Raw genomic sequence first — 72,089 nt, 5'->3', positions numbered from 1 at the left:
ATCCATGCCAGAAACTGAATCACAAAATGTCAATTTGAAATTGATTTTTCCATGTTGTGTTTTCATTTTAATTCTGTCAGAAATGCAGCCTATTGGAAGGACAAATAAATAAAAACATTAACATTGAATTTTTGATTTTAGTTTTGACATTTATTATGCAGTTATTTTTCTTTTAACAATTAGCTTTTTCATTTTTCATTTGTCTGTGAAATACCTGTATAGTAATGAAAATCAAATGGCAAAAAGCCTTTTTAATTTTATTTTTATTTTTGTCACATATGACCCATAGTTACAGTGGCCAAACACACAACAGACACACACGGATACCAAACACATAGATTATTAAGTAAATGGCTAAAGCTTTAAGAATGATCAGGGACAGGCAAGGTCAGCAACAAAAGGGCAACAGAGACAAGCAACATACCAGAGTAAGCAAGAAGGAGTTCATACACAGGATATCCAACAATAGAGTAAAAGGGCAAGGCTAAAAGTATAGTTAAAATTGCAAAAATAGGTTGGCAACAAGAAGGCTAACAAACAACAAAGGGCTAAGCAAAAGAGTGGTGAAAAATACAGAAACCGCTCTGTAAACAAAGATGCAAACACAAAAGAAATTCGGGGTAGAAGAGCTATAAAAAATTGATTTGATACCGGGCAATATGGGACTGAAACGGGGGGCTATATATACTAGGAGGACTAGGTGAAAATGATCAAAGGCAGGTGAAGCATCACGTGATCAGGCATGTCCAATAGGTTAGACACTGGTGCATCCTGGGAAGTGGAGTCTTTAGTGAGTGAATTAGAATCTGGTGCAGGCAGACAGACAACGACAAGACTGACATCCGTGTTCACGTAAAAAAATGTATCACAAATTCAGTGATTTATTTTGATTTTTAATTTTGTCATAATATTTTCACACGTTTGGAAAAAGAAAGTACCAAATGGTATTTGCATTTTCATTTTAGTCTTCTTATTTCAGGTTTATTTTTGTAGGATTTAATTCCCATATTAACATCGCTAACAATGAATGTCCACAAACTGCTGCCACCCCACTCCATGCTAACTGATAGGCAAGAAGACATAGATAGATAGATAGATAGATAGATAGATAGATAGATAGATAGATAGATAGATAGATAGATAGATAGATAGATAGATAGATAGATAGATAGATAGATAGATAGATAGATAGATAGATAGATAGATAGATAAAATATAACAATACGTATACTGTATGGTGTCCATTTGGCACATTTGTTTACAGGTGCAGCCTGGCCTGTAGAACCTGTACACTCCTTGGTTGAGGAACCTGGTGTACCAGCTCCAATAGATGCCCAATTGTTGATCAGGCAAATCTGGCAACTGATCAGATCAAGGATGTGTTACAATCTGGTGGAGAAACTCCTGGGAAAACCTTGTAATGTGTGAGTGAGCATTGTGTTACTGAAAAATGCCAGTTGGAAGCCCTGCCATTAGAGGAAACACATGGATATGGCCACAGGATGTCCTGCACATATTGCTGACCTGTTAGTGTCCCTAAAATCACCACTAGGGGTGACTGACTATCATATGTGATTGCTCCCCAGATCATCCCATCACCAGCTGGTGCAGTGTGTTGCTCCACAGCAAAGGCAAAATTAAAGTGTTCACCACTTCAAGATCTCCATACTCAGATCAGATAGTTGTATCTTAAACAGAACCTGGATTTGTTACTGAAAATGATATGCTTTCAGCAGATAGAAGTCTATGTACTTTATTTATGACAAAGTCATGCAATTTGGTGTGTAACTGGCCATTCTGCTACTACTATTAATAAAGTGTAAAGTTTGTCAACTGGACAAAATGTAAAGTCTCTCACCAAGAGGTACACTACCCAAATTTCTTCAGGAAATGCATTTTCTTGTTGTTGTCTACAAGTCTTCATGCATTTTTAATTGTTAATTGTGACATACTTCTTAAAACACTCTGTGCAGATACAAGCCAATGTTTAAAGTCTGTGGTTATATACATAAATGCCTACTTTTCATAATTGCACTACAACAGTGCAGCAGCAGATATGCAGCAAAGACTGCAAAACATGCATCCAATTGTATCTCTGTATCTCCTCCCTTTTCCTATCCATCTTTCCTAGAAGAGAGGCCCCATCTGTTGGATCTTGTTAGTGAGCGACTCCAAGAAAGAGCTATTATCTCTAGCCTGACTGTGTGTGTGTGCGTGTGTAGGTCTGTGAACAATGTACTGCCTTTAGTTGCACTGTATGGGTAGGCTTTTCTGACTGTTACTGCTTTAAAATAGCTTTGTATTTGGTGCAATATCCCTTTTTTTTACCAACTTCAATTGTGTAAAGAAAATCGATTACAATCAGAAAATCCTAGACTATGCATTGATTATCAAGCCTAGTTCCAGCCTGAATCTAACAGGGAAACCAAAGTGGCTGTAGCAAATTAATGCACACTTCAGCTGATATACTCCTCCCACAGGTTCAGCTACAGCCGATACTTCCAGAGCTTACTACTCCACATTTCTCTACAGTACCCAGATACACAAAACTGACTCAGCAAAATGTATAGAACCATGATATGTAGCATTTTTTATAAAATCATAACCTACAGATAAAAATCGGTAAAATACATGTAAAAAAAAATTCTGATGAAGATTATGATTTGGGGCCCTTTTCACTAGTTGTCAACAATAGCGAGCCAAATGCCATGAAAACGGCCCTGTTCTGGAGAGACGTACCTCTTCCTGGTCTTGCTGTGTTAAGAAATGCCCTGTGATGGTCAAAGGTATCCACATGTAAATAGTGTAAGTTTCCAATTTATGTGTAAAATGTGTAATGTGTAAAATTAAGTGTTCTTCTCTGGTTGGACATTTAAGGACAGCAAAAGGGCTTAGTTTTTTTTGTTAATATCAGATCTCCCATCTCTGCATGTATCCACATATATTTCAGGTATATTTCAGGAAAGCGCAGCGACTCGGTTCCAATACATCAGCTCACAGACGCTTTGTGCTGATTGACATCACCCTAGGAGTGATGAGGATAAAGAGTGCCATCTACCAACTCTGAAAGAGCAAGGCCAATTGTGCTTTCTCAGGGCTCTGGCAGCTGATGGCAAGCGGTATAACCGGGATTCAAACACTGTTTTCTTGTTTAATTGTTACATTGACTGTTTGACAAATTACCTTAGGAATATTGTCATATTGATTTTAGATGGCAATATTGTACTGATCTACAGTCACAGCTGTTAATATTGCTTTTTGAAGCTGATGTATCTGTGGCATTATGTTGTTTTAATTGAAGTTAACAATGTACACATATATGCAAGACATATATGAAAGACAAAGAATTTACTTATTCAAATTTGTAGTATATGCTGTAATACACTGTAATGTATTCTACACCAGCTTATTTTGTTCTGTAATGCAGACGACAATAGACTATTATTCACGCCTATTTCTCACTTTTGTAGCATGCTGTCTGAACACAGCGGGTGACCTAATTATCAGCTGTGCAGAACAAGTGCTTTGAAAAGAAGATAAACACATGAAAGTGGCACTCCACGACACAGTCGACATTGATACAAATAAAGACTTTAGAGTGCCTGTCTACATTTATTCAGGACAGAAAGATTCCTGACACTTTTATTAAGTTAGAAATCTTAATTGCGGAGGAAGCAATTTATATATGTCCTTGCATGAGTGAATAAGACACACATTAATTTATATGTGCAGTTATGTCTGTGTAGGAGGCATTCTAATTAAACGGTTTGGTGGTCTAAGTAGATGGTGTATTCTGGAGATTACACACACACACACACACACACACTGTCCTGCATAGGAAGGAGTGAGAAATAGAGAGGAAAAGAAAAAAAGAGAGATTAACTGGCCAATATCACCTTCACTGACATCAACAAGTACTGCGCCCTCCATAATTATTGCCTATATATATATATTAGGACAACTATGCAAAAAAAGAGAATAATCTTAGCTTTAATTCAAGTGCCTTTATTTGGTGGGGGGAAAAAAATCACACATTAAGAAATAAATCTTTTAAATGAAATCAGGTGTTCCACAATTATTGGCACCCTGGTGTTAGTACTTCGAACAACTTCCTTTTGCCAACAAGACAGCACTTAATCTTCTCCTTTAACTCTTCACAAGATGGGAGAATACAAAAAGAGGGATCTTTGACCATTCCTCTTTACACAACCTCTCCAAATCATCCAAGGTCCTGGTTCTTCTTCTATGCACTCTCCTCTTCAGCTCACCCCAGGTCTGGGGACTTGAGAGAAGCTTGATTTGTGCCTTGTGAACCATCCTTCTCACTGTGCGTGGTGGAAAGATACACTTGCATCCTCTTCCAGGCTTGTTTGTCACTGTTCCAGATGTTTTCAACGTTTTGATGATTGCTCTGACTGTAGATAAGCGCAGGTGAGTGGCTATTTTCATCGTCTGATTTATGAAGGTTGACACACATCTGTAATGTGTCCTCTGATCTTTCCCATGTTTAAGAGTAAGAAATAGGCCTCTGTGTAACGCCATATTTATACCCCAGGAAAACAGGAAGTGATGAATTACTGATTAGAGGTTCCTAGATACTTTGATCCACTACAGTAAGCAAACTACAGTAGAAATGACATAAATAGTTAAAATAAATGTATTTCCAAGAAATTGTTAAGGGTGCCAATAATTGTGGAACAGGTCATATTGATTTTTTTTTTATTATTATTATTTACTTGAGTTGAAGACTTTCTATTTTTTTCAGAGTAGGATCATGCTGCTGCAATAAAAAAAAAATTACTGTAAGGCTTTTAACACATTTTAACCAGGGGTGCCAATAATTATGGAGGGTGCTGTATCTTGTCCCATGACTTCTGCCATGTCCCACAGAAGCTAAAGACCAATGCACTGACTTGTGAGATATGTGTGTGGGGCAGGGCTAAAATTACAGGGGAATTTAATTGACCCCTAATTAGGACGAACAGAATCCATGTCTGGAAGAATCTTTTAAGGCAAGGCAAGGCAATATGCCTCACTCATATTATTGGTCACATGACTTGGGTTTTTATTAAGGTAGCACCTACACAAGCCACGGCACTACTATCTGACATTCTTAATTACACTTTATTGCCTTCAGTAAATCACTCACATGAAGATGTTAGTTTGTTTCAATTTACCATTCCACCTTAAATGCTGCTGTGGCAACACACAGGCTTCAGTGCGAAGATGTGTTTTTTTACATTTTTGACTTAAAAATTTCAGCTTTTAAGGTGGAACAGAACACAGTCAGTCAGTTTCTAAAATACATTATTTTCCAGTGTGGGTAGATATTGGAAAAGTATTACTTGTGTGTTTAAAGTAACTGTTGGTTCAAAAGTGTGGCTGTTTCCTTAAATGCAGCTTATATTTAATTCACAAAATCAACATGAGCAGGGGAAAAGTTGGAGATATAAGACACTTTTTTCATGCTAAGTAGAGTAAGATGAAACATGTCAGTCATACCAGTAAAGCTACTACAGTATATTCTGAATTAAGCTGCACAGACAGGGATGGAAAGAGAAGAGGGGGAAGGGTGATAGATAGAGCAGCAGAGCAGAGCAGAGCTGTATTATGTAACACATTATAAAAAATAGCCTCGTTTTAACAGTTCATTGATTGTTTTTACTTACTCATAAGTGTGTTTAGTTAATGTGCGGTAATATCATGCTCCTGTAATTGCCTACAAAACATCATTAGTGCTGTCACACTTACCCAATTAAATTACATTTTAAGCGTCCTTCTAAATGAATTGGGTTAGTCGTCCTTTTTGTTCTGTCTCTCTTTCAGAGGAAAAAAACAAGCTTAACAAGCACTTAATAATATACCACTTTAACACACTTAGAGTCACTGTTCTTAGACAGGGATTAAGCTTACACAAAGGCAGGTTTCTATTTGACATTTTTTCCATTTTTTTAGGAATCCACAGTATTTATATGTATATATACTGACTTCGGACTTGATAAAACACAGTGGATCAACACCAGCAGATGACATGTTTCTCCAAACCATCACTGATTGGTGGAAATTTTACACTAGACCTCAAGCAGCTTGGACTGTGTGTCTCTCCACTCTTCCTCTAGAATCTGATCCCTTGATTTACTAATGAATTGCTAAATTACTGATGATCAGTGATGGTTTGGAGAGACATGACATCTGCTGCTGGTGTATTCAGTCAGTGCAGTCTTACAGCACTTCATGCTTCCATCTACTAAAAACTTTTATGGAGATGCAGATTTCATTTTCCAGCAGGACTTGGCACACTGCCCACACTGCCAAAAGTACCATTTGGTCTTATTGGAAAATCACTGATGGGTTTACATTGGCTGTAAGCCATAATCATAATCAACACTAAAATAAATACACACTTAAAATAGATGTTTCTGTTTGTAATGCATCTATTTAATATATGAGTTTCACATCTTCAATTGAATTATGCCCGTTATATATATTTTTTTCAGCTCCACTGAAGATTTTGAAGTTTTTTTCTGTAGTTCTATAATCACAAGCTGTAGTTGTTCTGTTTCAGTGTAAACTTTCTTAGCCTCCATTATAATTCTTCACTGATCAGACAGTGAGTGAACACAGTGTTTAAAACCTCCAGCAGCACTGCTGTGTCTGATCCACTACCATGCCAGTGTTACTCACTGCAGTGCTGAGAATAATAGCTGCTCTGTGGTGGTCTCTCCTGTGGGGTCTTGACCATTGAAAAACAGGGTGAAATGATTGTAAAGAAATATACAGGACTACAGTCTGTAATTATAGAACTACAAAAATGCTTCTATTATGCTCAGTGGAGCTGAAAAAAATGCATAATGGGCATAGTAACAAATAATTCTATGCTTTATTAAATTATATATGTATACATATTAATACTGCAGCTTCCAAAAAAATGGAAAAGTTCAAATTGTAACCTTTGTGTTGGTTTAATCCTTGTGCTGAGAATAATGACCCACCATCCAAATAATAACTGCTCTATTGTGGTGGTCTATCCTGTGGGGTCTAAGGCATTGAAGAACAGGGTGAAAGGAGGATAAAAAAATATACAGATAAACAGAAGGATGGCAGTCTATAATGCTTGTAATTTTCATCCTGTCTGAAATTGTTTATAGTTTATATTTCTATAATGTAATGCTGTATTTTACCATACTGTGCTTTATTCTATAGAGCTGTGGGTGGAAGCAGTAATAGCATGTCTATGTTTGCTTACATCGACCAATCGCAGTGAAAAGTTAGGAAATGAGACCAGAAAATCCCACTGCCTCCGAGGACTGAACTAGCCTGGACTGATAAAATGGGTCACACACACACACACACACACATAAACATACACAGTTCTTTTCTTGCCATGCCTGACTGCATCTAAAAGCCAAAGGAAAGCCTTACCCCTCTTTAATGTCTATGCTGTGTGTGTGTGTTATGTGTGTGTGTGCACCTGAAAAGAATCTGGAAGAGCACTGCTGTCTGAATTTGCAGTTACGATGCAGTAGCAGATCTACAAGCATTTTATCTTTATATGTGTGTATGTTTGCTTACACTCTCACACATTCTGCTGTGCTAGACTTTACTGGAACTGCCTACTTGACCATGATTAGCTCCTGTGGGAGTTTGCTCACCATGCATTGCTTCTTATGTAGCTGGGCTGTCTACTTCCTGCTATGTATTGAGTTTCTAAAATGCACACTTGCCTTTATATCCACAGCCATTGGACAGTACAATTGGACAGAAACTGCTACCACTCTCTATTGCGGGGGCCCTTTTTAACTGGTTTGCTTTATTGGTTACTGACTTTTGATCATGTGATGCTGCATAATTCATCATCAGCACCCCTCTGGCCATTCATCCCATCTATGGAAGAGACCACTTTAAAACCACTGCTTACCAGATGCAGTATGATCTCAGTCCTTACCGTTTAAATGATGTCAGCACAGTGGTGCACCTAGTAATGTGCGTGTCTCATCAATTCTTCAACAAGAGATCAGTGAGTCACCGTGTACCTACAAAGAGCACCTATGGTGCTGTAATAGTACTAAAGTATTTGCCCCTTCCCAATGGTTTCTAATTTGCAGAACTGTCACATTTAGATGTTTTGGATCATCATAAGCAGCAAATGCAATCAGACATTTGATTTACAGAATTGTTTTAACTTTGCTACATTGAGAAACGGCCCATTGCAGGTCCTGACATAGTGTCTCAACAGTATTCAAACTATGACTTTAACTTGCTTACTCTTAAATAAGTATTTATTTTGCTTATTTCAAGCCATTCACAGATGACCTTGCTACGTGCTTTGGGTCATTGTCCTGCTGCATAACCCAATTAAACCTGAGCTTGAACTGAGAGGCAGACATTCTACCTCAAATTTCATGGTTAAGTCAAGTATATAACAAATTGTCCAACTCCTGCAGTGAGAAAGCAGCCTCAGACCATTGCACTACCATCACCGTGTTGGACTGTTAATATGATATTCTTATGGTGGAAGTCAGTGTTAGCTTAATGGTAGTTGTAACGGGACCAATGTTTTCTGAAAAGCTCTAAAACTGACTCATCAGCAAACAGATTCTTTTTTTTTAATGTCTTGAGGGTCATGAAGATGCTTTTTGACAAATGTCTTTGCGTTATCTTTGGCCAGTAGTGGTACAAGTGGTTCCTTCTGAATAAGTCTTTAATGCATTTAATGCATTTTAATTTTTTAACATATATATTAATATTTTATTATATAAATCAGTTTTGAAGTGCCTGCAAGTTTTTTTATAATGTATAACATTACTTTTAATGTCAGACAGAAGCAGCTTTATAAAGCTATGTTTGCTAGCAGGAATAATCTTGTTTTTTGTTTTACACCGTTAAGAAATAATACTTGCCGCATTTAGATGGTTCCTCAAGCTTGATGTGCCACCATGATATGCTAGTGGAATATCACACATTTGGCACACTGCCTTTGTCTCGTCTACACTCAATTTGAAATGCTTTCAAACAGCTGAGCTTCTCAGCATTTTGCCTCTCTTATACCTCCATTAACCTGAACGGAAGTGTGATGTTAGAGCGAGGTGGAGCTAAGAAAAGGAAAAATAATATGTGAATACCAAAATTAAAAACCGGATACCTACTTAACGAGCAAATATCCGAATACCCGAATATTCGGGTCCAGCCCTAACGCATAGGGCCCTTAGTCTGCTTTAAAATACATGACACGTTCTACTGTAGGTAAGTGATGTTTGTGTTCAATTGGTCGATCAGTAATCATGCCTGGGTGTGGCTTATGAAAGGATGATGTAGGTTTTGAAAAGTCTTTATCATTAATAAATGGAATAATCATTTAAAAGCTGCCTTCATTGATCTGAAGCATGTAAACATAATATACATCATATACAAAATGAAACATAAACAGCACAGCTGTATAAAGTAGGTGTTTGAAATGACCAGTGACTTTATCTATAAGGAAGGTGCCCAGAATAGACTTCCCACTGATTGCTATTACAGGGGCAAAGGGCAGTTGGTTGGGGCAAGAGAAGACAGAGATAACACTGCCTTGTTTGGTTTGTATTGTATTAAATTGGCCCATCTGGTGCTTTAAAGGACGAGCGCAGACTGCTCTTTGTATTCCCTCACCATTTGCCTCATTTCAATAAGGAAATCAATTATGTTAAGCAATTAAGTTTAGGCCACACGCAGCTGGAAAGACACATATAGACACAGTACTGTATCTAAGATCCAGTGGGCCACAATTCAAAACAAATAATGCTACAAAATAAAAATGACTTTTAATAAATAAAAACATGAAAAGCATGAGTGCAATTGGTTTGCTTGTTTTGTTACAATTGCCATGGCTCAACCAAGCCTATAGTCTAATGTAGGCTGAATGTAGGTTGAAGTATGCTATTAGGTTATCGCAGTTACCCATGAGCTGGGGGTGTAAAAGTGGTCTAATAATGAGATTAGGGGGGCCCTGGCTGCTCTATGGGTCCCAGTGCAATTGCCCTGCTTGCATTAACAGCAGTTATAATGTTGCACACACATGCTGAAAATCCCCTGATATACATCCAACAATGATTGTATCTCAATGCTTAATTCACTCAGTTTCATGTAGTAAAGTTGATAATGTGAAATTCCCATTTTTTCTTAGGGGGTAAATTTGTTTTCCAATCAAATTTCATTGGCTTGTACCTTCTCCATGACAATAAAGTTGAATTTAATCTCACCTACTTCTATTTTTTTTGTGTTTATTCCTAACACATCTGCACACATCAAAGTTTGGATCATAGTCGTGATTTATATAGTTTTATAACAGTACCAGATACAATTTGGACTTAAATTCTGAGTTTTTTCATTATTTCCAAATTTTCTGCATATTAAGTAAACAAAATGTGTCCAACTCTTAAAAAGTGTTACATTCTTCATTCTTCATTGTACACACCTCTTGCTTAGATGTCAGCTTTGCACACCTTGGCTGGATTTTTTCAGTCAACTTTACAAGGTAGAGTCACCTGGAATTGAGGCTTTCAATTAACAGCTGTGCTGAATTTGTCAAGAGTTAATTACTTGAATTTCTTGTCCTCTTAATGTGTTTGAGAGCATCAGTTATAAAATTGTGAAAAGGTAGAGTTACAGGTATACAGTAAATAGTTATTTTTTAGTAATATTCTAATCCTTATTATGGCAAGATCTACTCAACTAAGTACAGAAAAAAATACTTTAAGTAAGGAAGGTCAGTCAATCAAAAAAAAAATTAAGAATTTTCAAAAAGTATCTTCAAGTGCAGTCGCAAAGAATGTCAAAAACGTTATGATAAAACTGGCTCTCATCAAGATCGCCCCAGGAAAGGAAGAACAAGAGTTACCTCTGTTGCACAGGATAAGTTAATCAGAGTTACCAGCCTCAGAAACTACAAGTTAACAGCACCCCAGATTAGAGCACCTAAATGCTTCACAGAGTATTTTGGTTTGTTTAACACTTTTTAAGTTACTACGTGATTCCTTATGTGTTCATTCATAGGCAGAAGGACTTCAGTATTCATTTACAATGTAGGAAAAAAAACATTAAAAAAAGAAGGTGTGTCCTAACTTTTGACTGGTACTAAAAATGTGTCTTCAGATTCATCCACTTATTTTGCTTATCTTTGTCCTGGGCTGCACACTGCAGTCCAGGCCATGGTGGGAGTTTTTGGGCATGGGGCAGCCAGCACCATCTGTTTCTCTCTAAATCAGTGTCCATAAAACACACACACACACACACACACACACACACACACACATGAATACACACAGAGAGAAGTGTTCTATCAACGATGTTTGCCTAATCAGCATGGAGAGCTTATTAAAACCTCTCAGCTATGTTTGGCTTAGGCGTACAGCAGAACTGCTGAAAATGAAATGCACCATATCCATATTGCAGCAGTGCAGCATCATATATCAAAACTCTTAGAAGACATTTTCATAAAATGTAAATATATTTTGCTTAATTAAACCATAAGCATGCAGTTTTATATATAATAATAATAGCATAATGGTAATTTGAATGGGAAAGGATTAACAACATTATGTAGCACTTTCACCTAAATCTAAATCACATTGATGGTCCACTGACCTGTAATAGGAAGAACAGTATTGCTATCATTGCTACTCATCATTGTGCATGGTGTGCCAGAAACTGCACTTTGTAACTTATGTGAAGCAGACAGGAAGTGTAAAGCAGTGCAGTGGGTGCCAATGACTGTGACCAGCAGTGTTTTGCTAGAATTGTCCATCCAAACTTAGAGGAGACTAAGTGTAGGAGGTCCTACATGTACCATATTTTTAGACTATAAGGCGCACTTAATAGTCTTTAATTTTCTCAAAAATCATCAGTGCCCTTATAGTCCAGTGCTCCTTATGTATGATTTCTACCAGTCAGGTTGTAAGAAGCAGTAAAGCCACTCTGCTGAAGTGCAGTGTTTTTAAGGAATTTCAGTGAAGTGTCACCAGCGAAGAGGCTGGAGCAGTGTTAGCATTAGCCGCTAACCGCAGCGCTAACTCTTTTGTCATTCGGTGAGTATATGGGACTGTAACCTGCGTTTACCATGTTAAAACAAGATATGTGGGACGAACTGTTAGAACACCATCCATTGAATTAGAAGGTAAACATCAAGACACCCGTGTTTCTTACTATTGGCACTTAAAATGCGCCTTATAATCTGGTGTATTTTATGTATATGAAACATATACCACAAGAAGGGCTGCAGTCTTACCCTTTGTTGCTTATTTTAAAATATCATATACAATATCCCAAAAATAAGGACATTGAATATCAGTTCACAAATACAGTTGCAAGAAAAAGTATGTGAACCCTTTGGGATAACATAAATTGGTCATTAAATGTGTCCTGATCTTCATTTTAGTATGTTCAGCAGACATATCTGTAGACATCCTGTTTGGGTGAGATTTATTGGTCTGCTTTTGTGTTTAGCAGACCTATCAGTGTGCTTTGTGACTTTAAGTCATTTAAGATTTGCACTCAATCTCTGTCTTTCATAGTGCATCAGTGCATTTAGGTTCTGCAGCTTCATAGCAGAGAGTTCAAGGAGTGCAAGGAATAAAAAACAAACTAACTGCATGAGTTTTATGGGTCCAAACTCCCTTGCCTAAGTTTATAATACAAAAAAGTGGCTGACTGACTAGTAGATATTGTGCCAATATTCAGAGAAATTCAGAAACAAATGAGAAAAAGACAGATTTATCAGTCTGGAAAAGGTTATAAAGCAATTTCTAAAGTTTTGGGACTCCAGCGAACCACAGTGAGAGCCATTATCCACAAATGGCTCTTCCCAGGAGTGGCTGGCCAACCAAAATTACTCCAAGAGCGCAGCGACAACTCATCCAAGAGGTCACAAAAGACCCTTCAACAATATTCAAAAAAACAGCAGGCCTCACTTGCCTCAGTTATGGTCAGCATTCATGATTGCACTATCAGAAAGAGACTGGGCAAAAATGGCCTGCATGGCAGAGTGCCAAGAAGAAAACCACTGCTGAGCAAAAAGAACAATAAGGCTCGTCCCAGTTTTACCAGAAAACATCTTGATGATGGAGGTTTCTCTGGAATGGCACAGCAGACCACTCTGAATGATATTTGCTTAATTTACAAAGCACAATGTTGCTAAAATTATATAAAAGGTACAGTACATTCAGGAAATTAAAATGATTTAGTCTATATGATATATCTTGAGCGCTATATGTTGTGGGTGATTTACAACATTACAATAGAGCACAAATCCACATGAAATTAATAATAATAAACTCTTTTACATGCTCATATGTTTGACTACTTCTCCGTGCTGCAAAAATGAGTTCAATTCTTTGACTAGCTCAAAGGAGCTCTGAGTCTAAATATAAATATAAAGTTTCAAATATTCATGCGTCAGATGTTCTTTCAACAGTAATAGGTTCCAGCATTGTTATACTTTTGGAGAAGAGCTGCTAAAAATAGCTCCAGATTCAATCGTTTGCTCAGCAAACTTTACGTAACTATCTTCTTGTCTCTGAATAGGTGAGAGTTATTTTCAGATCTTATCTGTCCCAAATTTCATCAGCGTGGAGGGACGCATTCTCCACAGTCTATAAAACACATCACAGAGAATTTGGTGTGTATGTGTGTGTGTGTGTTACCTAGATAAAAATTCCCACATGCCCAGTGCTTTAAGAATGCACATAAAGACTAGGTGTTTAGCTATACTAATTTAAAAAGTACACAATTTGAGTATAGAGACAAGAGTATTTGCATTCACTCAACATCATGATCATGCCTGGTAATAATCTGATATCCTATAAATGCCTCTAGAGAGTGATGGCTATACTATCAGTTAATATCCAGCAGTAGAAACAGTGATAGTGGTAAAGTGAGATTCATATCAGACATGAGGAATAACCTGGATTACATAATATCACTGGTGTAGCTACTATAAGGGGCAATGGGGTCAAGCTCAAAGCACCAGGTCTTATGGGGTCCTGAAGCCTCTATTATATACACATATACTACTGGTCAAAATACTTAGAACACTCCTATTTTTTAGTAGTCATGTAGCAGTGCTGTATGGCACAAGTAAGCTGTTTTTTATTTTTTCATTCTAGTACTAATTTTACTCCCTCACTTCACCTGTCAGACCTCTAATTCTTCTCTTCACTGCTGAAGCTCACTACTCACAGCTCTCTGGCTTTATCTGTAATTTCTCTAAAGAAAAGACACAATGGCACAGTACTAGATATATCATATTTTTCGCAGTAGGCACATTTAAAATCCTTTACTTTTTCCAAGCAGCAAGGCTGGAGCAGCATTAGCATTAGCCGCTAACCGCACTTAGTGCTAGATCTTTCGCCATTTAGAGGTGAGTAGCATCTGCCTGTATCCTGTTGCTAACACCGGCTAGCACTGCTGGAGCAGCATTAGTATTAGCCGCTAACCGTTGCTAAGGTGAGTACTATATCAGACTGTAGCCTGTGTGTTTACATGTTTACATGTACATGGCATAAACCGCTAGTTAATATCACCCTGGCTTACCGGAACACCTAGAGTTCCTTAGTGTAGAGCCGTCAGGCAGCATTTACTAGCGCTAACCAGGGCTAGCGCTGGCGGTTATCCACTAATGCTAAAGCTGCTTGAACCAGCCTTAGTGGAAATCTAGAAAAGGCTTAGCATTACTTAACTTAATTACCCACAAGCACTTGGCAGCGAAACCTGCAGAATTAGAAGGAAAAATGGTGACACCCCTGTTTCTTACTAGAGTCGCATAATACACCTCATAATCTGGTGCGTCTTATGTATGAAAATAGACGTTCATTGATAGTGCGTCCTATAATATGATAATCATAAATAACATATTTTTACATAATTTTACACTGTAGCTCTTTTGAAGTACAGAGGTGGGTATCATCAGCCTGTAGCCTTCTGCTGGAATGCTGCTAACTCTGGCCAGCACTGCTGGAGCACCATTAGCATTAGCCACTAATCACTAAGTGTGTGAACTTCTGCTATTCAGAGGTGAGTATTATTGGGATGTAGCCTGTTGCTAACCCCAGCTAACACTACTTTGTCCTCAAAATACTGTGACTTTTTTCTATATATTTTTTTTTACTTTACTCTTAAATTCTTACAACTTTAATATCATAATATTATGACTTTATTCTTAAAGACAACAGATTTTATTTTTTTAAATAATTTGGCCATAAAACGCTGTCGTACAGAAGCACAACGATGCGATTTATCCGAATATTTTCACCTTTCCCCACTCAGAAACACTACTGCTTTCAATTTAAAAGAAAAATCTTAGGATTGCTGCTGTAAGTTAATGTTACTAATGGGAAGGTAATGGAAAGAAAATGCTGTGGATGTTCTGGTATCACCCATACACAAGCCCACCATACGGGCCTTTACTTGCTGATTATACAGTCAATAGCTAAATGAGCTCAATGGTTCATGAATATTGACCTGCAAGGCTCTTAAAAAGCTAGCTGCTCACTGTTCAACCCTTATAACAAGGATGCCTGCGCTGGTGATTGTAGAAAGCAATTAAGGGAGAGCAGTAAGACTGACGTGTTGAAGTGTTGACATCTAGACATTATTGACAATGTTAATATAAAAGTTGGAAAATGTCAAAACAGCCAATTAGAGACAAGTTACAGAAGTAGCTGAAGGTAAGCTGTGAATATGGATGCTGAGACTAATACTCATGACATTTTATTTTGCAAAGTACACTACAGTATACACACATGGTAGCTGGTTTCCAAAGGTCTAAACTGGTCTTTGAAGATAACAGTGGTAGTAAAGCTGGTCAGCCAGTGAGAAACATGGTTAACCAGTTCTTGACCAGCACAGTGTATGATGCATTTGATTTTGGTCATGCTGTTTATGCTGATCCACCAGGCTGATCATGCTTGGTCATGCTGATCAACCAGATTGGTCTTGCTGGTTAACCCATGTAGCTATTCTAGTCAACATCTTGGTTTTGCTGGTCACGTTGGTCAACCAGCATGGTCTTGCTGTCCTTTCCAAGAGTTTAGCCAATTTCTATCCTGCTAATGTTGGTATTTCAAGTGTCAGAAGCACCACTACCTTGCTGGTCATGTTGGGCAACCAGCTTGGTCTTGCTGATCATGCTGACCAAAACCTTTGGTTACGCTGTTTGTATTCACCAACTAGATAGACAAAGCTGGGTTCTGGTAGACCAGCATGACCAGCACAACCAGGCTGGATGACCAAACTGACCTACATCACCATGCTGATTAACCAACATGTAATGCAAGACCAAACTGGTTGACCTTTAAATACATAGAAGACATGTAAATGTAACATCTTCTGATATGTGGTGAGTAAATATGTAATCTGTTGTGTTGGGCACTTTTGGTGACCAAGCTCAGTATGAACCAAGTGAGTGTGTAGCCCTCAGCCTTCCCCCATTGCGTTTCTGTCTACATGGTCATTTAGGCCAAATGGTTCGATCTTGCTTCTCATGTTGGTTAACCAGCATGGTGATGCGAGTCATTTTGGTCAAACAGCCTGGTCTTGCTGGTCATGCTGGTCTTGGCAATGGCCATGCTGGTTGGACAGCCTAGAGAAAATATTGGTTGTCTAGCCATCAAGCAAATAAAGCTAAATGCTTCGCGAGTCAAAAGTTAAGATGGTCATCTAGCTTTTTTTTAAATACTTGGCACAAGTTGTGCTACTTTAGCTTCATTCTAATAGTTGCACAAAATCAAGAATACAGCCACAGAGTCTCCTCAGACAAACACTTGTAGTTGAACACTGGGTCATATTAAAGAGATCAGTGACATTGAACAGTATACTGTCAAAGGACACAACCATTCCAACCGTTCACCAAACCTTTGTCCTGCTAATGTTGGTATTTTATATTAGCGTAAATGGCTAAAGTGCCAGAAGCTCCACCATGAAGTTGTAGGAGAAACAGGCTCACAGAACAAGAGCACTGAAGTGGTCTCTAAAATGAAAAAAAATTGTCCTCATTAGCAAACACTATGCAGTTAAAAAACCCTTTGGAAGCTACACACAAGCCTAGAGTACTTATAGGTTAGTAACAGCAGTGTTCAACACTGAGCTAGTCCCGCCTGACTTCATTAGGTACTGTATTGCTACGTAATACATTTTCTGCCTGACAAGCTAACTGTAATCTGAACTGTTCTTTCTCCAGAAGGGCCCCTTGCAGTGAAATATATTAGATTTGGAGTTGCCAGGTCTCCATACAAAATGATACTAGCTAGCTAATTGCTTATCTAAGTAAGATACTGTCGTAAAATTCTATTTTTAGCTTTTAGCCTAATTCAGCTTTTTTTCTTGGGGCAAATTAATGAATAATGTCATCATAGAAAAGTCCACAGCTAGATTATTCTCACCAATTATGCTAACCATATAGCAATGTGGACAAACTACATAGGATAATGGCTCAGAGGTTGGCCATATGCAATTTGCTAAATAAAGAGGAAGAGTTGGTATACAGTGAATAGCCCTGTTTGAGTAATTTATATAAATCCATATTATGGCAAGAACTATAATATGGATTATAGGATTATATACAATTATTTGGATTATAGGATTATATACAAGAGGAGGTCAAAAAGAGCAGGGTCAATACCGGTAAACAGCAGCCAGACAGGAAAAACATACCTCACACGAAAATCAGTGCAGGGTTCGAATGGCAGGCAGTCGGTAACACACAAAAACAAGATCATAACAGAAAAGCAAACACAGGCAAGGAACAACGCTTTGTAATGTAGGTAAACCAAACAATACTCGGAAAGGAGTGTGTGGAGAAAGTGTGTATATATAGTGAGGTGAATAGGTGAATTCAATACTCAGGTGATTGACCTCCTGGTAGAGCCTTGTGCAGTGTCATGAGATCGCGTGAGGGAGTGATGTCAGTGTGAGGTGCATTCTGGGTACCATAGTCTGAAGGCTGGAGGTAGCAGGTAAAGCTGAGTGTGGGAGAGACAGGAGCGTCTTCGGCACCAGGCATGACATCATGAAGCTGAGTTATCCATCTGGAAGCCAGAAAAGAAAGGACAAAAAAGGAAGAGGAAGAAAAGTAAAAACAAGGCAGTGCTAAGTGATAATGTACACTGGATAAAATAGGCCTATGTGGCCTGTACAAAGTATACAATTTATGTACAAATGCCTTGAAACTGCTCCATGCAGCTAAATGTGAAATATTCTGATATTTAGTAAGATAGTAATATGTATCATGTTGTGTCTGTCACTTTTGGTGACCAAGCTAAATGTGAACTAAGCGAGTTAGCAGCCCCTAACTCTCCCCCATTGCATTTATTGTTGATTATGTCGACTAATCATTGCATCTCTACATTAATTTGCTAATTTCAGTTTAATATGACCAGCAACCACATCTGTCCCACTTCTGGGCAATCATTCCAAGTGGTATAAAAGCCACTAGTAAATGCCAGATATGGCCCAGGTTCACGTTGCTAATAGAGTCATGGTGGTTAGTATAGTCCTCACTGCAATTTAAAACTGCAATTTAAAACTTTCAACCATTCAATAGTAGTGACTTTGCACACAAATACTGTTATATCTCTATACGGTGCTATGCACTTACTGACTACAGCTCAAATTATGGTAAATGTTGCATATTTGCAGTATAAATTGCATTTAGTATACCTTGATATTTAAGCAATAGAACACGAGAGGGAGTGTGTTATCATGAATGACATCATTGCTGTGATTCGGTCGTGATGTAATTAGTGATAATACACAACCGCGAGTGTTCTATTGCTTTAATACAACAGTTTCTTTTTTTACAAAATGAATAAAGAAAATAAATCAAAGAACTTAATTAAGAATGAATATGCTTTAATATGGACTGTGCCTTCCGCCAAAAAGTAGTTCCACAACAACTGTAACAGAACTGAAACTTAACTACAAAACGATGTATGGTTTATACAGACTAACACCACGAAAGTTAGCTTGAAATCAAAATTGGGTATAAGTGAAGATGGTAACGTTAGGAGCGTGAAATAACGCTACTACTCTCCTCTCCTGCTCCGTGGAGTCGTCTTCAGGTGAACGCTGCGTATTTTTTAACATTTCTGCTTGTTTTGCTGGGTGGTGTTGGTTTTAGCTAGCCGGCTGCTTTAGCTCAGCATTAACTGGTTGGTTAGCATTCTGGCTGTCAGACGGCATTAGCCGAGCAATTTTCTCTCCCTTTTTTCCACAAAAGACGAGCCAGCGCTGTGGGCGACCGTGCCGTGGCTGTGCGCTAGCCTGTGCTAAGCTAACGCTGCCGCTGATGCAGTTGATGATTCTAAGCTGTCCTATGTGTATACGCCGTTACTCGGCAACGCGTCGGCGGAGTGATACAGGTTTAGTGTGAGAAGGCCGTGATGTTATCACAAATATCATCAAGGCTAGAACACTTCTCAACCAATCAGATTGTGAGGTCAGAACTAACTGTTGTATAATAGAAACTATATACTAAATATATTCTATTACATTCTAATGAGGTAAGAGCCCATAATAATTACTTACATGAGAAATACAACATGTCTCTACCTGCTTCTTGTTTCATGTCACTGTCAGCACCAATTTTCTTCCATATTTCAGCACCCGACACAATATTACACATTTACTTCTACATTGTGGGGCTACATTATTATTAACTTAAATATTAACTATAATCTTTAGATAATGTTACCTGTCATTGTTCAATAAGATTGCAAATTTCCAGATAAATTTCCAACTACGACTAAATCTTCTTAACACTCACTCAATCAACATGGAGGAAAACAAGCTTTGGCTGTTTTTAAACGCCGGGAGCTGTACAACCCTACCCTAAAAAAGTGTTGTCGGAACTCCAAGTGTTATCTCACTGCCTCTGCAGCAAATTTTTCCTTTGGAGCGATGTCTCAACAACTGGCTGCCTGACAGACAAATCTTTCAGAGTCTAGATGCCAAAAGAACTTTTACTCTTAAGAACATTACATACCTGAATACCATTCAACATGCTGGAGTACTCTGGAAAAGTAACAGACTTCTGGGACTATTTGTTTAAAATAGTTTTGTCCCCTGAAATGGCTGGTATGGTATGTTTCATTACTTCATAGAAACACATTTCAGCTATTAATGATGCTGAAATTATAACAAATATATGTTTTAGGCTTTTTAAGCGTAAGAATTTAACACATCTGCTTTGAAAGTTTTTTTTTACTGTCATAATATGGATTTAAATCTGAACTCTATCTCAGTATTTCAACAAAGAATATCGTATATTATACGCAGCCTATAAACCACATTGACTCAACAGCCTGTGAAAGCCAGCCAGTTACTTAACCTAGTTTACCCTCAGGAGGAAAAAGCAATCGGTCACAAATCACTCTCATCATCTGCATTATAAAAAAGCCGAATCTGCACAAGCGAGCGTCTGTTTTATATTAAAACTCTGTTCTAATCGGTGTTTTATTGAAAACAGTGAGCAGATTCAGGCGACACATAAATCAAAACAATAAAGCGAGCCTCGTGGTCTTGTTTTTGGTGCCGAAAAACTGCAAGTCCCACAAGCACCCGGGCGCCACGAGAGTTGACCAATAGGAGCGCAGGATGCCGTGTGACGACAGTACAGTTTGGTCTTCTTATGCGCGAACTGAGGAGGCATGGGATGAGAAATCGGCGCGAGCGGGTCTGAGAGAGAGGAGCTGAACCTGTGCTGTGAGGTGGGTGTGACTGTTATTGAGCTGCAGCTCTGTGGGATGATGGATTTGGCCGGTTTTAAATGCAGGAACAGGAATGTTTCTCCACAGCGGGAGCTGCTCGTTACGGGAGCTGAGTGTTTTGGGGGTTTATTCGGTGAAGGTGAGCCTTGAGAAGGAGGGGGGTCTCACCGTGGCGGGGTCTCTTTATGTCTGCTGCTGTGAGCTCTCAGCGTGCAGTGCTTTGTCTGGATGGAGTAAAGCAGTAAAATCCTGTTGCTTTTGTTGTTTTCTGCAGGTAGTTATTTTCGCTCTCTTGTTAAAGTTACCTGCTTTTGTTGTGAATGGCTGGTTATCTACTAACTAATGGCAATTTACAGGCGACGCCAGACATGTTGGGTTTATATTTAGCCTTGTTTATTTATTTTTCCAACTGAAAGGTTTACTACTGTATTAGTTGGGAGGGTAGCATTAGCTAGGTTAGCTAACCTAGGTATTAGCTGGTTAACTATTCTAACTAGTTAACATAGCTAGCTAGCGTTAGTTAACCATATCTATTTTTCTGCATGGAGCTTATTATTGTTTTATTTATTTTAAACGCAGTAGTTGGACGCAACGCCTATTAGAATATAACGTTACAATAAGTTAAATCTTTTTTTAAAGTCTCCGCATGTTTTTATTTTCCATTTACCTTTAACGCTACTTTACTTTTTCCCTCTCAGTTCGTAGTTTATTTATTTTTATTTATTATTTAAGTTATTTTTTTGGCTTATTTTTTTCCCTTATTCAGTTTGTTATTCTTATTTGCTTAGGTTACGTTACTATTTTTTTTCCATCTTATTGCGATTTAAGGAATTTAAAATGTTTTAATAGTTATTTATTTCGGTGGGATTTGTTGGAAACTTCCAGAAAGGCACCTTGCTGCTGTTGTGTCTATTGTTTCTGAATCTGGCTCCTGAGTTGACTTGTTCGGTCCACCTTAAATCCTGCAGCGGTTTGCTGCATGCATGGGCACGTAGCTACAGGTTTCACCCCTGCAAAAATTTAAGGTGGCACGGAAACGCGTTGTTTTAGTTAACTATATTAACTTTAGCTTAAGGTAACTCGGATGAACAGTCATTTTAGCCTGGTAGCTACAGTGGTAAAGGAGCTGTAACATAAATACGGTTCCAGCTATAAATTAGTATAAATTACTATGAGATTTTCTTATTTAGTGTCTGAACTTCATTGTTAACGTGAGCTGACCTACCTTGGTGTTTGTGAACAAGCATGGCTTTCACCACAGGGATGGAGGATGATAACTAGGCGGAGCTGTGTGCTCGGTACCGCCTGTCTGCCTTTGTTTGCCCATAGAGACTGCTTTGTCTTGGGCTGCTTGTGTTTCATATGTCTCGCTTGTTGAGCTGCTTTGCAGGGTCAGTTTGTGTTTGATTTAAATTTGCATTGCATTTAAATAAACTTTTAAATAAATAATACAAATATTTAATGGTGACACTACTTATCCTTTTTTGTGTGTGTTGACGTTGGTGACGAAGAAATTTGCTGTTGGGGAAAATAGATTTTCATGTTAAAATCAGGTGCATAAATTTTACATAAAAATGCTTTCAAATCTGAAAGTGATTTGGATTTTTTTTTTTTTAAATACATATAAACAGCCATTTTCACATCTGTGTTCAAAACAAATGTAACATTAAGGTCATACAGACGTGGAGAAAACCTTTTTATAAAGTACAATTCAACTTTATTTATTATTTTTTATTTATTTATTTATTTATACGATAAAAATACAACCCCTCAGTCTACAGCAGTTTAAAGCTGGTTTGAGGCGGGTAAACAGCTCGCGCCTTTTTGCCCCTGCGGATGTGGAGGTACAGCCCCAAATCTCACCTCTGTTTTCGCGCCAAACTTCAGAGCCTGTTTTGGGGGCGGGGCCAGAGCTGACAGTAGCGCCGCCCCCTTACACCCCCCTCACCCCGGAGCTGATGTTCCTGTACTGTAAACAAGTTTCCTCCATGCCCTGCTGCGCAGCTCCACTGAGCTTTATTATGCCTGTTCTGAAGCGAATGCATCTTTTTCAGCTATTAATTAATCAAAACAAAGTTGCACGCGTTCTGCAAGTTCGTGCAGTACTTAAAACAAATACCTTTCTCTATACCTTTCTTAAACTGCTGATAGGTTACTACTGCTGCTTCTCTACATGAATCCTGTACATCCATGGTCTTAGTAGTTTTCATTCACCCACTGTAATGTTGTTTTTCTTCTTTCAGACAAGAGTCCCAACTCTGCCCTCATCTGAGACAATGGCTTCCCCTAGTGGTAAGATTTCTAAATGACTTTTTTTTTTTTTAATCTTACTCGCACACAGCTGGGCATATCCCTATATTATAACATTTTTATATTTAAATCAGTCATTTTAATTTCACTAAGTGTAGTGTAGTTAATTATTCCAGCATTTAAAAAATTAAAATGATTAATGAATGCATAATTCAAAAATGTTCATGTTTTGGATTTTGATTATTGCCTTACTGTCAATCAAAATTTGACATTTTTTTTTTATTTTTTTTTTTTTGCACTGCATGGCGCACTTAAAATGCAATTTACAATCTGGTGTGTCTTGGTATGTATGCATTTTACCAGTCAGATTGTAAGGAGCAGTAAAGCCACTCCGCCAAGGAATGTAGTTTGCTGCTAACCTCAGCTAATCGCTAGCTCTTTTGCTGCTTCCTGTGTGCTTACTATGTTAAAACAAGCGTTGTGGGACGAACTGCTAGCTGATGGCGCCCTGGCTTACCAGATCACTCAGGGCGGCATTAGCCACTAAACGCCACCCAGCGGCAGACCTGCTGAATTAAAAGGGAAAAAATGGCGAAACCCCTTGGGTCACTTCCTTACTAGTGCCACATAACATGCCTTACAATTTAGTGTGCCTATGAAAATAGATTATTATTGATTATTGCCAGGAGAGAGTGCACTGGCTCAACAGTCTGTGAAGACCAGCCAGTTACATAACCTAACTCTTGCACTCTCTGTTTTGAACTAAAGTCTCAAGCTGTTTTCTTCTTTGCACCTCTCAGAAATCAAGGTGAAAGAGCTGGACAAGCGAGCTTCCGGCCAGGCATTTGAAGTCATCCTGGCTGACCCTGCCCCAGATGCCAAAAGCGAGTTCCCTCTCTCTCCCCCAAAGAAAAAGGATCTGTCATTGGAGGAGATCCAGAGGAAACTAGAGGCAGCTGAGGAAAGGCGCAAGGTGTGTCTTGGTTTGTTCAATGTTTCAGGAATATGTTTGCATTGGTTCAGTCAGTGTTTTGTCCATGTCTTTACCCCTCTCTCTCTGCCTCTGTACTGAACAATTAACCAGAATAGAGCACCTTTGACATATCTGTTGCCTAAATATGTAATTTATATTTCCTGTAACTTTGTGATGTACTGTTGTTACTCTTTCTACTTTGTATAAAAAAAAAAGTAACTTTTAAACTGAGGTGACTATCTTATGTCAGCTGTGTTCTGTGTTATGGACTGTCATGATGATTACAAGGACCACCAAGGGTCTCATGTACTAAAACTAAACTAAGTACTAAGGTCAGAACTGCTTCTCCATTTATAATCTGGTAGTCTATGAATTTAATCGGCACTTTTCTGTTAAATACTAAAGGGTGGAAGTCTGTGGATTAAAGATTTTATCCTTGTGCGATACATTTTACCCACACTCTTGTCACTGCAGAGGTGCTATTGGCTAGAAACATGTTTTATTGGTGCATGAATTCACCTCTAAATGCCTGAAAAGGAAACTTGATATTTAATGAAGTGTTAATTCACTCTCTTCCAGTCCCATGAAGCTGAGGTTCTAAAGCACCTAGCTGAGAAGCGTGAGCATGAAAAGGAGGTGCTGCAGAAAGCTGCTGAGGAGAATAATAACTTCAGCAAAATGGCAGAAGAAAAGCTTAATCAGAAAATGGAAGCCAACAAAGAGAACCGCACAGCATTAATGGCCGCGATGAACGAAAAATTTAAAGAGAAGGTAGGGAACATTTGTGACTTGATCTCTAATTTCTGAATATAATGCATCTCCTTTTTTTTTTTTTGTAAATAAATTGCTCTCTCTGTAGGATATTTTGTGGTGGCAGCCTTAGTTTGTTACTATACCTTATGATTTTTATCTTTCTTGTTTTAGGATAAGAAGCTGGAAGAGGTACGAAAGAACAAGGAGTCCAAAGAACAAACCGGTGACGAAGCAAATTGAACTGTACAATTTCTTTTTCCTTTTTTAAAATCCAAAGATTATTTTTTGTTTTTGTTACTTTGATGGCCAGTATTTACGTTCAGCCTCCCCTTCCTTTCTCCTCTCTTTGAAGAAAATGGGAATTTCTGGATCCAATTTGGGTTTTGTTTTTCATGCAGCTTTTTGAATGCATTGCAGTGGTTTTACATGTGACTTCACTGTGACTCTTAGTCGAAGCTTCATTTATTTGAATGCTTAGCCTCGTTAATGCAGCTGTATATTAGCATTTGCCTTTGACACATCTATTCATGTATGTTGCACCCTTGAATTGTATGTTTTGTAAAGCCAGCCTGTTTTTAGCACTGTTTGTAGCTGCTGGTTTGTCCCAGGGGCTGCTATAGGTTCTCGATCACTGGTGTTCAGTGTAGGTCACTCGGTTCCAGAAACTGCTAATCCCTGCTTTATTGTTCTTTTTAGATAATCATTTTGTCTTTAGCACTTTTCCCTCTTTCTTGCTCCTGCTGCCGTTTTACTTCTTGAAGTTTCTTGAAGATGGGCATAGGTCAGTTTCTCATTAGCACAAAGTTGTTCAATGCAGATGAGGGGATCCATCCTGGCTTGAAAGCAAAATACTCTGCTCTACATGTGGAATGCAAAAAAAGCAATACATTTTGGTGACTTGATGTATTAGTAAATAAACGAAATGCAACAAGTAGCCTGTTTCTTTCCAATTTTTATTCTATTATCTCTACAGTAACTTAAAATGAAATTGTAGTACAAGCTTGTAATGGACAAAATGTATCGTGACTCTATTCCATGTCTGGCACTTGCCATGGTACAAGTGGTCAATGTTTGTCTCCTTCAGATAGTCCCATTTTATTAGCATCTTTTCTTTACAGGTGTGTATTCGTCCGGGTTTATTAGCTAAATGCAATCAAAGTGTGTACAGGAGAAGTAAACAAAAAAATATTTAGTGGAAGTCTAAAAATTGTTGCTTTTCTGTTGGTCCAATGTTTGACAATCTTAAACTTATTGTCCAAAACTGGAAACCAAAAAAAATGTAATGATTCATCATACCTTTTAGAGCAAGGGTTCTTAACCTGCGAGGAAGATGCTTTTCTGTGTACGTGACTGGGGAGTTTTAAACTTGTTAGTGCAGTTTAGAGGTCAATAAACAATACCCAGCTTTGACCAACGATGAGGCAGAATCACACCGCAAAATATTAGGAATGCTAAAATATATTTTAAAATGTTCATTTTTTTTCCACTATATATGTACTGTATGCCACTCATGAAAAATACTGGTACTTCTGAACAATTTAAGAAGGCGTCCTCTAGGCCTGGTTATGTCCAACGCTAATAACACGATATATTTCTTAATTTTAGTTAATGCAATTTAATTTAGATACTGATATGAACTAGAAGTCTTTATCTACAAACCTTTACAAAAAATAAAAGTTTAAGAGTTTATGTAGTGCTTTCTGTAATGAATGTCAGTTAATGAGTGATTTACTGAAATATGGTTAGAAATTATGGGAGGGTAATATGAAACTACATTAACACTTTTTCAGGGCAGTTTGTTCTGGGTAAACTTTTTATATAATTAACCCATAAAAGCCCAGACCCATTTCTGAATATTGAAGCAAAGTTAAACTTTTAATCAAAACATTTTTTGATTGTAAATATAGTAAGGTTAAAATCCTGATGTAACACAAAACACTATTTCTTATTTTTTTCATTTGTTAAATAATGTAAAACATTTAATTAAAGCATTTGCATTTGAATGGTTAAATGGTTGGAACAGAACTGTAGAAGCACAAATACAGTTTTATGCTTGTCATGAAGAAAATGACCATAAAACATTGAAATTAGACATTAATCTATAGTTATGTGGTAATTTTCATAGTACTCTTTTTTTGAGTGTGCCTCTAAAAAATCTCCATGTGAAAGACCATATGCAGTTCAATGACTCAACCTCCACTGCAGTAAACTGTTTTAGCAAGTTTAACAATTATTTTTTATCTTGCTCACAATCAGGTGTTTTCAATCAGGCACTGAAAGCACCTGTAGATGTGAACAAAACCATAACGAGCAGCCCTTAAGCAGATATAAAAGGACTTTAAAAGGAATACAGTTAATTACTAGGAGATAATGGAAATATCATGTCACCACTAATTCTACCATGGCTTGGTTGCAGAAGAAGGCCTGGAAGATTCTGGATTCATATTGTTGTAATTTAATTTGCATTTGTCTATTATACAAGTCCTTATATGATACGACTGATCTTAAACACTTTACTGCAGTGGGGGTTGACTCATTTTAAACACAACTGTACCCCTAATACTTCCCCCCCCCCCACCCCTCCAGCCTAACAAGTTTCGGGACACCCTACCCCCAGCGTGCAGTGCAAAACAGAGGGGTGAAAAGGGCTTAGGCCTAAATCAAAGTTAAACACAGTATATCAGTGTTGTCACTATAAATTATACATTTTCAAACACCTTTTTATGAGTGGGATTCCATTTTTCAACAAACAGATACCAGAAAAGATCTAATAATTAATCTGTAACCAAACACACTGTCTCTCTACCTCTACCTCTACCTCTCCCTACCATTTCTGATATTTTAACACTGAAAACTGTTCTTGGGAAACTGTACCCTGGCTTTTATGGAGCATTCTGATTTCAAAATGTTTGTCTCCCTCTTGTGGTCAAAGGTTGCTTTTATAGTTGATTTTATTTTGTCATAGGCTGAAAAAATTCCATCATGACAAGAGCAGTATTTAAGTACAGAAAAGAAAGACTTTTTTAAAACAGCCATGTGCAAAGGTAAATATATGCCAAGCCTAAATATCTGTTTATATCCAATATTTCCAGCTCCAAAGCATATGAAGTGCTGAAAAAATGCTAATTAAAAATGATTTTGCATTAAATCCTATCATGCATTGACATGCATAGAGTTTGACCACATCTGACTCTCATTGTAAGCAAATTAATTTTGCAATAACTTTAAAAATAATAATAAAATGCTTGTCAGCTAAGCATATTTTACATATGGACCTGCCCTGTCCTAAAGAGTGCAATAGTGGAAAGTAAAAATATGGAGATGGCAACATGGGCACCCTCTTATTCAATTCATACATTTCTCATTACCTATTGGTGGTACTCTTACCTATTGGTGGTACTTATACAGTGTATATATATATATACGATAATATTTCACTCATATAAGTAACTTGTATTAGTCTGCAGCCTCTTAAAGTAGTTCAGGCAGATTTTTAACTATTCTATGTTAGTTGTATTTAGCTCTGGTCTCACATAATTTAGTAGGGCTGCAACAGTTACTTATTTGTCGACTCCAAATGTTCATTATCGACTCATTGTTAATTTGCAGCACTACAGAAAGTACTGGGGACACTCACATTAAACACAATTTACACTCAACTCAACTCAAATCTTACTAAATATCAGCAATTTTTACATTTAATGGGCAATGTTCTAGACATTTGAAGGGCATTTAAATCCCTTTTTCACCTGTTTCTGATTATTTGAAGCGAAGACAGAGAAGGAAGCTAGAAACAGGAGCCATAGCCACAGCCAGCAGGAAAGCATCTAAATAAAAATGTGTTTTGCATTATAACCAACACTGTTATTGACATTCCATCGATTTATCTGTTTTTATATTGTGTAGCAAAACATATGTAAAGCTGCTATGACACTATTGTCCACTCTAACTAAATTGGTTCTGATTGAAGAAGTGGCTTTTACATCTGTTACCTAAATAAGCTGTGCATTTTTATAGACATGTGGAAGATTAAAAACTAAGATTTAAGGATTTAAAAAAGAGACTTTTATACAACAATTTTTGTATATGTAATCTTAGTTTGAACGTGTCTGTGGTTTACTGTATGTTCTCGCTCTGTCCTGTAAGAGGCAGAAAAGTTTGCACAGGAGCCTATGAACACTTCTTGGGGGGAACAGCTTGAATACCACTTTGCAGAGCAGCACTATTTCTGGAGAGCCCAGGGGTCTTCTCTTCTCAGAGTTAAAAATGACTTATTCTGATGTATTTCAAAGAGGTTGATATTGTAATGTTGTATTTTTTTGTCCATGCTGAACAATGACCAAAGGCACACATTCGGTAGTTTATACAACATTTTACTGATATGATATATTTAACAACATGTCCACCACAATGTAGCCTGAAAAGGTTCTCATGCCAAATGGCCTGCCTCAGGACCCGGAAGAGCTTCTTGAAAAAAGTCTGGTCTGGGCAGTGCCGAACTCATGGTTTAATCTGTGTCATCCAATGCCGACAAGTGCTTCCCTCTACTGCAGAGGTGCATTATAGTTCAGTGATAGGCAAGGGCATGATTATATCTAGATTATGTTAGGCAGTATGGTGTAATGTACAGTACCCTGTTTGGACACACCTTCTTATTCAATGTTTTCATTTTTGTATTTTTTTTCTACATTGTTATGGCGTCATTTTACTGCCAAATTTGCTCGCGTGTAAAATACAGGTGTGCTCTCACGGATTTTATTTGCCCACGTGTAAAATATAGGTGGGCTCACACAAATTTACCATGCTCTCTCACAGATTAACTCTCCTCTTGTACGAATCTGCGCGCGCGTTCTCTTATATATCATGCTAGTATGCTGCTAGCTGTTCTTAATGTTTCGAGAGCGTGCGCTCGCGCTCAACTTCTATGAAACGCCAAAAGGCCCAAAAAACGCCTGGACCAGACGCCTTTTATCGAAAAGAACGGCGTAAAATACGGCGTTCTGTGTGGGTTTTGTTATGTACCCCCGTAGTGTTACTAAGTAAACATTATTACTCAACACACGGAGCACGGAGGACAACGTCTTCTTGGATCACCCCTTTGTTTATTGAACTCCCCCCCCCCCGAGCTAACATTACATTCAGAATCCCCGTGCCCTAGTGGCAATCTGCCCTCTAGTGGTAAGTATAGGTAGGGCCTCTCTAGGTTCATACATAACATATCTCCTCCCCACTAAGATTCATTGTCAATAACACCAACAAAACAAAATAACAAGTCTTCTGAAACTTTTAGCATATTCCCCTTAAACTACAAAAGATTACATTAACAAAGAAAAAGACGAATATAAATATTACGGCCTATAACCACAACAGAGTTCCAACACTCAACCATTAAACAACACTCTGCAAAAGCAAACATTTTTTTTTTTTTTTATATTTAAAGTTCACTAATCTCTGTACCGCACTGGGGGTCGTGTGATCCTCACAGGATTTCGCCGTACAGTCCCTGTTGTCTCTGAATGACCTGTGCGTGTCATTTCTGTAGACTGTGGTGTCTCGGGTGGTGTATGTGTTGTGTGTGTAATTGTCTCTGTATCCTCCATCTGGTGAGACGTACTTGGATCAAATGTGGCACCAGGCGTGGTTGTCTGTGGTAGTGACAGAGGACAACTCACAGTCTCCGGTGGTTCTGACTCGGGCCGAGTCAGCATCTGGTCCACATGACGCTTCCAGACCCCTTGTGTTCCCACATTTACCTTGTAGGACACTGGTCCAGTCTTCTCGATCACCCCAGCTGGCATCCACTTATCCTTCCCCCTCCTATAATCACGCACAAACACCGGCTCACCAACTGCAAACTGTCTCTGCTTGGAGTGTAGCTGGCGTCTTTGCTGCTGAGCCTCCTACGACTGGCGCACTGCGCCAGCCACACTGGGTTTCAAGAAATCCAAACGAGAACGCAGCTTGCGCCCGACGAAGAGCATAGCAGGACTTTCTCTGGTAGTCGCATGAGGGGTGTTGCGATAGGTCAGGAGGAACGCATCCAGACGCTGTTGCACTGGTGTAATTCCTCTGGAAGATTTCAGAGCGTGCTTGAAAGTTTGCACAAAGCGCTCGGCCAAACCATTGGAGGCAGGGTGGTACGGTGCCGAGCGAATGTGTTTGACTCCATTGACTTTCAGAAACGTGCTGAATTCCTCAGAGCAGAATTGAGGGCCGTTGTCGCTTACAAGGCTGTGTGGAATGCCATAGCAACTAAAAAGTCCCCTAAGTACTTGGATGGTTTTGCTGGACGTGGTGCTATCCATGATGTGTACCTCAGGCCATTTGGAGTGTGCGTCCACTACGACCAGGTACATGTTCCCTTCAAATGGACCGGCAAAGTCCACATGTATCCGTTCCCAGGGACTGGATGGCCACATCCACGGGTGTAGGGGTGCTAGGCCAGGGTCTTTCTGCACTCGTTGACATGAGTGGCATGACTTTGCTTGGTGTTCGATCTGAGAGTCGATGCCGGGCCACCAAACATAGCTGCGAGCTAAGCTCTTCATCCTCACTACACCTGGGTGTGCTGAGTGCAGCTCTGTCAGCACCCGGTGCCGCAGTTACAATCACTCTCAAACCCCACATGAGGCATCCGTGCTGCACAGTGAGCTCATTGCGGCGCTGGAGGTAAGGTGACAACTCGTCTCCCGCATCCTTTGCAATGGGAAAACGGCCAGTGGTGACCATTTCCATGACAAGGGACAAAATGGCGTCAGACATGGTATGACGCTTGATCTCAGTGCTGCTGACTGGCAAAATGTCCAACTGTGACGTATAGAACACCTCCACTGCACCTTGTTTCTTACTGGGGACCTGAGGGAGCGGTAACCTCGACAGTCCATCAGCGTTGGCATGTTGGGCCCCTTTCCTGTACTCGATGGTGTAATTATGAGCAGAGAGCAGGAGCGCCCAGCGTTGCATGCGAGCTGCAGCTATGGATGGTGTGCTTTTCACTGGACTGAGGATGGTGGTGAGCGGGCGATGATCAGTGAGCAGAGTGAACGTATTTCCATAGAGATACTGGTGGAACTTACGTACTCCAAAGACGATCGCCAACGCCTCCCTCTCGATCTGCGCGTAATTTTGCTCTGCTTTGCTGAGCGTTCTGGATGCATAGGCGATGGGTTTCTCTTCACCACCCGGCAAGACATGAGAGAGTACCGCTCCGACCCCATAGGGTGAGGCATCGCAAGCCAGGCGGAGAGGCAGCTCAGGGTTGTAGTGTGTGAGCACCTCTTGTGTTACCAGGAGTGCTTTGGCTTTCTGGAATGCTAATGCACATACTGACGTCCACTGCCATTTTCTTTCTTTGTTCAGCAGTTCGTTCAACGGCTTAAGCACAGTGGCCAGGTCAGGGATGAAGCGTCCATAGTAGTTAAGCATTCCTAGGAAAGATCGCAGTTGACTCACATTGTCTGGTGCAGGTGCGTCCATGACGGCGCGTACCTTCTCCGGTGACTTGTGGAGCCCAGCAGCGTCGATGATGTGGCCCAGGTATTCCACAGACTCCTGAAAGAAGAGACATTTCTCTTGCTTGAGGTGCAGTCCGTATTCCTCTAGCCTACCAAGTACTGCATCCAGAGCTTTCAGGTGTGTCTGCTCGTCAGGACCACTGACAAGTATGTCGTCCAGGTAGCAGTGAGTGTGTGGCAGCCCGAGGAGTACCTGGTCCATGGCCTTCTGGAACAAGGCGGGCGATGACGCTACCCCAAACGGCAAGCGATTGAAACAAAAAAGTCCTTTCTGTGTTGAGATGGTCAGCAACTTCTTGGAGCTCTCTTCTACTTCCATCTGCAGATACGCATTGGAAAGATCCAGCTTACTGAAGTGTTGACCTCCAGCGAGGGAAGCAAACAAGTCCTCAATACGTGGAATTGGGTACTTGTCGATGCAGAGGGCTGGGTTGAGGGTGACTTTGAAGTCCCCGCAGAGCCTCACGGTGCCGTCCTTCTTGTTCACAGGCACCACTGGCGTTGCCCAGTCACTATGCTCCACAGGTGAGATGACGCCAAGCTCTGTGAGGCGTTTCAGCTCGGCTTCCACTCGCGGTCGGAGAGCATATGGCACGTTACGTGGTGGGCAGAATTTGGGGACACTGCTTGGTCTGAGAGTGAGCCGGGCTTTCACTCCCTTCATGGTGCCTAACTGATCAGAGAAAATAGCAGCGTGTCTCTTTAACACGGTCTCTAAGCTGTCTGTCTGTGTGAGCCCAATTACATGTACAGTCTTTAAGTCTCTCCAATCCATTTGAATGGCTCTCAGCCACTCCCTGCCAAACAATGGTGGAGCATCCACCTTCACCACATACAGTGGCAAAACAGCCTGTTGCTTGTTCAATGCCACTTGCACTTTAATGACTCCTTCTGCTGCCAAAACCTCTCCTGTGTATGTCTTTAGCATGATCTCAGTAGGTTGCAGAGGAACTTTGTGCAGCTTTCGTTTATACAGTTCAAAAGGAATCAATGACACTGCTGCCCCGGTATCCAATTCCATCTCCATTTCCATTCCATTGACTTTTGGCACTACTGATATGCGTATATTTTTAACATATTAGAGAGACACTTCTGTAAAAACAATTAAAACATCCCTAAAAAGGGGCTATAGCGACGTTCCTGTGTATAGACACCTATTCACGGTTTGCGGATGTCTTATCAAGTCTTGTCATTTATTTGCCCTAAAAAAAGGCCTTCAAATCTTACTGTAAATCCATTGAATTTAACATTGTTGTTGTGTACTTTTTGCAATTTTCATATTTTCATAATTTTGTCTCTGGTGGTCTTAAAAATCATTTATTTGCACAAACAGGGGCAAAGCAGCCTGGCATTGATTATATATATATATATATATATATATATATATTTTTTTATTATTATTATTCTTATTAATTCTATTTTCTTACTCAATGTTGTCAGTCCCTTTTAAATTGTAAATGCTCGGCTACACTGGAAATGATGTACTCCCGAGAGGAAAAAAAAGGTTTATTGATTGAATGATTGAATGATCGGTAAGTTGAGCTATCCAGTGATTGAGAGTGTTCTTCGTGGAGTATAAATTTAGCCGTCATCCTTCTCTCTACCACCACCTCCGTGTCCTTGAATATTCAGCTGTCGGGGTGTTTTTTTAAAGTGTTTTTTGGTTTATCACTGTATATCATAAACATTTACGTTTCCTTACATTTTATGATTACTAACACTCCTGTTATTTAGATCCTTCAAATAATATAAATACTGATACAGTACCTGGCCAAATATTTAAGAGCTAATAAACCAAGAAACTCTTGTAATATAGCAGAATGACCCTATTCGCTACCATTTACCAAACGTATAGCCTAAAAAGAAACACACTATTAATTAATAAAATTCATGCAAGGGGCGTCCCTACTACTATTAATTTTATTTAAAATACATTGAACAGCATAAATATTAGACTAATAAAAGGCATGAGCACCAGCGGGAATGTCTGAAGAAGGTATATTGTAAATTTGTATTTAAAAACTGAAGAGCTCTGGTTCAGGAGCTCGGATCTGCAGTGCATTGCTTTAGACTGAGTCTCTCTGTAAGAGCATTGGCTGAACAGAGTTTAAATGTATTGGCTTTCAAAACTGGAAGGTGGAGCTCATTATCTTATTATTAAACGCCGCTTTTTAAGAGAGAGACACTAAAAGGCCGCTTTTTACGCCGTCTCATTGCACTGAGACAGCGCTCTGTAAGGGTCGAAAAACGCCGTGGGAAACGGCGTTTTCTGTGCTTTTAGCGGCGTTTTTAACGCCGTCGTGAAATCGTACGGCGTATATTACGGCGTCTTGAAATCATACGGCGTATATTACGGCGTAAAACCCACACAGAACGCCGTATTTTACGCCGTTCTTTTCGATAAAAGGCGTCTGGTCCAGGCGTTTTTTGGGCCTTTTGGCGTTCCATAAACTTCCCCCTGTGTGCTCGCGGAGCGTTCCCCGCTCGAGCGCGGAGCTTTTCACTGCAACAAAGCTGCCAAAAGTCTCCAGCCAATCTGACGTGGCAACAGGATTTGACCAATTAAATTCCTAATGCCGCGTGCTCTGCATTCCCATTGGTTGAAAAAAACTGCAATGAAATCCCCTGCCATCCTGCCCCCGTAACTTCTACTGTAACGTGATTTTTAAATCATTTTAAGCAAGGATATTATAATGTATTATTCCAGAGCAACATATTTCAGCTATTAATGTAAAATGTCTTGTAGTTTATATTTAAGACATATATGTGCAGTCTAAGATCTCCTAAAAATAATAATAATAAAAATACAAACTATTATTAATATCCTTGCTTCAAATTATTTAAAAATCAACGTTTACTTTATAAATTCCAAATTAAATTAAATAAAATGCTTTCTTGTGTTGTTTTTACTATTACATTATCAGCTCAGAGCTAGATAACAGATGCAGTGAAAAGCTCCGCGCTCGAGCAGGGACCTCTCTGCGATCACACAGGGGGAAGTTGAGCGCGAGCGCACACTTTTGAAACATTAAGAACAGCCAGATAGAACGCGAGGGTGATATATCCGTGAGCGCGTGCGCAGATTCGTACAAGAGGAGAGTTCATCTGAGAGAGAGCATGGTAAATTTGTGTGAGCACACCTATATTTTACACGCGAGCAAATTAAATCCGTGAGCGTTGCATGAAATAGGCTCTTGCATTCAAAAACTTCGCTCTCGACTTTTGGCCGTAAAATGACGCCATACATTGTAAATGAATAATGAAGTCATCCAGACTATGAAGGAACACACAAGGAATCATGTAGTAACTTAAAACTATTAAACAAACCAAAAATACTCTGAGAAGCATTTAGGTGCTCTTATCTGAGGTGCTGTAAACTTGCAGTTTCTGAGGCTGGTAAATTTGACTGGCATCATGCCAAATTACTTATTCTGATGTATTTTAAAGAGTTTATATTGTTTTATTGTATTATGGCAAGCCTGAACACTGAACAATTTTTGGTCCATTTTGAGCCGATTTTTCATTCGTGCAACTTTTTTGGGGATTGCGTAGTATATGAGGGGTAATGAGAAGTGATTAAGTCAATCAGCAATCAGATTAAAATCACACTTGAAAAGTAAAAATAATTTAAGAATAAAATTATAGCGCAAAGTGTATCACTTTTTGTTTGCGCTGCCGCATTTAAAAAATGTGTATAATAGTTTGTATGTCTGATTTGAATCTTAATGATCCTCTTTCTTCTAATACAGTGGTATTAAAAATGTTGGGCACCCCTGATCAATTTCATGATTTTCCTTTATAAATCATTGGTTATTCAGAACAGCTATTTCAGTTAAATATATCATATAGCAGAAGAACACAGTGATATTTGAGAAGTGAAATTAGATTTATAGGATTTACAGAAAGTGTGTAATAATTCTTTAAACAAAATTTGGCAGGTGCATAAATTTGGGCACCCCAGCAGAAAAATTACATTAATATTATTAGATCTTAGATCTCAGCCTCTTAAGACTTCCTATAGCTCCCAATGAGAGTCTGGCTTCTGGTTAAAGGTATTTTGGATAATTCTTCTTCTTTACAAAACATCTCCAGCTCAGTCATACCACTGTATGACACTCTTACCCCTCTTGGGAACTCTACTTTTTTTTTTTTTACAGGCTATAAGATCATCTAAGTCTCTATCCTCTCTATCACTGACATCTAGATGACACGCTGCGTTTGCAAAGTCATCAGCATTGTGGATGACCCCACCGTACTGCACTGTCCTGTCTGTTAAATTGTTTCTTGTCTTCTGTATTTATTGTAGTGTTATAGTTCTATGTATTTGTTTCACTTTTGCACTTTATGTTGTCTATTTTATTGTTGTTCCATGTTGCACAATGGAATTTCATTGCACTGTGTACCTGTACTCAGATGTAATGACAAAAAAGCCACTTGACTCTTGACTTTTTTGACTCTTGATTTGTTTTAAAGGGGGGGGTATGGGGTGGCTGGGATCGTTCGGTGCTCAGCACCCCTAAAACTCTGATCCTAGACTCCCCCTCTGCTCACATTCTCAGGTGAGCATCTCCCCACTTTTGGATTCTTCTACTTTGTGATGATGTCAGTAGGCCTGGCCCATCACCAGTGCATTCTGGGACATTATTATGGACATTGTGCATTATTAATTAATTGTAAAAAGTAAATAATTATCCTACCTGACAACTTTCTTCAGGAGCTCTGTCATAGGTGATCAAAGGGGCCTCGTTTCACTAGTAGGGAGGGGGTGAGACTGCTGCTCTGTGAAAACCTTTGGGGAAAAAGGGCAGTGTTATAAGAAGGAAGGTGTGTTGATACTTACCTGCAAAGTGCACTATTTTGAAAGACATGTCTGTAAAGAAAACTGATATCAGTAGCAGTAGTATATGTATTAAGTGTTATTGTCATTGTACAGGGGTTGGACAATGAAACTGAAACACCTGCCATTTTAGTGTGGGAGGTTTCATGGTTAAATTGGAGCAGCCTGGTGGCCAATCTTCATTAATTGCACATTGCACCAGTAAGAGCAGAGTGTGAAGGTTCAATTAGCAGGGTAAGAGCACAGTTTTGCTCAAAATATTGCAATGCACAACATTATGGGTGACATACCAGAGTTCAAAAGAGGACAAATTGTTGGTGCACGTCTTGCCGGCGCATCTGTGACCAAGACAGCAAGTCTTTGTGATGTATCAAGAGCCACGGTATCCAGGGTAATGTCAGCATACCACCAAGAAGGACCAAACACATCCAACAGGATTAACTGTGGACGCTGTAAGAGGAAGCTGTCTGAAAGGGATGTTCGGGTTCTAACCCGCATTGTATCCAAAAAACATAAAACCGCGGCTGATCAAATCACGGCAGAATTCAATGTGCACCTCAACTCTCCTGTTTCCACCAGAACTGTCCATCGGAACAATAATGCATTGTGGTCTAAAACCAGGTGTTTCAGTTTCATTGTCCAACCCCTGTATGGGTTAGTGTTTATGTATTATTGGGAGGGGCTACAGCATTAAAAGAAGGGAGGACCCTTCACTGGCTGATGTTAAGTCAGATAGCCGTCATTACTTTTATACCTTAAAGTTTCTTTTAGTTTTTGTACAGTTTTTCTTAATGTTTTTTTTTTGCGTGCTGTGAACTAAAAAAAAAAAATAAAAATCACTGGGGATTTTGCACACAGACATGTTTGTCTCTCTCTTAGCCTTACACTCATCCACACATAAACCCAGCAGCAGTAACATTCACATACATCTTCTTTTTCTTTTACGTTGCAATTCCAGATACATGTGTTGTGTATGTATGTACAGTCGTATCAGAGCATCGTGCCGTACAGTGTGAGAACATCAATAGTGAGCTGCAAACTTTTAAACACTGTTATTTAGTACAATTTGAGCTGGAGCTGAGAAAATCGATTGAAAACATCGTACAGTGTGTGCCCAGCTTTGGAATGATTGGCAGGTAGTTTGTTCTCAAAGCAAATGTGTCCAGTTTTTTCTCTTTATGTCAGCTTTTTCTTTTGTAAGGTCTTATTTTCTGAATGTTACAACTTTAGTTTTTTTTCAGTGATCAAGTTTGCTGAATGTTCCTTGAACCTTGAACATAAAAAAACGGGTAACACTTTATAATACTGTTCCATAGTTAATAGGTAACTAAGCAGGAACTAAGCAGTAACTAATTAATAGTGCTGCATTAACACCTAAATATTTTCTATTAACTACCAGGGAGTACTGAATAATTACTCAGTAGATAGTACTGAACTAATGATTATAGTAGTTCACTATTAACTCCACAATAATTACTGAGACTTACATATCTCTCGGAGAACTACTTACTAATTATGTCTTCTTTATAATAACTACTTATTAATTACTGCTCAAATCAACATTAACTACTGAAAACCCTTACATGCCACCTGGGGAACTATAGATCTAAATCAGGCATATTTGAGTTAAATGCATAATAATTGAAAGCATTTTTGTATTAAGCAAGTGACACCATTTGTAGTAGTGGTAACCTTAATTACCTTATTATCCTCAGTTCCTTCCAAATATTAGAAACATATAGTAAAATACTACAGTGTGTATTACTCTGCTTAACCATCATTTTTGGAAGAAAAAAACAACATTATAACGTAATATTATTGCATAGAAGACATTGATTAAAGTTCTCCAGAAGGCATCTAAGACTCTAAGAATGACTGTGAGACAGTAATAATGTAACAATCATTGCTTTATTATTAGGTATCAGCCTTATAAAAGTGCATCTTCAGCCTTTGCAGTCTCACAGAGATTTATTTCACTGCGCATTATTGGGGTAATTACGGTAATTTCACAGCGGACGCAGCTCTCCTGGTCCTTCGTGTAAATTCTCTGCTGTGCGCTGCTGCTGCTGCTGGAGGAGGATTAAGAGAAACTCTGCTGCTTTCATATTTCTGTATTTGATTGAAAATAAACTAGTAATCAAGATATTGAGATCTTTTCCAGCTGATTTTACCCCCGGATCAGAGGAGGACTCTTTGTGGGTTGTTAAACAGTTTTAGGATGTGTGTTAGCTAGCTAAGTTAGCTAAGTTGTGTGTGTAGTTAGCGTTAGCCAGCTAAGTTAGCTAGGTTATGTGTGTGTTAGTTAACTGGCTAAGTTAGCTAGGTTATGTGTGTGTAGTTAGTGTTAACCAGCTAAGTTAGCTAGGTTATGTGTGTGTGTTAGTTAACTGGCTAAGTTAGCTAGGTTATGTGTGTGTTAGTTAACTGGCTAAGTTAGCTAGGTTATATGTGTGTTAGTTAGCTAGTTTAAATGTGTGTTAGTTAGCTAGGTTATGTGTGTGTTAGTTAACTGGCTAAGTTAGCTAGGTTATGTGTGTGTGTTAGTTAACTGGCTAAGTTAGCTAGGTTATGTGTGTGTTAGTTAACTGGCTAAGTTAACTAGGTTATGTGTGTGTTAGTTAGCTAGTTTAAATGTGTGTTAGTTAGCTAGGTTATGTGTGTTCGTTTGCTAGCTAAGTTAACTTTTATGTGTGGGTTAGTTAGCTAGGTTATATGTGTGTTAGTTAGCAAGCTAAGTTAGCTAGGGGAAATGTGTGTGTGTTAGTTAACTAGGTTAAATGTGTGTGTGTTAGTTAACTAGGTTAAATGTGTGTGTGTTAGTAAGCTAGGTTAAATGTGTGTTATTATTATTATTATTATTATTATTATTATTATTAATGTATATTTCCCTTTATAATACTGTGACATGATCTGCCGTAACTCCTAAAGAAGAACACAGTAACTCCTCAGTAATTAGTAATTAGTTAACATGTTTCTCACTTTATAATACTGTGGTATGATTTACAGTAACTCCTAAAGAAGAACACAGTAACTCCTCAGTAATTAGTAATTAGTTAACATGTTTCTCACTTTATAATACTGTGGTATGATCTGCAGTAACTCCTAAAGAAGAACACAGTAACTCCTCAGTAATTAGTAATTAGTTAACATGTTTCTCACTTTATAATACTGTGGTATGATCTGCAGTAACTCCTAAAGAAGAACACAGTAACTCCTCAGTCATTAGTAATTAGTTACCATGTTTCTCACTTTATAATACTGTGGTATGATCTGCAGTAACTCCTAAAGAAGAACACAGTAACTCCTCAGTCATTAGTAATTAGTTACCATGTTTCTCACTTTATAATACTGTGGTATGATTTACAGTAACTCCTAAAGAAGAACACAGTAACTCCTCAGTCATTAGTAATTAGTTACCATGTTTCTCACTTTATAATACTGTGGTATGATTTACAGTAACTCCTAAAGAAGAACACAGTAACTCCTCAGTAATTAGTAATTAGTTAACATGTTTCTCACTTTATAATACTGTGGTGTGATTTGCAGTAACTCCTAAAGAAGAACACAGTAACCCCTCAGTAATTAGTAATGGGTTACCATGTGCTGCTGTTAACTCCCGAAAAAAGAAGACAGGGACCCCTTATTAATTATCTATGAAGAACACAGGGACACCTAGTCCGTTATCTAACACAAATATTTATTCATTTAAACATGATTTCCTCCAGAATAAGGATGTAGGACACAGCCTACAGTAAAGCTGTATGTGAGCCATCACTTCTACTGAGCACATCTCCAGGAGGACTGAAGAAGAGCACAGGTTTAGAATAAACACCTGTAACACACTGACAGAATATTACAAAAATGGGGGTTAAGAAGACTACTGCACATTTCAGTGTGTCTAACATTTGGAAGATATTGAGCATACTAAGGTAAGTAAGGTTAATATATGATAAGTGGTGTCACTGACTTTAATATCACCACTGATAGAATAACCTGCAGCAGCAGATAAACACACTGATAGAGGCTAGCGGTCCAGCGCTGTGGAATTACCGTAATTACCCTAATAATGCGCACTAAAAAACTGTGAGACTGCAAGGCTGAAGATGAACGTTTATAAGGTTGGTGCTTAAAATTAAAGCAGTGACCATTAAAACAAAATTGAGTACAGTCAGTCTTAGAGTCTTAGATGCCTTCTGGAGAACATAAATAATGTCTACTATGTAATAATATTAAGTTATAAAGTTTAAGCAGATTACAACACACTGTAGTATTTTACTATATGTTGCTAATATTTGGAAGATAATGATGATAATAAGGTAATTAATGTCACTACTACTACAAATGGTGTCACTGGCTTCAAATATGCCTTTAATATCACCACTGATCAAATAATTGTTTGTGTAGACTGATTTAGATCTATAGTTCCCCAGGTGGCATGTAAGGGTTTTCAGTAGTTAATGTTGATTTGAGCAGTAATTAATAAGTAGTCATTATAAAGAAGACATCATTAGTAAGTAGTTCTCTGAGAGATATGTAAGTCTCAGTAATTATTGTGGAGTTAATAGTGAACTACTATAATCATTAGTTCAGTACTATCTACTGAGTAATTATTCAGTACTCCCTGGTAGTTAATAGAAAATATTTAGGTGTTAATGCAGCACTATTAATTAGTTACTGCTTAGTTCCTGCTTAGTTACCTATTAACTATGGAACAGTATTATAAAGTGTTACCAAAAAACGTGTTTTAAATGTTCTGTTCATTCTGGTAAGTAATGAGGACCTAATTTTAAGGTTATAAAAATTATTTTGCACGATTTGCAATTGAATGATGCGCTACAGATCACTAAAATAGTTCCCGTTTCCAAGACAAGTTTACTAGACATTCTGAGAATGTCTTAACATAACAACATGATAATGTTTATAATATAACAATATTGATAATGATATAATGCTAATGCTTTTTATCTTTTCTTTATCTTTATCTAATAACACATATATTTAACTATTCAAAACATGTACTGGTCAATCTCAGGCAACTTCACAATTTTTTTTTACAAGGTTTCTAAGCCGAAGATGATTACAAAACTCATGTGATATTTAAAAAGCACGTTTTCACTTATTCTTTAGATTTTCCCTCAAGACCCCTTTATTTATAATTTATAAGATCCCTTTATTTCATACAAATGGTTGACTGCGTGTTCAAATTATTGATATTCATGACAAAAAAAAAATCACTCCTGTTAATGGCATGCATTCCTGTTACTCGAACTCACTCCTGTTACTGGAACGCACTCCTGTTACTGGCACTCATTCCTGTTACTGGAACTCACTCCTGTTACTGGAACGCACTCCTGTTACTGGCACTCATTCCTTTTACTTTTTTATGTTTTGAGTAACAGGAATAAAAGTAACAGGAATGAGTTTTTAGCATAGAATTAGCGAAAACGTCAAAAATAGCTAATAGCATGAGGACACTGAACATATTTGAGTGATTTTGACCTCCTCAGTCATAGTTACAAAAAGATCAAATATATAGAAAAACAAATGAGGGAACCTAATTTTGGTCTTCTCATGATCTTCAGAAGAACCAACTGATGTCACTTCCTGTTGTAGATGTGACTTGTAGTAGAATGTTCAGCTGTTTTAGATGGGGTACTGTGTTACAGTAACAGGACTGAGTAAAACCCAGGGACATAACTTAGTTAAACATTATGGATTGGTTATAATATATATATATATATATATGTATATATATATATACTTTTTTATAGCATAGATGGGATTTGGAGTCACACAACAATGCAAAAAAAAAAATACATCTCTGAAGGATTTTAATAACTATATTGGGGACAGGTAACAAATGCTATTTCTTTAGTTTTTTAAGTAGTTTTTATTTATGATTTTAATTACATATCTTACTTTTGCAATTAGGTCAATTTAGAAGACACTATGCTTAATAATAAAATGTATTTTAAAGTTATTTTATGTGCACATTTATACATGTAATTTCCTAGAGACAGAAATGGCACCCATTCAGCAGAATATGCCACTTACAGTCGATATCTTAGCCACAGAAGTATCTTACATATAAAAAGTTATTATGCCAAATATACTTATGCTCTTAATACACTGATTAAATATATCTTTGGTGCACTTACAGCAGAGGGGAAGCATTGTGCCAGACACACAGTTCTGGCACATGGGGGCAGCATTGCATAAGCTACCTGTACATGAAGGCCATTTGAAAGCAGTTCTTCTCTCATCATTTATCAGACAGAAGGAAAATTAACAAATTTTGCAGCTCCAAGTAACTGTCTGCATTTTTACAGAAACAGAAAGTCATTTTGTCATTGCTGTTAACCCAAAAAAAAAAATAAAAAAAATAAATAAAATAAACAGAAAGCATTTTTATTTTCTTTTTATTCATTTTTATATGCGGTTTAAATTTAAATTGTGATGTCAGCCAATTAAAAACTATTACGGTACTTAACTCCTGTGTTTTTAGGAAGCGGGCAACAATAATTGTGAGATTTAATGAAGGAAATGAATGCTAGCTCCATATTCCACCTTCAGCAACAAAGGAAACATGTCAGCATGTGTGTGTGTGTGCTCAAAAGAGAGAGAAAAAGAGAGAAATCTAATTCATATTTCAGCACAAATTATAAATAATCTTCTAATAATTTTCTAAGCTCAGCAGTAGTGATGCTGTGTTTACGCTGCTAAATAAAACCGCTAATTTGTCACCAGGCTAATTAGTAAATTGTGGGAGGACATTGCAGGAAGCTTGGTAATGTGTTTAATTTGTGTTAAAAATAATCAACCCATTAACGTTTCCATCTTAAATGCATGTGTTAACATTGACAGCACCTCTACACGACTGCAGGCTTTACGCAGCAGACTGAGCATTATGCATTCCTATTATTTCTGTATATGAATAAGGGTTAATCTACAGTTACAGTAGATACAGCATCAGCATTCATATGGTTGTGTGAGGGGAGCAGTGGTGTTAGTAGCACGTTACTTAGTACTCTAGTAATCTGATTGTTTTCCTCAGTAACAAGTAATCTAAGGCACTACTATTTCCAATCCAGTAATCAGATAAAAGTAATTAATCCAAGTCACTGTGCGTCACTTTTTTGTCATTTTCCTTAAAAAAAGATATGGTAAAGTCCAGCTGGATGCGTTGAAATGATGGACGAGAAAGACGTTTACAGTTGTTGGGAAAGTAAGGGGTCAATGCTGGGAAACATAATGTATTCTGGGAATTGTAGTGTGGGTGTGTAGTCGTTGTCTCTCTCATTCATGTTTGTTGTTTTAGCATGGCCATTGGTTTTATTTTCGTGTCATGACCAAGCATGCTACAATAAAGTGTTCCACAGTGTTCCACTTTAACCCAGTTTCTGCTCAAATTTCAGCTGGAAAATAACCAAAGTTTGGGTATTACCCCTGAACGGGTGGAAGGGAAAGTTTAGCTCGTTCTGGCTCACTGAAGTGTGGAGGAAACTAGCTCAACTAAGCATCGCACCACAGTTGAGAGGCAGTAATCAGGAGAAATTAACACAGTCATCGCTTTATTGTTGGAACTGCCGGCTGCAACTACACCAACACAACAACAGGCTAGCGAGCTAACAAGCTAACCGGCTAAAACTAGCACTCTGGCGAGCCCCGCTCGCTCTTCACCTCATGGCAGCTGCTGAAAGTAACTTTTTAAAGGAGTATTCAGTAATCAGAATAAGGTGGCCAAGCGATTCCTCATATTAATACCATATTTTTTTTAATACATATATTTTTCAAGCAGTAAAAAAAATGACAGGATGGTGAATATACATAAAACATTCACCATGTCTTTCTAAAATCTATTTATTTGTAACCATTTTAGTGATTTTAATTTAGTTAACAAATACATATTTCATACACATTTAATAAATATATTTTCTTACAATACAATACAATTTTTGAGGTATTTTTCTTGTCAGAAGCTGGACCGTGATACACGTGCACGTTAAGCTTTAACATGAGTGACTCATCACGTTCTAGTGTGAACGCAGGGTAGGGACAGGCAGCCTCAACTTCCTGCACTTGGTTTGAGACCACCACTTTTGTTGGGTCTGACCAAATTTTGGTTGTTTAGTCTGGACCATGGTTCATGGCCCCTTTCACACTTCCTATATGTATCTGGGCCAAACAGGAAGGTCTAAAAATCCGGATCAAGCAAAGTAGGTGTGAAAGTACCCTAAAGGCCTTAATTTATATTTCTGCATTGAACCTACACTTTAGCCTACGCGTTGATGCATACCCTACGCCGTAGCTTGACGCCAACTCTCTGGAAATGCCACAGCTGTGATTGGTCTGCCAGGCCTTGTGTCTCCTCCCACACATTCCTGTCTTCACAGTTTAAACCACAGAGAGACGCAGAGCCGCTCATTTGCACACACAGAAGAAAAAACATGCTCCGTTACGTAGAGCACTTTTACTGGAGATGTGTAGCCTACGGCGTAGGTTTGACGCAGAAGTATAAATTGGGCTTAAGACTGTCTAGTACTTTGAAAAAGTCTTTTGGATGGTCTTAAATTGTATTACTATCTGAACTCAATACTCAAAGAAGAAACTGGAGTGGAGAAACAGGACTGTTGCTCTTAAAATGTACATCCAAAAAAAAAAAAATGCTTCAGGAGGAAAAACTGCACCACACTGCACTCTTGTGCACTCTTGTGCAGTGTTTGTGCGTATGGATGGCATGTAGGAGTTTTTTCGGAGAGTTCAGTAGATCACTGACAACTGGAGTAACATTATGACATGGAGCGGCTCCATGTAAAATAGGTCTAAGGTCTTCTAGACAATTGGCTACGGTGAGCGCAGAGTCAGTGCCCTCACGCTGTCAGAACGCTGCCCATTATTGATCCAGTCCTCAGGTCAGGAAGAGTGCTCGCGGGCTCGTGTTAGAGCTTATGGCCAGCGAATGAGAAATGATTGCTGAAGGCTGGCGTGGCAGTCACAGTGAATCTTTCCAGCCAAGAGGGAACGCCTGTCTTAACCAATTCACCAGGACACTATTCCCACTGACTTAAACAAGCCATTCGTATGTCCTCCGTGCGAGTAGCATCTATCTTTGGTATCATTAGGACCTTTCACAGCTCGAAAATACACCTTTCACAGCTCGAAAATACACCTTTTACAGCTCGAAATGCGAAAAAGGCATGTACTAATTCTCTTAATTGATCATGTGTGTGTTGAAATAAACCAATTAGCCATTTGCCAATTTGCCACTTGCCATTCCCTTTAAGAGCCAGGTGTGTTCTGACTTTGGCACATTGATATCTTAACAGCGCAGTGCTTTCCGCATCTCAACAGAGGAAACTGACCTGTGCGTTTACACTGTGAAGGTGTGGTGAAGACTAAGTATGTATGGGTGACTGTTCATTGTTGTCAGGGTTTAAATTGGTCAGTGGCGCATCTGTGTTTTCCGTCACCAACATGGCAAGTGGAAACATGGCAGATATTTTCCTGAACACACCTCACTTCCAGACCACCTCACACATCAGTGTAGATATATTGCTAAATTCCAATGCTATTTTAATAGACTGTTGCAGGGCTGTAATGTAGCAAAGAGCATCGCACAGCACCTTGCACAGTGCCTATACATAAGGCAGGGAAAACAGATGTTTTGAATTCATTGTTTTTGCAACGCCACAAAACTCACAAGTCACTGACTTATAATGTATATCCATATATATATATATATATTCTGTATTTCCATCTATTCAGCCTAAAGCAATTTACGCCCTTTCAATGCTTATGTATTCAATGCTTAAGTTGCAAAGTGTGTCTCAGCATGGGCAGTTTAGAGCAGCCAGTCATTCCACCACAGTAACAAAAACAGCCTGTTTAACGCTAAAGAACAAATGTAATGTAAGAAAAAGTTATGGCTGTTTTTCATTTTGCACAAACAAGACTTCACAGTTAATCACTGCGGGAAAAAGCAATACAGTACAACAACTGAAAATAATGGCCTTTAGAACATGTAATATTTTAATATTATAACAATGTTTTTTATACAGTGTTTGATTATCTACACAATAGGAGTTAAAATTATTCAAAGATGCAGTCTCTTATAAGACACTTTGATATACAGTCATATGAAAAAGTTTGTGCACCCCTATTAATCTTAATCATTTTAGTTGTAAAAATTTGGGTGTTTGCAACAGCCATTTCAGTTTGATATATCTAATAACTGATGGACACAGTAATATTTCAGGATTGAAATGAGGTTTATTGTACTAACAGAAAATGTGCAATATGCATTCAACCAAAATTTGACCGGTGCAAAAGTATGGGCACCCTTATCATTTTATTGATTTGAATACTCCTAACTACTTTTTACTGACTTACTGAAGCACAAAATTGGTTTGGTAAACTCATTGAGCTTTGAACTTCATAGCCAGGTGTATCCAATCATGAGAAACGGTATTTAAGGTGGCCAATTGCAAGTTGTTCTCCTATTTGAATCTCCTCTGAAGAGTGGCATCATGGGCTCATCAAAACAACTCTTAAATGATCTAAACAAAGATTGTTCAACGTAGTTGTTCAGGGGAAGGATACAAAAAGTTGTCTCAGAGATTTAACCTGTCAGTTTCCACTGTGAGGAACATAGTAAGGAAATGGAAGACCACAGGGACAGTTCTTGTTAAGCCCAGAAGTGACAGGCCAAGAAAAATATCAGAAAGGCAGAGAAGAAGAATGGTGAGAACAGTCAAGGACAATTCACAGACCACCTCCAAAGAGCTGCAGCATCATCTTGCTGCAGATGGCGTCACTGTGCATCGGTCAACAAAACAGCGCACGTTGCACAAGGAGAAGCTGTATGGGAGAGTGATGCGAAAGAAGCCATTTCTGCAAGCACGCCACAAACAGAGTCGCCTGAGGCAAAAGTAGGTAAAAGCACACCTCAGGTGTGTTTAGTAGCTGATGAAGAACTTCAAAAAAAGCAGGACATCAACAAATCAAACAGGGATGTTACTAGTGTTTGCAAAACAACTCACCTATTTTGGGGCAGAATTAGTGTACAACATATGTCTTTTATCAGAATAAATAATAAATAATTTTGTTATAAGTTGATCTCCTGAACTTTGGTACCTGCCTTTGGTAGCCATCAACATGCTTTTACCAGAATTCTTACTGGGTAAAATATGGTAATCATTATTTTTGTCATAATGTTTGAGGACAGAATTTGGAAAGGCTTTTCCAAAAACGTATTGTTATTCTGTTTTATGCATTCCACACCCACCACTTACATGTGGTTTAGGGTCATTGTCCTGTCAAAACCAAAGACCAAAGCATTTTGAGGCAGTCCTTCATTATTCCAATTATTGCATCCACTTTTTGCATTGACAGCAAAACAGCCCTAGAGCACGATACTACCACCACCATGCTTAACTATCGGAACAGTGCAAACTTTATTAAAAACTGGAGCAGGTGCTTCTTACTTGGACAGTAGCCTCATAGTACATTTCAATCTAAAACTTGCTTGACATTCTACAGTGACACTGGTGTTTACTTACTTTCCTTTCTCTCTTTCCTTTATCATTTCTGCTCAGCAGAGGGTGACAGCTTGAGTCTTCTTCCAGACTTTGGAACAGTAACTACTCTCCTCATACTGTATGTGTTTGAATGGTTTAGAACTGGATACAAGAAACAATCTGTAAAAAAAAAAAAATGACTTTCTGCACACCTGACTTACTAATTTAAGTGCGTATAAGACAAACCTGTGTAGGACACACAGATTAAACCTAGCCCTTGCCTTACACATGACTGATATGCTTTTGAGAGCACACACAAATGATATAATAAGGTGGGTGGCCATAGCTGTGAGCATTGAAAGTTCAACAGCTTATATATTACTTTTTTCCCCAGAGATTAACTGTGAAGTCTTGTTTAAGCAAAATGAAAAACTGTCATAACTTCTTCTTAAATTAACATTGCATTTGTTCCTTAGCATTGAACTGGCTGCTCTAAACTGCGCATGCTGAGACACACTTGCGGTTTTTGTGGCATTGCAAAAACAATAAATTCAAAAAGAGTAAACACTGTCTTTAAAAGATTTAACAGCACATCTCAATATACCCCTCCCAAAACACAGTTTTCTAAAAGCTATAATAACTATAATGTTATATTAAAATGGTAATGTAGAAAAATTTAGGATGCACTTCCTGTTTTAGCCACATTTATGCCAATTACATTTTGGAACAATGTAAATACTGTATACTAAAGAAGCTAATGCCAGGTTCACACTACAAGATTTTATCCCAGTTTTTCAGTCACAGACCGTTTTTTGTTGATCGCCATTAAAAAATCTGCTCAGAGGCAAATCGAGGATCACTCGGTGCTCGCACAGAAAGACGCTCGTCAAACCATTGCTGACTGACCGCCAACCAGTTGGAGACACCCAGCAAATATTTGCCATGCTAAACATCTGACCCAGTCGGCGACTGGGAGTCAGGAGCAGCGGCTACATACAGCAAATGGGAAAACAGGGAGAGAGAACCACGGGTGCAAAATGCATCTTCTGCATTACCAGAGCTGTTTATGGTCTGACCACTTTCTGTTTCCCTGTTATATCAGTAAATTACTGTGAAACTCTAAAAGGAAACTCGCGAGAGAGTTGTGAATGGGGTAAACGGAGCTAAAAGCTATCATTTTTTATTAAAAATAGTGACTAACTACTAAATACTATTCTAAGTATTCCTTTAATTTTAACTGTGTATGTAAACTTAAATTTTTCTACAGCAAACAGGGTTTAGTCAGTAAAGAAGCTAGCATTACTGCTATGAGCTGATTGGTTGGTGAGCTAGAGCCAGAGTCTAAAAGGCTAAGAACCTGAGTTTAAAACCTTAATAAAATGATGTCTGTGGTGCTAAAACTATTGATAAAGTTTGATATAGTGTTGAGGACATAAGTACATATTTTAGTATAAAAATAATCAGACATTTATAAACTCTGATTTTACGCAGTTGTTCCGTATTAACCCATTCATGTTGGACTCACTTTAAGTGGTTATTCTCCTCTATGTGAGATCTCGTGTTTAGTTCTGGCGTTTTCTCGTAACAAAACGTGTTTTTGGAGATCAGCCAGGTGAGTATGGGATTTAGCATGTAATTCATCATACTGTGTCACCAATGTAGTGTATCTTGTAGTCGTGTAGTGTGAACCTGGCATTAGTGTGGACATTTCTCTCAAGTTGTCTCTTGAGTCTCTTGAGCCACTGATTATCTTCATACTAGGCAACATACTGTACGTCTGCTATGTTCTTGCTGGAGTTTGAGCGTGAGCGTGTGCAGGTGTGATGGATTGAGTATAAACCAATAGGGTGATGGAATGGTATATGTTTATACTTCTCTACAACCAACCACAATCAGATTCACTCTTTCCGGATGGAAAGATTTATATGGATAGCGTTTTTTTTGAACGACGAGAAGCCGGAATTAAAAAAAAGAAGCTGAAATGGGATAGGAGTGAATGAGGCTTTTTATAAAAATGTAAGGAGTAGAAATTAAAGATAACTGTGTGAAAATGTAAGGAGCAGAAGTATAAAGTCGCCTGAAAAACAATTACTCCAGTAAAGTATAGATAACCAACATTTCCACTTAAGGAAGGTAACAAAGTATTTGTACTTCTTTACTTGACACCTCTGGTAAAAACACTTCTCTAAGCTTAATGGTGCTGCCTACGTGTTTATAAATTAGTCATAAATCACATCAAGTGAATCCCACAATAAAATTTAATTATATGATGCATAAAATTAATTCAACTACTGTGAGGTCAGACCCTCACACCACTAGCTTTGATGCTTTAGGGGTCTTTTGTCAAGGACCCAACAGTGGCAACTTGCCAAACCTGCATATTAGACCTGTACCAGGAGACACTACTCTACCAAAGCACCAGCTTTGCGAATCTAGAGAATGAGATTTTTGTCCATTCTCTTTGATAAAACAGTTCAAGCTCAGCCAGGTTGGATGAAGAGCGTCGGTGAACAGCAATTTTCACGTCTTTGCCACAGAAGCTCAATGGGATTTAAGACTGGGCCATTCTAACACATGAATATTCTTTAATCCAAACCATTCCACTGTAGCTCTGGCTGTATGTTTAAAGTCAATTTCTTGCTCATATACTGTGTATAGCTGGACAGAGCATCGTCTCTCAAAAGTGAAGCCACCACAGGTCGGGCGCCCCCTGCTGTTCGATTTCAGAAAGCTGTGTAACCCCACCCATCCCCATAGGTTTCAATGGCAAAACAGACAACTTTCAATAACTTTTTTTCCCCAATATACTGTAATTCTACCTCCATTATTTAAACGCAGCAGCTAGTGTAACCTCTGCTTATATTGTTAATTTTTTATATCCCCACAGAATTTGTTTTTTAAACGTTATTCAGCTTTATTCAAAAAGGTGTGGTTATTGTAAAAGGGCTGGTTATGGGCGGGACCAATAACAGGCCATCAGCTTCGCTCCGCTCCGCTCTACTCTGCAGCCTGGGACCTCAAGGCAGCCCTCAGGGGCGGGTTTATTTAAATGAGTAGGCTGTCTCTTCACAGTCTTTCTCCCTCCTCTGGTCTCTACTGCGCAGACTCGGGTATCAGGATCGGCAACATGGCGGAAGATTTTGGCTTCATTTTCATTGAATGAATGGGAACAGCGACACGGCGTCCATCTTTTTTTACAGTCTCTGGTCTTGCTGGAAGATGAATCTCCTTCCCAGTCTCAAGTCTTTACTTGCCTTCATGATGCTGTTTGCTCACTAGTGTTCTCTAACAAACCACTGATGCCTTCACAGAACAGGTGCTTATATTCATACTGAGACTAAATTACACACAACTAATTAAGTGACTTTAATAACAGTTTATTGCACTGTTTTTTTTTTTGCTTTTTTTTTTACTTTTGCACATCACACTTTTCAGATTTTTATTTGATAAAATTTTTGAAAACGTATTATTTTCGTTCTACTTCACACTTATGCAATACTTTGCGTTTGTCTATCTTCACATATTCTTCTCCTAGGAGAAAAAATAGACGTCACTAAAAAATACTGTATATAAAGCGTGTTCTCTGACCTTTTCACAGTAGTGCAATTTCTGGGACACAATTGTATTTAATGCCTGCATTACTGCACAATCAATTTCTAGTGCCTGCTGTACTCTGTATGTGGTGGGCTATTAGGCGATTCTAGACACATTATTTTTATGTGCAGTAAAGCCTGATTCTGATCATAAATTCATATAATATGATTATAAGTATTTGTTATTGAACAACAATGTCATTTTGTAATTGTCTGCTTTGTTCATTCAAAAATCAATGCAGTTGAATCACTATTGTTACGATGCACTGATGCATTTTTACACCTAATCAAAGCTGTTTGGGGAGACGAGCTTATTGGAGGAGAGCAGCAGGGAACGAATAAGAGAGAGAGAGAATAGAGAAAGAAAGAGAGAGAGAGAAGAGGACAAAAAAAGAGAATGCTGCTCTGTAACAGCAGTCAGCAGTGTTGTCAGTGCCGGGACTGTCACTAGTCTATTTTTTTTTTTTTTTTTTTTTTTACAGCAGCAGGCTGTGTCACCGGTGACCCCCATGATCAAAACTACTCTAATTTCACCCACGCAGGTGGGCAATGGCCGTGTGTGATTAAGTGTGTGTGCGTATACGTGGCTTGTCGTGTGTTAGCCAGCATCAGCAACTTGCTTGTTGACCCCACGGGCTCGGCGCACAGAATCCCGCTGCGCATGCACTCGTCCGGCCCACTCATCTATGACACACAGCCCCGGTGCAGGCCTTGGGCCAGCTCTGCTTACGTGGGTAAATGGGAAAAAAAAGAAGAAGAAGAAGAGGAAGACGAAGGGCTGGAGGGAGTGTATGATAAAGCACTGAAGTTGCTTTATCATCATCAGGGTATGAATATTTCATGCCGTGGACACTTGTGGCCACGGGCGCTCTTAATTGGTGCTTTAAAAACTGCCATCGCAAATGACGCAAAGCCTTGTTTACTACTTTAAACTTGTTGACTTCTTCCACTTGTTGACGTATGCCGATTGATGGGTTGCGCTAGTTAGTTATTCGCATTTAATTGAAACTCGACCACTTTGTCTTTTTCCCCCCCCTTTATTAATTAACAGTTTGTCCGATTACATAATGAAGCACATTTTCTTATCATTCTCACGAAATGGGATTATGCAGTTGAAGGCTCAAATGAAGATAAGTGCCCAAATTATGTCTAGGGGGAAAAAAAAAAAACGAAACCAAACGAGGCCTAATTAGTTCACCTTTCCTCCATTCCCACTTTCTGTCCATCAGCCTGAGTGCCGCCCAAGGTGAAGGCATCTGCTTTTAAACATTAATTATATCCTAATGGCCATTTATGAGCTGGGGGTGCGAGGAAGGGCGGCACTGAAGGGCAGGAGGGGGCTAAGCGACGGCCGAGGGGTTGAGCTGGGTTGATGACGGGTTGATGGATGACTGAGGGAAGTCTCAGAAACAGTTGAACGGTCAAACGCTGGCTGAGAGGAAGATGAAGAAGCTCAGGGGTGGCTAAAGGGTGGCTAAACAGTGATTGAGAGTGGGCTGGTGGGCGGCTGGCGAGGGAGCGGCGGCTCGGCCAGGGGAAAGCCAACATGCCCGGCTGCCCTTGTGCAACTCGCTGGAGGCAGAAAGATTTCAACCTGAGCCCTTCTGACTCCCACAGCAACCATTAGCTAGCAAGTCACACTGTACTAGCCAGCTCACACTGCTCTTTCTCTCTCTCTCTCTCTCTCTCGTTTTTTCTCTCGCTCTGTCTCTGTCTCTCTCGCTCAATGACTCTCTGAAGTTGGCTTAAGTATTTTACATTCTTATCACACACAAACATGACAGCCGAGCTCAGCTCTGGGATGTTAGCATCGGCTACCTGCAGCCTGCAGTCGTGGATTACTGAAAGGTGAAAGCATTTTGATGCATATTCATATTCAGAAAGTATACAGTACAGTCTTTGAGCTCCTGGGCTCCCCCTACAGGTGGGGTAGTGTTTTAATGGCAGAGAATGGCAGTGTATTTAATGGTAATGAAAATACCACCAACACTTTTTAACACTAGTGATGCCCCAATACCAGAAGGATGAGGACTAGCACATGCCTACTCCGATACATGTGAAGTCAACCACAGCCTCTGATGTAGCAATGTCTAGTAGCCAGCACACTTGGAGGAAAGCGCAGTGACGTCAGCTCAGCTCCGATACATCAGCTCACAGACGCCACCTTAGGAGACATCACCTTAGAAGTGATGGTATAGAGCAGGGGTATTTAATTAGAATTCAGTATGGTTCAGTTTGAGAAAATTTTGACAGGCCAAGGTCCGGACCGATTGTTAACTTGTATTATAATTAAGTGCTATATCCTGTAAGGTTGTTTGTACTGAATGATGAAAAAAATATATAATAATAATAATAATAATAATAATAATAATAATAATAATAATAATAAAATGGCTCTCTGGCCAGATTTTGTTTACATTCCTTGCCTGTCTCTCTGTCGTCCCTCTGTCGGCGTGACTTTAGTTTCTGCCCGTTCTCATTTTTCTGCCCGTTCTCGGGCTCCCTATCTCCTTATAAAGGTTGTTTTTTACAGCCGCATGCCAATTCAACAGCCGTAGCAGTGGGACTGCGACCCTGACAACACGGGTTCGATCCCGCGTGAGGAGCGGTGTGTTTATTTATTTAATTTTCCTTACTGTGTCTGCACAGATTTGATTGAGTGAAGAGAGCGTTTGGTGATCTTACCCCACACGTGATTGGTCTGTGAGTTTACTGCGACCCAAAGCACGTATACAATTAAATACTTCTCAGTAGGTTTGGGTCCGCATTGGACAACGTTTGGACCTTGGCCCGCCCATTAGTGACCTCTGGTATAGAGGATATAGAGTGCCACCTATATCTGAGAGAGTAAGGCCAATTGCACTCTCTTGGGGCTCCAGCCTCCGATGGCAAGCTGCATGACTGGGATTTGAACCCCAGCAAACTTCTGATCATAGTGGCAGCACCTCAATCCGCTGGACCACCTGGAGCCTAACAATTCATGGTTAACATATCATTTTAAGACTAAGGTTGCCACCTATGTCTGAAAAAAAAAAATCTGGACACACTCATACACTCAACACCTGATGGACCGCTTTTCCGCTTTTTAGCAGCTTGCTCTGACAGCCAACAACATAGGGTCCAGGCAGCAAAACATAATATTAGTGATGTCAAATTCCAAACTCAGATTTGAACTGAATCGATTTATTTGAAACAAAGCTTCGAAAGTCTGTATTAATACAAAAAATGCCCCAAAATGCCACACAGTCACGTCACACGTTAACATTTAAAAACTTTTGTGCAAGCAGCTAATCTTAGATCAAAAGTTTTTGTCTGTTTGTGTTGTAAATGTGCAACATGATAACACTGACACATTTTCAAAGTAATACAGTTTATTTGGGAAGACAAATGACCCCTATGTTGCATTGCTTTATTATATATTACTCATAATTTGTCAAACTATCAACATTTATGAAGAGGAAGGTTTCGAAAAAAGACCCAGGTCTGCTGTTTGGAATAATTTTGAATCTAAAGACAAACAGGTAAAGTGTCTGAGTGTCCACCACTGTGGTGTATAAAGATTTGAACGCCTCACAAGATCAGATCTTTTTCAGAATCAATTGGGTCATTTGATTCTATCTCCCAAAAAGCCCCGCTTCTGCCATCAGTACATAATATACAGTACTGTGCAAAAGTTTTAGGCAACAAAGCAAATTAGACTAATCTATTTATACAGTAAAACCCAACAAGGAATTCTCATTTTTACCTAAGTAAGTTCCAGATTTCTCCTGGATGCCCTCAGCTAGCATGTGTATATGTTCAGTTCCGTCAGCAACTCACCTGATTTACCACATTTACCAATTTGCCAAACCAGGTGTTGATATGATGAGAACTAGAAATAACTCTATTAAACTCAGATGAGGAGAGATTAGGAGATCAGTGATGTAAAAGCTCTGCTTTTTGTAAAACTGCTGTTTGTATTTATTGTAATGTTAGTGTTTTACTAAGCTAATAAACACTTACTTCATAGATAAAAAGCTTTTTTTTTACTGAAATTCTCACAGGTGCCTAAAACATTTGCATAATACTATATAATAGCCAAGTTTACCTGAGGTAGCCTGGGGGAAATCACTACACACGTACAATGGTAAGTGTAATAGATGGTGCAAGATGGTGCCAGAAGCCAATACAAAAGAAGAAGTCAATGGCAACAAACTAAACTCAGTTATGATAAGTTGATTAAACTCTAAGATCTCCATTTGAAAGTACAATATATGTGGTCACAAATGCTGACCTAACTCAAAATAGTCCCATTTTACATAAAACAGACTTAAATTATTTGAGTTTAATTACAGTGTAGGGTTGTACATAGCCCTGAATAAGAAGAAAAATTCTTATTTTGCATCCAGTCATTTTTGATATGAGATGAACGTTTCCTCTTCGTTTTGACTGGCTTGGAAGACCCAGTTTACAGAATCTCATCTTCATCCTCCATTTCTCCACCCATATCATATATATGGCTGTACTGTTTCTCAAAAAAAAAAAAAAAACGCTATAGTAGAGCCACCACAATTGCTAATTTACTACTTATCTAGTTCTGCCTGTAAGAGACACCCAAGCTGATGGGGTAGTCAAGTCACATGATCCCACAGAACTGAAAGCTCCGCGCAGGTTCTAGCGGGAAACTCGAAATCATGCCACTTTTCTCAGCCAATCACCAACTCCCACCTGTCGTTATAAGACCTCCCTCATACCTGTTCTCCCCTGCTTGCAGACGCTGACATACGTTTTCACCCTCCTCCTTCCCCACCGCCTCCAGTTCGGTCCCGCCGGTTGCCCAGGGGATAGGCTCCGCCCACGCCGTACCTGTACGGCAGGATCTGCGAGGGTTCAGATGCTGCGGACCTGGGCTTCGACGGGGCTTTCGCCAAAGACTCTATATACACTACATTCACTATTACTAAATGTCATACGTGTTTATTGGGATTAAATCTTTCTTGCTGCATTTGTCTCTAGAGTTTTCCTGCTAGAACCAATGAGAAACAGCAGTACACATCAGTGAGAAAAAGATGCAAGAGCATGCAAAGAAAATCTAAACATGAATTTACAGAAAATCTTTATGCACAAAAAATAATTTTCATTAAATTAAAATGATTATTTATAAATAATAATAAAGATTCTATAAAATCTTCTATTTTAACCGCAGATATAAATGTGGAATAGACTCTATCTGGTTCCCATTTCCACCCTTTTCTTATATAAAATTCTGGACCTTGAAGAGAAAGTGCATTCTCCATACTGCTCCCATGGTCAAGTGTGATCTCCTTGTAAATTGCACATGAAAAACTGCCTTGACAGTTTTTCTCCATTGTGGCTCCTAACAGAAAGCTCTGCAAGATTTTCTCGGAAAAATATTTTCACAGTTCATCGCACACTTGCCAGCCTCCCACTCCTCGTTATGATCACTTTTCAGTCCATATGTGGACTCCTTTTAAAATTATTATCATTTATTTACCTGCCCATTTATCTGCCCATTCAGATACAGGCAATCACTACCTATTCAGTTAATCTCTACCAGTTTATGTTCAAGTAATAAGTGATTTAGCATGGACTGCATTCAACATGAGCACAATACAGTACGGCCAATCAGAACACAAACAAATAATTTGCATACATCTATCTTAAATGCACAACAACAACACAAGTTAGAACAGATCTATCGGCTTTAAAACATGATCATAAAGTTCTTTGCACAAAATCGGTCTCACATAAAGAGATCTCACAGCTATACTCTTGCCAGTTTCAGTCCCTTTCAGAATGAGCCATTTGAGGGCTCTGATACTTTTATGCAAATTCAATAAAATTCTATTTATATAGCGTTTTTTACAACAGAAGTTGTCACGAAGCAGGTTTACAGAGAAAACAACTCCACGCCTCTTATGAGCGAGCACCACAGAGATGCCGATTATTGTGGTGAGAGTGGCAGTGGCAGTGACATTGGCAAGGAAAATCTCCCTTACTCTAAGAGGAAGAAGCCTTAGAAGGAGCCAAGACTTAGTCAGAGCAACCCATACCAGACTGTACAAACAAATAACAGAACAAAAACAACAGTACATATAGATAATGTAGAGCTATAGTAGATGTAGAGTAGATGATGGGTATATAATAGATACTGGAGAGCTATAGCTAATGTAGAAACATGTATACACTGAACGTTTATCACGTTAGTGTTAGCTTGCGCTAAATTGCAAAACACAAACAAGCTAGCTCATGCTTTACTGTGACAGAAGCATAACATTTGAAAGTGCTTACATTTCCCTCATCTGCTGACTTTCCACAGACCGTAGGTACAGATCCCTCCTTCAGATGATGCATTGAGCTCAAACAGCAGACAGAAATGGTGGGTCTTCAATTGATCTAGTAGGTGGTGCCAGGGTGGTTCTATGCAGGTTTCTTTATTGTGACTTCAAAGCATCTAATTCCTGACACCACACTCCTTCAGTTGATTCACAGAAAACAGATGGATGGTTTTTTTTGTGCTTGCTAAAGGCTAATTTAATCAGAAGTGTGAAAATGCCCTAAAAATTTGGTAAGGAGGACCTAAAGAATATCAATGCATCGCTTTTTAACCTGAGTTGAAGACTCATGTGGAGGCCCTACACGTAGAAGCTTCCACTGCTTGAAAGATGACTTAAAGCCATCTTTCATAAATATTTGTACAGCAATGTCAACATGACAGTATCGAATTCTATATATCTGTATCTTAAATTGATTTTATGCTTGTTGCTATTCTTCCAATCATGACAAACAGCTTTTTTGGATGTTTAAATCCTTCAAATTTGCACATTGTTCAATTTAGATGATTTGGACAATTAAAATTCGGCTCATTTCTACTTATTTTTGCACAGTTTCCTATTTGCACATTTTAGGCCCTATCATACACCCTGCGCAAGGCACGTCACGATGCTTGTTGCTATCTTACACCCTGTCAGCAGTCGATTTTCTTGGCTTGTGCCTGCGCAGTTAAAATAGCTTCGGAGTTTAGGACTAAATCTGTGCTGAGATGCACGAAAGTGTTGCGCAGTTTAGATATCAACGTGCCAAAGTCAGAGCACACCTGGCTCTTAAAGGGAATAGCAACTGGTTCACACCCATGATTTATTAAGAGATTTATTACACGCCTTGTGCGCATTTCGAGACATGCAAGCCGTATTTTTTGTGCCCTCACGATACCAAAGACGCATAGACCCCCTAAATCCAGCTGCACAATGCGCAATTGACCGTGTGCTATAGATTGCTAAAATAGGGCCCTGTGTGTTTCGTACTTGCAGACAATCTACCTACTTCTGCTCAGTTTCAGCATCAATTGTACTTTAAATGTTAGATCTATTCATTCTCCCTCACACCAACCATCCTCTTTAATTCTGGCTAGCAACATCTTCCTGCACATAATAGTGTCTGGCCTTGTTTTGTAGGAGAAAGAAGCTGAAAGAGACTGACGGGTCCAAGGGTCACTTTTGATCTGGTGTCAGAGAAGCGATTTTGATAAAGCATTGCACTGAAAAATCTGATATAATGATTTTATTATTAGTAAATATATATAAAACTGCCATTTTCAAATTACATCAACTAAATATACTATATCTTCTCTAATGGGCGTGTTGGTCTGGAAGTGAGATGTGTTTATTTGTGTACATTTGTGGCGTGTCGCTATTTTAGCAACGGAAAACACAGGTGTGCCACTGACTGATAAAAACCCTGACAACAATCAACCGTCAGATGTTCATTGCTATATTGGCAACACAGGCACACTGTGTGTGTCCAATGCATGTACACCCCTACTCGTTACACACACAAGGACATGCAGGAATGGACAAACCCAACTTTTACATCAAAAATAAACCGTATACAAAACAAAATAACATTGCTGTTCCTGCACACCCTTACAGCATGAATGAGCCGGGATGTTTGAGCAATGGCAAGTGACACACTGATTTATTTCACATTACGCCAAAAACACACCCTTGATTAATTGAGAGATTTAGTACATGCCTTTTGCATGTTTCGAGTAAATAGCAAACGATAGCAAAGACACACTGACACGCCCTAAATCAAGCTGCATGGTGCGCCAATGTATCGGTATATATATATATAAAATAGGGCACTATGTATGAGCATGTTCCCCCAGGTCACCCTAATTATGGTTGAATATAATCTCTATGTATAAATCTCTACTGATGCACCCAATGTGTTATTTCTCATAACTGTTTGCATGAAAGGAATTCAGACTCATTTTATGTTATCGTGGTATTTTCTGTAGAGGTAGGCTTGCAATAACTCAGAGGTGGATTTTGTAGCGAATCTTTTTAGATGGAAAACAAGACACTTGTTTCATTATCTGCCCCTCAAGGTCCTGCATTAGGTGAAACCTGTTCAAATAGCAGAGGGATTTGGACAGAGAACGATGACTGGGCGCATATCTCCTGCGGTAAACAAAGTGCTGACTGTTTTAAGACTATCGTGACACTATCTTAATGGAAGTGTCGCTTGGAGAGCAACAAATGGGGCCCCGGGCCAGGCTCCGGCGTGATGCTGCATTATTAGGAGGTGAGAGCCGCAGCGAGGGAAAGAGAAAAGAGGCACGGATGAAGAAGGTTGGCTGCGTTGGAAGGGTCACGCAGCTGCAGGGTGTTCCTTAAAGGATGGAGCTAAAGGTGTTTGTGTAGGTGGAGGTGAAACTTGTTGATGCTTGAAGGGAGGTGAGAGTGTGCGTGCAGCTGAAGAAAAGGTTATTTCAGCTTTAGATCTCAGAGTGTAGTCTCTGAGTGAAAAACTAGATATATGGGCACATCTTATTCCAGGGGTCATAACACTAAAGGAGCTGGTCTATGGCGAAATGCTTTGAAAGAAGAACAAGAGTCATAATAAAAATGCCTCCTCTTTTTGCTGTGTGCAGTTCTTTCCACGAAGGGATCTGTTTCTTTATTTAAATGTTGTTTCTAAGACTTCTCGGGCTGTCAGTTTAGGTTAGGAGTAATATATGTATATCTGAATAGCTGTTTTGGTGATTATTCAAGCAATCAAATAAAAATAATAATAATAAAACTGACAAAACTTAATAATGATTTACGCTTAACTTCCCAAGAATTATTCGTAGATTATCATCTGACCAACTTTAATCTTTATTAAGTCAAATTTGCTGACTTCGATAAGACCTTGACAATACCACACACCTTGGATCTTGATTTAGGGCGTCAGTGTGTCTTTGCTACCATAACGACAGGAAAAGTACACCTTGTGCAGCTCAAAAACACAACAGGCATATAAGACTAATTCTCTTAAATAATCATGGGTTTGTTTAGTTGTAATAATAAACTGTTCAGTGTTTCACAATCAGCCATTCCCTTTAAAAGCCAGGTGTGCTCTGACCTGGGTGGATTGCTATTTTATGGGTGCAGCTACCTGTGCGTGTCTCTTCTCAGCAGAGGGAACTGACCTGCTCGTTCACACTCATTCATTCTGTGAATTCTATGCTGAAGTAAAAGATGGCATAGCTGCCAACAGGCATGCGCTATGGGTTTGTGCACTGCTGTTTATACAGGATGCAGCTGTTGACAATTCACTGCCAAGATAGCACTGTTCACTGTTGACTTCTGTCTATGTTTACTCAGCCAGTGAAGCATCTGTGTTTTCCATTGATAAGATAGCAATACACCAGGAATTTATCCAAACACGCCCCATTTCGAGAACACCACACCCATCAGGGTAGATATAGATATATTTACAAGCGCCTCTGCTATTTAAACGACACAGGCGGAAGCCATGAAAATGTATGTATTAGGACCTTATGAGTTCAAATGACTGTCTGAAAGAGTACACACCTATTGTAGTCCTGGCTTATATTGGCATTTTGAGGTGGAGTACTGTCAGGTCTGATGGTCGATCTGGTCTGAGCTGCATTCTTTTTTTCTTTAAAGTTGCAATAAGTTTTTGGGATTTTGGGATTTTAAAATCTAAAGCATTAATGTTACTGAATGATTAGGGAACAAAATATTATGATAAATGGCATCAGTGTGCTTCTGTTACAATTCCAATAAAGCCATATACTGTATATTCATTCTAAAAACAGGGTGTCTGCAAGGTCCCAGGAAATAGTCAACAGCTTTTGCTGGTTATTTGAGCTACCACTCTGCTGCTAATGGTGCTGATACAAGAGTTACTGAGAACATGGAGATATGACATGTCATATATGTCGCTCTACCAAACTGACCCTAGTGCAAATGACTATATTGCCTATATGTTTGACTATGGCGATGTCATATACAGATCTGCTTGCAAAAGCCTTCTCCAGAGACCTGATGTTTTTTTTATTTTTATTTTATTTTTATCATTCAGCCATTCGGTTTGCCATAAATGCTCCTTGTAAAACACATCATTGCTCCCTTTACATTGTTGCATACTTTGGTTGCATACTTGTTGCGTTTGATCCACTGGTACATGCTTATTTATAAAACTCTTCTTGGTTTGTCTCCTCAGTATCTGTGTAGCTTGATACCCAATTCATCTTCTGCCTATACATCATGCTACAGGTCCCCAAGGCTATGAATACAGTACTTAGTCTCTTAGCACTTTTAAAGCAGCTAAAGTCTGGAACTCACTTTAAAAAAAAAAATAAAAAGTCAGCTTTTAAGAAATATATCACAGACATTTTAAAAGAGTATTGTCATTTAAATATTGAGTATGGTATTGTCTGATGTTTGTCATTGTCTGATGTACCTATAGTGCGTTTGTATTTTTTTTTGTCTTTTTGCCTCTTGCCAGGCTGCCATTGTAAATAAAAAGGTGTTCTTAATGATTTGCCTGTTTAAATAAAGAATAAAAATAAATAAATAAATAAAACATCACAACATGGTAAAAAAATAAAAAATAATATATATATATATATAATGTACATTTATAAATTAGAAAATGTGTCTCTTACAGTAAATATATATTAACAATGCACACTGTAAATGGAGGTGTCTATTAAGGTAGGTCTGTTTCTGAACAGATCTACTGTGATTATTACACAAATTAAGGGAATCATTGCACAAGGTGTATTTTATTTCATTTATTTAATCGAGTGATCACGACAGCTGTACCTCCACTACGTGAAGAGCCAGGTTCAACAATCTCTCTGGTAGTAGTGAATGCTAAATCTGTTCACCTGTTATGCTGCATGGAAGCTCAGTCCTCTGTGAGTGGAATATGTGTGTGTGAGTGTGTGTGTGTGTGGGCTCTTATGACACATCTCCTCCATTGCCTGATGCCCTACAGTTTAAATATTCATCCTCAACTGCTCTATTAAGGACAGCGGCTCCGTTTTAAAATGGAGGACGTTGGATCCAGAGGCAGCCCGGAGTCACAGACTGAGCCTTTCTGAAATGTCACCCCCATGGCCATCCGTCTGCCCGGGGACATGATGGGAATACTGGAGAGGATTGTCTGGAATGGACTGAGGGTGTTTTCACACCAGTTCTGGGCTTGTTTGGTTGTGTGACAAGACAGTCGTCTCACGAGACGAGGCGAGACACGATATTGGGTTCACAAGAGTTAGACAAGACAAAATCTTACCAATGTATTTCGTCGCAGTCCTATGAAGAACACTTATCTCCATTTTTGTCGATTTTAAGTTTACTACATAATTTGACAAACAGACAAACTGTCCCCTACACTGTGCCAAAACTTCTTGATGAACGAACCAATAGAAACTCTTCAAAATGACCTGAAATAAACTATTTTTACATGGACTTCCATTGAAAGTTTACAAGGTTTTTTCTCCCTCCTGTAAAGTTGCTGTTTTGGAGATAAGTATTTTTCATTTCAAAGTAGGAATAAATATGATTAAAAAAAAATATTTTGATAATTTGATTGAAACTCACAAATTGCAAAACTGCAGGAAATGAAAAAATATATATATTTATCTTGTAATGGATGTCATTATTACAAATTTTAATCTTTATTTTCCTGTGTGATCTTTCATGTGTGTCTTAAGACCTTCGAACTATTGTCACAATCCTCCAGTAATGGTTGTGTATTCAACTGGCAACACTCCTTGAGTGTTCTTTTCTTTTTTTTCCTTTTACATTTTTTTACCCATTTTCTCCCCAATTTACATAAGGACTCCCCTATTACTAGTGATCCCCAACACCAGGAGGGTAAAGACTAGCACATGCATCCTCTGATACAGGTGAAATCAGCCACCGCTTCTTTTTGAACTGCTGCTGTAGTGGCATCACAGCGTACTCGGAAAAAAAGCGCAGTGACTCGGTTCAGATACAGCAGCTCACAGATGCCTCGTGCTGATCAACATCACCCTGTGGAGTGATGTGGGCAGGAGAGAGCGCCATCTACCCACCCAGAGAAAGCAAATCCAACTGTGCTCTCTCAGCGCTCTGGTAGCTGATGGCAAGCTACATGAACAGGATTTGAAAAGACGATCTCCTGATCATAGTGGCAGCGCTTAGCCCCCTGGACCACTCTGAGCCCCTCCCCCTGTATGAGTGTTCTATACAGAACTGGCAACCAAATCTCTTTTTGGCATTTCGCTCTGAAATTTACATCTTTGGCTAGAAGGCTGATGATTTTGGAGAACTTCTTTCCTAGAGAACTATAAGCTTCATCCCTAGCCTTTATAAGACCTCCCCTTCCTCTTGGTCCCACCGGCTGCCCAGGGTTGGCTCCATTGGTCCCTGCCTCCTACATATGGCAGGATGCATACCTGGGCATACGGGGCCTATGCCAAAGACTATTTTTACATAATTTGTTATATAATACAATCGAAATTAAAGCTGTTAGTATTGCACTGGAGTCTCTGGAGTCTTCCTGTCAGAACTAGACTATGGTTAAACTCACATTAGGAAATATCCCTGCCATGCCCCGGCACGGTTACCTCCCAAAGCACGGCTCATTTAACTAGTGTGATCGTAGCACAAGATCTCATCACACCCCTACTCATTATCATTGGTTTGCTTTTACACACAAGAACTCCATCCAAACTGTCTATCAACTGATCAAATACATGCGTCACTTTCTTTTTCAGACCAAATCTGAACCACAGCACAGTGCTGGTAATTTTCCTCCATTAAAAGACTATAATAGCGATTAAAGAACAGCTCGGCCAGAGTTAGCTGCAGCCTGGGCTGACTCACAATTTCTGCCATCACGATTTCTGTTAAAGATTTAACTCCCTGCTTCATTCACCAGAGACTGAACTGTTTAGCTCCTGCATGCAGCATTTTGAAGTTGCCCTGGATATTTCAACCAGAGAGATGACATGTCTTTGCAGGGGAAGTCAGATTTTGGTTTCAGACACATTTAAATGCTCAATCTTTCAAGCCTCCAGAGCTTCTTGAAGTTTGTGCTGCTTTGTGACACAACCATTCTAATCCCTTTTTCTTTCCTTCTTTCTTTCTTTCTTTCTTTCCTATCTGTTCTCTCTCTATCTAGTTTACATTCTAATTTCTATTTCTTTTCTTTTCCTTTCTTTCTTTCTGTCTTTTTTTTCGCAATTATTGAGATGCCCTGTTTGTGATGTCGCCTATCCTGGCTCTCCACTGATCTGCTGCCACACTCCATAGCTGTACATACGGATGAACTTTAACATTAACATTGAACAGGTGCCCATTATCTATCTACTCACACTGATAACTCAGAACCTGTTTCTATATTAGCTCTAGATCTCCATTATCTCTTTGTATATTTTTCTGTTACCACACATAAATCCTTTTAATTCACCTTATGTAAGAATTCTAACAGTCAGGTTGTAAGGAGCAGCACTGAGACTGGAGTAGCATTAGCTGCTAACCGCTATTTCCCTGTTCAGAGATGAATATTATCAGCCTGTAGCCTGCTGCTAACCCTGGCTAGCACTGCTGGAGCAGCATTAGCACTACCCGCTATCCGTGCTAGCTCTTAAGCTGTTCAGAGGGGAGTATATTGAACTTTAGCCCGCTGCTAACCCAGACTAGCACTACTGAAGCAGCATTAGCATTATCTGCTAACTGCGCTAGCTCTTTTGCTGTTTAGAGATGAGTATTGTTGGCCTGTACCCTGCTGTTAAGACTGGCTAACACTGCTGGAGCAGCAAACCATGCTAGAAGTTTAACCGTTCAGAAGTGAGAATTATCAGACTGTAGCCTGCATGTTTACCAAGTTTACCAAGGGTGACCATGGGTTTACCAGGACTCCTGGTAGCGGGGGTGGGGGGGTTTGAGGGGTGGAGAGTTGTGTGTGTGCTCTTAGTGTGAGACTGCACTGGAAGGGGGGGAGGGAGGGCTCCACACTGACAGTCACGCTGTCTACTGCTCTCTGGTCCAATTAAGGTAATTTAAAAACCAGGACATTTCCTCACTTTCTGAAAAAAAAAAAAAAAAACGTGACGCCCGGGACAGGACGTGAAATACGGACATGTCCCAGGAAATACGGACGTTTGGTCACCCTAGTTTACCATGTTAGCTAATATCGCCCTGGCTTACCGGAACACTCCTTAGTGTAGTGCTGTCAAGTGGCATTAGCCGCTAGTGGTTAGCTGCTAATGTTAATGATAATACTCCAGCCTTAGTGCTGCAGTAATTCGGTGATGTCTGGGTTCAACAGAGGGGGATGGGTTCCTCTTACTGAGTCTTGGTTTCACCCAAGGTTTCTTCCTCTCAGTGTGAAGAAGTTTTTCCTTGCCAACTGTTGCCACCACCATCTTGACATTATTGCCAATATCACTGTGGTTCTTACTCATGAGAAGTTTGGACCTCTATCTCTGTAAAACATTAGTTATACAAGTTACATTAGTTACCTTTCAAATGCTCTTGTGGGAGAAAAGTGAAAAATTCCCAAAAACCCACTCCTAAACCTTGTGGAAAGCCTGTGAACTTATATTGCTTAGCCGATTTATCATACATTAAGAATGGGATGTCACTGAAGTTTATATGTGTGCAAAAGCAGATGAGAAAATCATTTTGGCAATGTAGTGTGTTATAATGTAGCCCACACCTTTTGACACACTATAGGCATGGAAATCCCTTATTATACCCTGTTGACCTCAAGCCTTGTGATAGCTCCTATTACCTTTATCAATCTTCCCCTCAGTCAAATATGATACTGCCGAACCTTCCTAAGCTCATGACCAAAGAATGTAGACACATTCCATACCTTCATTTGAATTACACTGTCTGGCTCTCACCAGCATGCAGTCGTAGATAATGGCTCAAGGCTTTCAATGATAGTTGGCAAAAATTCTAAACTAGAATTGCTAAACTATTCTTATGCCTTGCGTAAGTCCTTTTTTTTAGACATCCTCAGGTATCCATGAGAGACATGACAGGTTTAAAATATGAGTTTTTCTCATCAGATGTAACTCCTAACACTCTTTGATTTAAGGTTGTGCAAATGGTACATAGTGTTCCTGTTCCTGTTACTGTATGTAAAGCTTAAAGAAGAAAAAGAAGTAAAAAAAATGCAACCCCAGCGCCATTACGAAAGGGAAAGTAGGTGGTTGAAGCTGTGAAACAAATTGCCATGGCGTCAAACAGCACGGCTGTCATATTTGACCAACATCCGCAGCCGGCGTGCTATTTGATCTGCTTTAATCCCAGTGTACTCTTTTTCCTGGGCCCGAACAAGGAGCTGAAAAGAGGCTTTCAAAAATGCCTGTCAGTTTATGCTTCTGCTTAGCCATTATGTTGAAGCACTAGTACTCCAGAGAGATCAATGGCAAAGCACAGCACCGATGCGTCAGTGGTGTGAGGGAGAACAAAAGACGCATTGTTGTCCTCCTGGAACATTATAAAATGGCACTCTTTACGCCACTCTGTAATAATGACATTCGTTTTTTTTTTTGGCTCTTGTTCTGTTGTATTTATCAAGACTTCAGAGAAAAAAAAACCTGACTACTGAGTTTTTTTTTTTATTCTTACAGACCTTTTCTGCAGTCCAAATTGTGTCCCAAAAGGGTCCAACCAGCGTTTTTGAAAGTACAATAAGTCTACACCAACAGGGTCTTACAAAAAAAACAAGAAGCGAAATATGGAGGGGTGTTTGAGAGCTGTGGAATACTGAATGTGCAGGAGCTTGGGTTTTAAATAAAAAAACCCGGCTTATTTAAGGATAATAAGCACCTCGCCTCATGTGTACCATTGGTGAAATCCAGTGTTCAGTGTGAAACTTCAGTTCTGCTGCATGCGTTCCTACTTCTTTTAGTCTGTGCACTCTCCCACCCTCGCTGCTACCTCAGTAAATATTTATACTGCAAACTGGTGCCGGGTGATAAGAGAGAGACTTTGGTTTGTGCGCGCGTGTGTGGACAGTTTTAAGCTGATGCTGGTAGCGCTTATGAATTTCAACTAAATGTATAATTAATGGTAATGTATAACTAAACAGCAGGGCCCTTAAGTACCTTTGAAAGTGCTCTACTGCAAGGCACAATGCAGATTCATTTACACATTTGTCTAAACAAGGGGCTGGCAACCGAAATAAGAGATGGTTGTGTTTCATTTCAGCACAAATCACATCATTTTGTTGGTGCAGTGTATGATTTTCTAACAGGATTTAATGCTTCCGTTGCTGGACGGTCTTTTTGAAGTAGATTTTTGTTTCTGATGATTTAGCTTAAGTGCACTTACTCTAACTATTGAACATGAAATATACCATGCAGAGAATCCTTCTTTGGTTAATATTGGATAAGAAGCCAAGCCAAATATGCAAAAATGCAAGTATAAACACACTCAAGACACATTTAAAACAGATACAAATCTGATCAATCAAGACCACTTTAGGAGATGATCTGAGATGCTTTCGAGACACATGTTATAGCAATGTACTGTAAATGCATCCATCTCTCCAAGACACATTTGATAACCGAAACCCCAATAAACAAAAAAAGTCTGTGCAATGAGCAAATGTGCATAATACAGTCCCATTATTTCTGCTGTAAACTAAAAACATTTGGGTTTGCAGCTTTTATTTCTGATACACAGTTCACAAGATAGCACCTTCTGTCTGAACTCACCCATTTCTCTTGTGATAAAAAGAACCAGAACATGTGACCGTCAGGTTGTCAGGGTGACCCAGGCAGGGAGACGAGGAGACGGACGCAAATGCAGGTAAGTAAGAAATAATAATTTACTAAATAAAATAACAAATGAACAAAGAAACAAGTAAACACGTAACAAAGATAATAAACCAAAATTAATAAAAAGACAAAAACAACAGGAAAGACAAAACAAGAGGAGTTGGTACAAAGACCGACGAGGGACAAGTGACAGAGGAGGGCTATTTATACTAACATGAAACACACTAGAAGTGGAAACACCTGAGGAAGGGGCGGAGCTACAAATGAGACACGTGGTGGAAAACTACTGACAAGAGACACAGAGGAGCACAGGTCACGTGGGGAAAAAAACACAGAGACATGAGACAATAAATAGTGCTGAATGTCGACGATCACTTTTGAGTTTGGGTTTTATCTGTTCAGACTGTTCAGATATCTAGTTAGAAGAGAAACCAACATTAAAACTAGAGAGCTGTCTATCGGTAAATAACAAGCAACTGTGAAGCTGAGAGAAAATGGAAAATCAGCCAGAAAAACTGTTTGTAATGTTCTGAAAAGAACATTGGGAGTGTGGTAAAAAAAGACCCTAAAGCAACGGTTAGTGATATCAGCAACAATCTAAAGATTGCAGGAGTGAATGTGTTATGTTCTAAGTTCACAGAAGACTTCATGAACAAAATGTAACCTTTTTACCAATGTGATGGAAAGACAACCATCATACCAGCTCATCTGTAAAACACAGTGAAGGTAGTGTCATGGCTTGAGCTGGCATGGCTTCTTTTGGAACATAAGACAGATATAAAGTTTTAGTCAAGACCTGGATTCTAATGTTAAACACTGGATTTTGACTCTCTCTCAGCATTTACAATTTGAATGATTTAATATTTTATGTCCTTTGTGTTTCTGTCTCATTAGGCATTCCATGGTTTGACTGATATACACAGTTGTGTGTCCTTTGATGCTGACATCATGTTTGCAGGTAATAATACTCAGTGGTAGCATATATAATGTGAACAGTAGAGGTTCTAGAAGAGAAGCATGTGGGTTGCTTTTAAGTCCATAGAAGACAAGATAGTAATCTGAGATTGCATGTATTATCTATTCTGACACCAAAAGTCAGATGTAAGTCGAGAGTTGTGGTACAGCCATGGGCATAGGAGCGGGTTTGATATTAGGGAGACACATTTGTTAATATGAACCAAAGCTCACCCTATAGTTTCCTTGAACAACATTTGTGGAATTGCTTTTAATCACAAATAATGATTTTTTTTTCTGTATTCTGTTTACAACATTTACTGTTGTTAGAAAAAAATGTGTGAATTATATACATATGAAAAAAACTGATCAGTTATCACCTAATATTTAAAATAATATAACAGATTTGGTTATTATTATTATTATTATTATTATTATGAATTGTATGTTTAAAAAAAAAACCACTTTTTTTTCCTACTTAGAGCACTTCTTACGATTTATGAAAAAGAATGTAACTTTACGATTTATAGAGATTTTTGGCAGAAGTTAATATAAACGTTAGACGACGGGACATGTGGTCTTACTGTGGTGTTACTGTGAACTACAAATGAACAGAAGTCAGGTTGCAGCAGTGTTTCTCAACCCCGTTCTTACATATTCTACTGCATACTAACACTGTTCTGCATATTCTAAAGCTTTCTCTGCTTTAAAGGCATTTAATAAAGTAAGTGGTGGTATGATGTGTTTAATACACTGCTGGATATACATATTGATTAATCTAGGGTCCATAGGGGGCTAAGGGATTTTTAACAGGTAAACTCAGTAAATGACTAAGGTAAACTTAAGCTAACTGACTCACACAGCTGCAGTGTATTAAGCACACAGTTTTATCTGTGTGTTTTGATTCAGAGACGTGTCTTTTTAACCTATTTAAGCAGAAACAGAAACAGTATCATCACAGTTTCCATGGTGATCTATCATTACCTTTCTTTTAGAAAAATCACGTATATCCATATGTGTTTTAAAATCAGCTAATCCACCTGTTCTGCAAATATACTATTGCTGTTTTCAGTGGATAAACTGAATATTAAAAACTCCTATAATACTTACTTTGTCTGTAAACAGTACTAGTTTAACTTTGATGAAAGTCAATACATTCCTGAATGAACCTTGAACATAAAGGCAGTTTATATAGAGTACGGCTACATTTGAAGCACAGGAAGGTTTGGTCTTAAACCAAGTTTCTGTGAGACACGGAGCACAAATATCTGACACATCAGAAATGATGCCGATAAAAAACTCAGCTGTAGAACTATGCAATCCTATGTCTAGCAGCCATAATTTTAGATTGATTGTCATTGTAGGAAGGTTGAACAAGGTTATGTTGATTTTCTGAAATTGTGTTTCATTTACATTTACAGCATTTAACTGACGCTCTTATCCAGATAGACTTACAAGGTTATTCCAATTACAAAGGTGAGCCAATGTAGTGTTAAGGTCTTACCCAAGGACTCATATTGGTGTGGTGCAGCATAGTCACCCAGACCAGGAATTGAACCCCGGTATCCCACATGATGTCAAAGTCAAAGTGGTTTTTATTGTCATTTCAGCTATATACAGAGTACACAGTGAAACGAAACAACGTTCCTCCAGGGACCATGGTGCACATAAACACAGTGTAGACAGAACAATAGTGCAACAGTACAAAAGTGCAGACAGACAATACAACACCATACAGACAAAGAATAATAAATAACAAGACAGTGTGCAAATTATGCAGTGTGCAAAAAAGACCAGGTGAGGTAGTAATTACTCTATTACACAGTGTGCAATAGAGTCCAGTGAGGTAGTAGGGTTTTTGGTGCTTCCATTTTCTGGGGT

At 38.9% G+C, this 72,089-nt stretch overlaps 1 protein-coding gene and 1 pseudogene across 1 annotated transcript; one reads left to right on the top strand and one right to left on the bottom strand.

Annotated features, from left to right (window-relative positions):
• The first annotated feature begins 20,607 nt into the window (after positions 1-20,607).
• stmn1a (stathmin 1a) lies at positions 20,608-25,645 on the top strand. The gene is made up of 5 exons (XM_007233585.4): positions 20,608-20,735; positions 22,979-23,027; positions 23,786-23,958; positions 24,538-24,729; positions 24,883-25,645. The coding sequence occupies exons 2-5, from the start codon at positions 23,012-23,014 to the stop codon at positions 24,949-24,951; spliced, it is 450 nt and encodes a 149-aa protein (XP_007233647.3). The 5' UTR covers positions 20,608-20,735; positions 22,979-23,011; the 3' UTR covers positions 24,952-25,645.
• Positions 25,646-30,183: 4,538 nt separating this feature from the next.
• LOC111195550 (uncharacterized protein K02A2.6-like) lies at positions 30,184-33,271 on the bottom strand (annotated as a pseudogene).
• Positions 33,272-72,089: the final 38,818 nt, after the last annotated feature.

The sequence above is a fragment of the Astyanax mexicanus genome, chromosome 3, assembly GCF_023375975.1.
Source record: "Astyanax mexicanus isolate ESR-SI-001 chromosome 3, AstMex3_surface, whole genome shotgun sequence".
Taxonomy (NCBI): domain Eukaryota; kingdom Metazoa; phylum Chordata; class Actinopteri; order Characiformes; family Acestrorhamphidae; genus Astyanax; species Astyanax mexicanus.
The sequence above is the reverse complement of the archived record's forward strand: the minus strand, read 5'-3'. Positions and strand labels throughout refer to the sequence as shown.

What these genes read in the sequence shown, in the direction of transcription:
- stmn1a (XM_007233585.4), top strand. An exon ending in CAGCTGAGGAAAGGCGCAAG is followed by an intron (nt 23,959 to 24,537) that starts GTGTGTCTTGGT and finishes ACTCTCTTCCAG; the next exon opens with TCCCATGAAGCTGAGGTTCT. An exon ending in ACGAAAAATTTAAAGAGAAG is followed by an intron (nt 24,730 to 24,882) that starts GTAGGGAACATT and finishes TTCTTGTTTTAG; the next exon opens with GATAAGAAGCTGGAAGAGGT.